The 72089-nt window shown below is 39.6% G+C and overlaps 3 protein-coding genes across 6 annotated transcripts; 1 reads left to right on the top strand and 2 right to left on the bottom strand.

Moving 5' to 3' along the window:
* Positions 1 to 26080: 26080 nt before the first annotated feature.
* hapstr1a (HUWE1 associated protein modifying stress responses a) lies at positions 26081 to 31643 on the bottom strand. The gene is made up of 4 exons (XM_053652133.1): positions 31038 to 31643; positions 29185 to 29265; positions 28811 to 29077; positions 26081 to 28199 (listed from the first exon to the last, which is right to left on the bottom strand). Exons 1-4 carry the CDS (start codon positions 31231 to 31233, stop codon positions 27955 to 27957), a joined length of 789 nt encoding a protein of 262 aa, XP_053508108.1. The 5' UTR covers positions 31234 to 31643; the 3' UTR covers positions 26081 to 27954.
* Positions 31644 to 37351: 5708 nt separating this feature from the next.
* usp7 (ubiquitin specific peptidase 7 (herpes virus-associated)) lies at positions 37352 to 60643 on the top strand. 4 transcript variants are annotated; one of them, XM_053652090.1, is made up of 31 exons: positions 37352 to 38321; positions 41187 to 41291; positions 43883 to 44081; positions 44956 to 45094; positions 45225 to 45313; positions 45396 to 45504; positions 46384 to 46514; positions 47178 to 47232; positions 47332 to 47412; positions 47530 to 47620; positions 47823 to 47905; positions 48002 to 48111; positions 48793 to 48949; positions 50756 to 50900; positions 51480 to 51610; positions 51729 to 51863; positions 52474 to 52575; positions 52706 to 52811; positions 52918 to 53010; positions 53159 to 53226; positions 53317 to 53417; positions 53511 to 53664; positions 54439 to 54506; positions 54642 to 54750; positions 56890 to 56967; positions 57087 to 57187; positions 57432 to 57531; positions 57656 to 57775; positions 58038 to 58109; positions 58559 to 58649; positions 59210 to 60643. In XM_053652090.1, exons 1-31 carry the CDS (start codon positions 38237 to 38239, stop codon positions 59314 to 59316), a joined length of 3315 nt encoding a protein of 1104 aa, XP_053508065.1. In that variant the 5' UTR covers positions 37352 to 38236; the 3' UTR covers positions 59317 to 60643. The 4 variants fall into 4 exon arrangements, with proteins under 4 accessions (XP_053508065.1, XP_053508056.1, XP_053508074.1 ...); XM_053652081.1 differs by having other exon boundaries at positions 48793 to 48970; XM_053652099.1 differs by lacking the exon at positions 37352 to 38321 and adding an exon at positions 38612 to 38942 and having other exon boundaries at positions 48793 to 48970.
* Positions 60644 to 64288: 3645 nt separating this feature from the next.
* si:ch211-157c3.4 (Lipopolysaccharide-induced tumor necrosis factor-alpha factor homolog-like) lies at positions 64289 to 70868 on the bottom strand. The gene is made up of 5 exons (XM_053652120.1): positions 70761 to 70868; positions 66897 to 66961; positions 66440 to 66547; positions 66187 to 66361; positions 64289 to 64491 (listed from the first exon to the last, which is right to left on the bottom strand). The coding sequence occupies exons 2-5, from the start codon at positions 66937 to 66939 to the stop codon at positions 64377 to 64379; spliced, it is 441 nt and encodes a 146-aa protein (XP_053508095.1). The 5' UTR covers positions 66940 to 66961; positions 70761 to 70868; the 3' UTR covers positions 64289 to 64376.
* Positions 70869 to 72089: the final 1221 nt, after the last annotated feature.

The following is a 72089-nucleotide window of genomic DNA, read 5'->3' as shown; positions in this document are numbered from 1 at the left end:
AATCGCAGAAATTAATGTAAAAATGTAGCAAACTCCAATTTTTCAAAATTCAACTCCAAATTCAAAATCCAAGACGTGTCATGTGACGTCATCACAACGCGCATTCAGCCAGTGCCCTCTTTGATTCACGTGCATCGAACATAAGTACAGCTAAAGGTCTCATTTACTAGCAAACATCACTGAGAAAGGCCGTGCAAAATAATTTAGTGCAATTGCAATTTCCCCAATTCGAGCAGTTTTCCACAAAAAAAAGCACAAAAAACTCCACAAGTTGCATAGTAAATTTTGAAAAAAGTCACAGCAAAATCAAGCATTTTTGGCCGCAACAAAACTCCACAAACGCCTGTATGGACTGATTAGCAACAACGTGCTGTCTGTGGAGTACATAGGGAAACATATAGCTAGCTGTCTAACTAATGGTGCTACAAATAGCAATAGCAGTTTTCAGTCATTATTAATGCCAAATTCAGCATACTATACTTCAATGTGTCTTAATAATTGTTTTTTCTTCTTGATTAGCTTATTTTATACATTAATACACGTTTATAAATGCATTGTAAATATTGCTATAAACTATAAACTGCATTTACAAAAAATCATTATAGAGAATGAGTCCGAAGTTATGTTGACATTTATGTTAGGAAAGTTCCTCGTATGCAGAGTCGGGTTACGCACGTGCTTAATTTTCTTGCTTAATAATCAGAATTCTGACTACATAAATTACCTTTGTGTATTCATGCCATGACAACATGGGACATAACAAATGTACTTTTTAAAAATTGAATAAACTGTTTATAATTATTATCGTTGTTGCTGTTGCTGAGCTCATGTACCAGTACATCGGGTCAGGTGACAGTCCTGCAATAAACCCCGCCCATATGGACCATAACGTTCTATGTGCATTATTACAAAAGTAAATTACAACACACTTATCACAAGATGCTGCATATGTGCTGTTTTTTTTTTTTATATGGCCCAGACGTCCCATTTCCACTTTAGCAACTTTTAGGTTATTCTTAAATATGAAATTGTTCAACAACTGAGTCATCGGAGGTCTCAGAAAAGTATCCCACCAGACAGATTTTCCATCCCCCAGGTCAGTTTGAGCCTTTCCTCTGAATCTTTATTTATATAATTACGTCAATGTGCAGATCTGCAGTTTTGGGTAGAAAGTTTGGACTTTTTAAATTGCAGCCTTAGCAAGGGGGCCATTACAACCGTGTCAGGAGGAAAGGAATTTCATCTCATTTGTAGAAGCAAAACAAAACAAAACAAATCGCTGCTCTTGCAACATTTTTTACAGGAGTTTTAGCATGTCCTTTATTATGACCTTCTCTTAATAAAGAAATGTAATAATAGCAATTTAGAATATTTCATGTATTATTATGTTAATATGTCTGTGCTTGGAGAATTGATGAAGTGGGAATAATATCTTTTAAAGAAACAAGAATAAGCCACATGCAAGTGCATAAAATGCTGCGTTTACATTTGCACAGATGAGCTACTGGTTTGTGAAAGTAATTACGTGGTAAATGTATTTGAGATTAATAACATAACCTGTGCCCTCGGGGAGCACACAATTAGTTTGGTGCGAAAGACAATAAAAAGTCATGTCTCATTTTAAATACAAGCGCAAACACTTATATTGGCTTTATACGCTTATAAAGATGAGTTATAATCAAACATGAAACAGGAAATGTAAGCGTTTGAACGAGACGTGATATATAATGTATTTTAGTTTGCAAAGCCTGCCTCCACACACACACACACAAACACAGAAACACGCACACACACAAACACAAACACACACAAACACACAAACAACACAGGGAGGTAGAAGCGATCGAGTGTGTTCATGTGGATGACATAGGTCAAGAGGTGAGACTGGAATGCTTCACTTGATTCCACACATCTGATGTTTGCAGTGTTTATGGTTTGTACATGTTTGTACAGCAAGTCGACTATAAAAATTGTTTTTCTAAAATAGTCATGAGGTGTCAGGCCATGTCACGTCAGCAGAAGTAGATGGGTCGTTCCATGTGAAATCTCTGTGGGGTGGTGAGGTCAGTGTTTGATGAGTGTGAGTGGACGGGTCATTTCATGTCAAGATGGCTCACTCCGTGTTAAATCAATGATGGAGGGAAATTAATGGGTCATTCTATTTTATATCCGTGTAGGCAGATGGGTTGATCCATGTCAAATCATCATGAATGGTTGAGAATATGAATAGTTCATTCCACAGTGGATCAGTCTGTGTAGATGGACTCCATGCTGTATTCGTGGATGTACAGCATATTAAATTGGATCGACAGGACAGAGCAGTCAGGGTAGATGGGACACTTAACATCCAAGCACTCTTGATAGATTAGGCAGATCTCCCTGGGCAGATAGAACACACCATTTCCAATCATTTTGGGTATTTCATATATAGATGGGGTATTTCATGTCTGATCAACATGGGTAGATGGGACACACCATATCCAAACCCTCTGGGTAGATTGGACAGCTCTTTCTGGGTAGATGGGACACACACTAGATAAGAGGACATAGCTACTCTGGGTAGATGAGACATGGCATGTCCAGTCATTCTGAGTAGATAGAACACTACATGTCCATACAGTCTTAGTAGATTAGACAGATCTCTCTGAAACATGCTGTATATAATCATTCTGGGTAGATTGGACAGATCTCACTGGGTAAATGGGACATGTCAAGTCCAAACCTGCTGGGTAGAGTGAACAATTCTCTTTGGGTAGATGGGACTCAACATGTCCAATCACTTCCAGATCTCTCTGAGACATGCTGTATCCAATCACTTTGGGTAGATTGGACAGATCTCTATGGGTAGATGCAACACCCCATGTGGGCAGTGGTGGCTTGTCGGTTAAGGCTCTGGGTTACTGATCGGAAAATCAGGGGTTCAAGCCCCAGCGCTGCCAAGCTGCCACTGTTGGGCCCTTGAGCAAGCCCCTTAACCCTCTTTGCTCCAGGGGTGCTGTATCATGGCTGACCCTATGCTCTGACCCCAGCTTTTGGGGTATGCGAAGAAAAATGAATTTCACTGTGCTGTAATGTATATGTGACAAATAAAGACTCATTATGTCCAAACACTCTGGATAGATGGGACACACCATTTCTAATCATTCTGGGTAGATGGGAGATTAAATGTCCAATCACACCTTGTCCAAACTCTAGATTAGACAGTTCTCTCTGGGTTCGCTCCCCCAAGTTTTTATGCTAAATTTGCAATTGTAATAGTTCAGGAATTTTAGTAAAATACAGTTTTAAATTCCTCAACTGAATGTATGTGGATAAATTCAGCTATTTTTATTGTCACAGCTGCAGAAATCCTTCAATCTTAAATTGGAGAATTGGCAATGTCTCATGATAGATAGATTGGTAATTCCAGCAGTTGTAAGATTATTTCATATCAGTAGAAATTTCAGCATAGGTCGGTAAATATGAATGATCTGAATGGTTTATTCATTATTCCCAGTAAACACACAGCACTTTCTGCTAATCGTGTGGTGTATTAGTTCACACAGTTAATGTAGCAAGCGCTTGTGAAAGGACAGGAAGTTCACTGTGGGTGCTGAGCAGAACTGCCAGAGTCAATTGCAACTGAAACATGAATTTTACAATGAACTATTACAGAAATGGAAATTACAAGCTTTGTTATGTAATGTTTTTAATAACGTCCTCTGTTGCTGCTTGAAACTAGGAAGTGGGCTTCATTTGTAAAAAAAAAAAAAAAAATGATAATAAAATAAAATTTAAAAAAGTGCCAGGTGTCTGGTGTAATAGCCGACGCACAAACTTACAACCCTCAATTAATGGGCCGCGCTAATGTGACACACAATAACAGCCTCCGAGTGTCCACATGCAGAGATGCTGTTTCACAGCAAGTAATTAACACACACTCACAACTAATTGATAACGGGGTCTACGTGCCATTTGGTTACTCACGGTGCTAATTCTGGCTCTGCCGAATAAAAGAAAGAGAGAAAGAGACAGAGAAATGGCACCATTCTGAGTACTTAAATGCTGCGACATTATGAGTGTTCTTATTCTATTATTTACTAAAAATTAACACTGTTAGGACGGCACTTAGAAATAACATGCTAACACAAGAATGCTATGTTAAACCAACCTCATCTTTATATACAGTCTTTATATACAATCTGTTTATATACAGTCTGTATCTGATTAGCACAGATTTTGGGAGGAGAATAGTCTCATTACTATAGTCTCATTACTATAGTCAATAGTCTCTACTAATCTCATTGTTTATAATGTTAGCAAGCTAGATAAAGATTTTAAATTAGGTGCTTTAGCTAGCTACATTAGTTAACTAGAGATGGAGTAGAGTCGTAGTGAGGAAGAGATTTCGTAAAAGCATTTCTTTACAGCTGTATGTAAAGTATGATTTTGGTCTACACTGTGTCTGAATTCCTCACAGTCGATGATTGATAATGTCTAAGCATAAAGAACAGCATACTGGAACATTAGAGATGTTATTTTCACTCACTTAGCATCGTCTTTAGACATTTCTCACCTAGCTAGCATTTGTTGCTAGAGACTAACTTCTGTTTTATGTTTTATACTGTATGTTTTTAATCTTCTCCTCTTGATATTTTCACAGTTTGTGGTCTGCTTTGCTTTGTGAAATACATCCATATCATTTTAGCATAACAACATACACTAGAGCTAGGTCACATAGCATCACATGATATCGGAGCATTTATTATGAGTACAAGTAAATGAGCACTGTATTGGAAATATACCTGATGCCAGGATGAGTATCGCTGAATTCATAGTGACAGGTAGTGATACAGTTTAGTGCCTTTTTTCTGTACACTTTTCTCCCAACCAGCTAGAAAGGCTTCTGAACACAGACACCACCAGATTTCCAATTTGCGCACCTGTCTAAAATATTACAGAGCATATTAGAGGTGTGTACACAGTCCTACTCGAGCCAAAGCGAGTGAGTCTTGTGGCCGATTTCACAGCATTTAAATTCATGACTGGGACGTCACGAGTATGACCGAATGTCGTTCCAGCTGATGTCAGATCGCTCATCTCCAGTTCAGGTTCATAATCAGACGCCGTCGGTTTGAGTTAAGATCATTTTTCGAACACCGTGGAAAGAAGCAGCGAGGAAATATGAACGCTGCTGGAGTGTCACACTCCTGACAAAATGGACACGGTGGTTATTAAACCCGAGCGAGTTCGCTACACAGAGAATGGAGCTGAAGGGCAAATTTGGAATCGTTGTAATGAAAATGGTGAGAAATTTGCAACTGTTGGGGGAAAAATGATGATTAGTGCATTCCTAATGGCTTCGAAATGACTCAATTAAAATGAAATGAATCGACTCTGAGCCAATACTCTAGTCGGTCAAAGTGTAGAATAAACTACAAAGAAAAGTGGCTTGAAATGTGCAAGGTTTGGAATGGGATTAATTTGGAATAAACGACTAGAGAATGCTCGATTTTTACTTTATGAGAAGATTTTGCTGGGGGGGTTTTCCTCACCCAACCAATCATAGGCCGTATTCATCACTCCATTTCCTAGAGCAGGAAATCAGTCATACATTAACTGCTCTAAAAGTCTGAGCAATTTGTGTATTCTAACACATATGGTTAAACAGGTGAAAACTCTTTCTCTCTCTCTCCCTCTCTCTCTCTCACACACACACACACACAGTTATTATTATTATTATTATTATTATTATTATTAAGGGGCCAAGCACCAAAAGTGTGTAGGCACCCCATTCGTATTCTACCTTTTTTCATATTATTATTATTCTGCTTCTTCTTTTTCTGTTTAGGGTGTCTATGGCAGCCTGTAGAACCATCTGTTAAAAAGTTATGAAATTTGACAGATTGATTGGGGAGGGAATAAGGAACATTCTGATCAAATTTGGGCCAAGTGCTGCCAACATTGTAGTGCCACCATCAGGTCAAATTTGGGCCTAATTTGGAAGTACATTTATGGTCATAACGTTTGAACCGTGTGGCCAAAATTTAAAAGTAATTTTGTCCAATCATCAACAAATTTGACAGACATCATCTATAGAGTAAGCCTCACAAAAGTTATCAAAATAATTCTGAATACTCCAAACGGTTTGTCTGTAATCGGCCAATGAATCCAACAGTGAAGCTGCCAAACAGGATGTGAGGCCATATCTCATCAACGACTTTGCGCACTGACACAAATCTTGGTAGACATTCTCAGGACCATAACCTGAGGCTTTGCAACAAAATTTATGACAGTGCAACCTACAAATCAAAAGTTACAATAATATGCTAAAAATGCTTACATTTATGCCATTTTTGCTACTCCTCCTCAAAATTCCTCCTCTGCTTTCCTGTGATTGTTTATGCAATAATTGTAGCGCATCTGTGAATGTGCGGCTCACCATGTCTGGGTCCTTGGTCCCCCAAAATGCTGCTTGCAGCTTTAATTATAATAATAATAATAATTATTATTATTATTATTATTATTATTATTATTATCTTTTAGCTAAAGAATCACAGAAAAAAGTAAATAAAGCACAAAAATTCATCCAAAATACAAGCAAGACTTCATCCTCTAACAAAGGTAATATAATTTGGTGCAAACTTTTTTAAAATAACAGCAAAAACAGTGTTCTCTGTAATTGCAAGGGCCAAATGAAAGTCTTTTTGAAGATTCTGGAGCAGGAAAAGTAAAATGTAAAACCAGCATGAAGCACCTCATTAGAAACTCTTTTTCTTCCTTGAAGATGAAAGAGCTTCAGCAGGGATTTTCTCCTCTGTGTTGTTTTGTTTACCATCAGGAAGGTCATGTGATTTTTGCTTCCAGAGTAATTTGCTCTGTGATAAATAAGGTATTGTCATGTTAAATAATAAAAAAATAAAAACTGAGCATTCAACATTGTTACAGGAAACATTAAAGCAAATTTTATTTCAGGTGTGTGGTGCAGCAGCAGGACGTCTTGCTGTGAGGTGAGGTATCTGATGTGTCCTTTTGCACACTAGGTGTCGTGCTGTGGTAGAAAAATAATTAACGATGGAGTGCTTAGGTACCACCCAGAAGATCCTACAAAAGAACATCCTGCACAGCAATTAGCTGACAATTCCATTTTTAAAAAAATAAAGAAATTTTTACTTCTTATTCATTTATAGTTAGTTACATTTAATGTTGCAGAACATCTGCAATATAAGTTCTCGCACAAAACAGTCTCTCCCTCACAAACCTGTCTTTATTATGTCCAAAAAACACAGCTTGTCAATTTTTTGTGTTTTTTATTTTAGACTAGAGGGTTTTGTATCACAAAAAAAAAAACACCTCTGGATTTCTTTCCCCTCATAGCAAGTAGCATGTTGATGAAAAGGCACTTTTTCAGGTGTGCAGCTGGCTTTAACAGCAGCTCGATAAGTTAACACAGTTATCGATCACCATAGGGTTTTTTTTCTGTGAAAAATGTGCACAGTTCAGCATTTTGGGGATTTTTCTGGCTGCCTGTCGACATAAAAGGACATAAAACTGAAGCTGATCCAGGTGTATAGTAAAGGTATACAATTAAAGCCAGGATACATAAACAGTGCACAATGATAAAAGAACTATACAAGTACACACACACACGCTATCCCAAACCATGCTTCATTATTCACAAAAAAATTTCAAAACTTCATTTCTGAGTCATAGTGTCCCCTCACTGGCCAGTTCTTAACTTCATTATCACCCAATTGCTATTTGTGTGGTCATTAGTAAAGGTTCTGGTGCTGATGTCATTTAAACAGAACCAATCAAAACCCTAAACTGCACTGCCCGTCCTCTATTAGTCAAAATGGTACACTCTGAAAAGATTTAGAACCCTTAATGTAGATGAAGAACCCTATAGCAGAAAGTTTCCCAATCCATTCAGGTTCCAAGTAGATCCCTTTATTATGAGGCTGAATTATGAACAAACCCTTAACAAGCCTTTACTACTAGATATGCTAATGATAATTTATTGGTTGACGCTGTATTTTTATTCTACATTCAACATTGTTGTTGTTATTGCTAGTGCAGTTACAATGGAGCTCAATAGAAGAAGAAGAAAACGAACAATGTTAAACATAAAGTTTCAGTAGTGTTAGTTCCTAAAAGCAAGAGCTTAGCTGGTCACTTATTTTCATTTTCCAGCAAATCACATTCGATGTCATTAATGAGAAATCCGGCACGGAAGTAGTGGAGACATTGGAGCAAGCACTGGATTCAAAGTCCCAGGATGCAATGCAGCTATGATGAGATGCAGAAAAGGCTAGATAGTGATCTAGCTAGTTAGCGATCTACGAGATGACACATAGACATATAAATAGATGCCGCATTGGCCTCTTTGGTCCGTTGCTGCGATACATCAACGTGTCCGCCATATTGATCCAGGCAAGACTGCCCGACAAGCAAATACAAGTAACTCAGTGGCTTGCTCAGTTGGGATAAATTCGCACCTTTAATATCTGTATACCATGTTGATATTTCTGTAAAGCTGCTTTGAGACAATGTCTATTGTAAAAAGCGCTATACAAATAAAATTGAATTGAATTGAATTGAATTGAAGTAAACACGGGAGCTGCAGTTTTCTGAATAAAAACCAATGTTTACATTTATCAACCGATTTCAGTGGTTTATGATCTACATGGAGTACAAAAACGTTCTGTCTCCAGTTACTTAGAATCTTGATACTTAGACTTGGAAAATTATTCATGGACATAAGGAATTGCATAGATTATATATATATATATATATATATATATATATATATATATATATATATATATATATATATATATAATCTATGCAATTCCTTATGACCATGAATAATCTACTGAGTACTCCACGTAGATCATAAACCATATATATATATATATATATATATATGTATATATATATATATATATATATATATATATATATATATATATATATGGTTTATGGTTTATAAAATATATATATATTTTGGAATTTAGCCCGCGGTGGGCAGAGCACAGACACACAGGAGGCTGTTTTAGTGTTGTTCGTGGAGGGATCTTTATTTAAGATGGACGGTGAGGGTGATTGCAAATGGCCATCTCTCTTAAAGACCCAGAACCAGTCAAATGCACATATATGTCAGTACCCAGGCCAATGTACCAGGAGATGAAAGGTTATCTCCATGACCTAATAGCACAGGGCTGGGTTAGGAAGTCAAACTCGTCATATTCTTCACCTGTTGTGTGTGTGAGAAAAAAAGATAGCACCTTTCGGTTGTGTATAGATTACAGAGACCTGAACAGTAAGACCCATCCCGACCGCCAGCCCATCCCTCGGGTCCAAGACATCATGGTCAGTCTGGGTGGTAATTCCTAGTTCTCTCTCCTGGACCAGGGAAAAGCTTACCACCAGGGATTTATTTCTGAAGAGAGCAGACCAATGACAGCTTTTGTTACTCCATGGGGACTCTATGAGTGGATACACATCCCTTTCAGCCTCATGAATGCCCCTGCTGCTTTCCAACGCTGTATGGAGGAATGTTTGGAAGGGCTCCGGGATGACATCTGCATCCCTTATCTGGACGACACACTGGTCTTCAGCAAAAGCTTTGAAAATCATGTGGAGGATGTGCGAAAAGTGTTGAAACGCCTCAGAGAGTATGGCATCAAACTCAAACCGAGTAAGTGCGACCTCTTTAAACCTGAAGTCTGTTATTTGGGGAGAATAGTCTCTACAGAGGGAAGCAGAGTTGATCCAGCAGATTTTTAAGCAGTTAGGGCCTTGAAAGATATCAGACCACAGAATGTGGGCCAGCTCAGAAAAATGCTTGGGTTACTCACCTACTACAGGCAGTACATTAAAGACTTTTCCAGAAAGGCCAGTTGCCTGTACGATCTCTTGAAAGCAGATTCAAATGAGGTCCCTGAAAACACAAGAAAATCAAAAACAAAGAAAATGACTCATGTTCTGCCCTCAAACAAGCCAATCACGTGGACTGACTGTTTGCTCCATCCACCAGTGTTAGGGTTCCCTGATGTCACTCAGCCGTTCATAGTACACACTGACACGTCACATCAAGGCTTGGGAGCAGTATTGTATCAAAAACAAGATGGCAAACTGAGAGTCATTGACTATGACAGCAGCTGAGAAGACCTACCACCATCATGCAGGCAAGTTAGAATTTCTAGCTTTAAAATGGGCAGTCACTGACAAGTTCCGGGATTATTTGTACTATGCTCCAACCTTCACTGTGTACATTGACAACAACCCGCTCACGTATGTCCTGTCCACTGCAAAACTGAACGCAACCACTTCCAGGTGGGTTGCAGAGTTGGCTGATTTTCACTTCACGATAAAATACAGACCAGGGAAAGAGAACAGAGACACAGATGCTTTGTCAAGGATGCCACTGGATGCAGAGTCACTGATGAGAGAATGTTCCGAGGAGTTGCCACCTGACGCCATCGCTGCCATCATTCAGGCCGTTGAGATTCAAGAAGCGACCCTGCCATTTTCAGCCGTATGTATGTCAGTCTCCACCGAAGGTGAGATAACCACTGCATCAGTCAGTCCTATACCAAAAGATAAGTTAAGAGATGCACAAAGATCGAACCCATGCATCTGTCCTGTGCTAGATAGTAAACTGTCAGGCTCCAAACTGCTAGCTAGAGAGCTAAAGTCATTCAGCCCAAAGACAAAATGCCTGTTCAGAGAATGGGAAAACCTGACAGTAGACAGTGATGGCATTCTGTACAGGAAAACCAAAGCCCACAAACAGTTGGTCCAACCAGAACAGTACAAAGGAAAAGTACTGGAAGAGCTGCACAATAACATGGGGCACCAAGGTGCCGACTGCACAGTATCTCTAGTACATGAACGCTTCTTCTGGCCCTATATGCAATCTGACATGAGCACTATGTGACAAAAGCTTGCACCTGTTTCAAGCAGAAAAAGCCATGCCATGAAATGAGAGCTCCCTTGACAAATATTGTGACAACACAGCCAACATCCTCGTCATTGTTGACCATTTCACCTGTTTTGTTCAAGCATATGCCACAACGTCAAAGTCAGGGAAAACTGCTGCAAACCTCATCTTCAATGACTTTGCTCTCAAGTTTGGGTTTCCCTCCCGCATTCATCATGACCAAGGGGGAGAGTTTGAAAATCAGTTGTTCACTCACTTAAAGAAACTCAGTGGCATGGCCGGGTCCAGAACAACACCATATCACCCGATGGGGAATGGCCAGGTGGCGCGGATGAACTTGACATTGTTGCAATTGCTTAAGACGCTGACTGAAACACAGAAATCGAACTGGAAAGAGTCTCTGAACAAACTGGTGTATGCCTATAACTGTACCCGTGGCAAAGTGACAGGTTACTCACCATTTTATGTGACTTGTGACTTATTTCTCCTCTATATAGATAGGGGGACAACATTTCCACGGCCGCATACTTCCTCTCAGCTGGGGACAACTTTCGACTGATGTAGAGGACCGTGTGTTCCTCTCCATTGAAGGTCTGCGAGAGAATGCTGCCCAGCCTGGTCTCGGAGGCATCTGTGTGTACGGTGAATGGGAGGGCGAAGTCTGGGTTGCGTAGCACTGGGGCGCTGGTGAGGGCCTCTTTAGGGCTTGGAACGCCTGCTCTGCCTCCGCAGACCATTTCACCTGGTCCGGCTGGCCTTTCTTCGTAAGGTCTGAGAGGGGGGAAGCTATAGAGGAGAAGTTAGGCACGAACCTGCGATAATACCCTGCCAACCCCAAGAAGGCACGTACCTGTTTCTTTGATGTGGGTCAGGGGTAGTCCTTCACTGCCTCGATTTTCTTCACCTGTGGCTTCAGCATACCCCGGCCAATACGGTAGCCCAGGTATTGTGCCTTGGTCAGCCCTAGGTGGCATTTCTTGGGGTTGGCTGTCAGCCCGGCCTTCCGGAGTTCCTTCAGAACCTCCTCCAGGTGGAACAGGTGGTCCGACCAAGTGGAGGAGTGGATGACTACGTCGTCTAGGTAGGCGGCCACGAGCATACGGTGGGGTCACAGGACAATGTCCATCAGTTGCTGGAACATTGCGGGTGCCCCGTGTAGCCCAAAGGGGAGAACCCGGTACTGCCAGTGACCAGTGGCTGTGCTGAAGGCCATCTTCGGTCTCGCATCTGGTGCCAGCGCGACTTGCCAGTAGCCTTTCATTAGGTCCAGGGTAGTTATGAACCGGGCCCTCCCCAGTCACTCCACGAGGTTGTCCACTCAGGGGAGGGGATAGCTATCGAACTCGGAGACCTGGTTCAGCTTACGGAAGTTGTTACAAAGTCGCATACTTCCGTCTGGCTTCGGCACGAAGACAGTGGGGCTGGACCAGGGGCTGTTGGACTCCTCTATGATGTGGTCCCCCAGCATTCGGCCAATTTCTTCCTCGATAGCCTTGCGCCGGGCCTCTGGGACACGGTAGGGCCGCTGTCTTACCACTACTCCTGGACGGGTCTTGATCTCATGGTGGACCAGTTGCGTCATTCCTGGGGAGGTAGAAAACACATCAGAAAATTGGTCCACCAACTCGGTTAGCTCCTGTCTTTGTGTGGGGGTAAGATCTTCCCCCAATTCTACCAAGGTACCCTTGCCGTGATCTGTGGCCAGAGCCGCATACGCCGATACTACCGGCACCGGTTCTACCCACTGCTTCAGCAGATTCACATGGTAGAATTTTTCCTCTGCTCGCTTACCGGGCTGCTGCAGGCAGTAGTTTACGGTGCCTTTTCACTCGAGGACTCTGTATGGGCCTTGCCACTGGGCCAGGAACTTGCAGGAGCTACTGGGCACTAGTAGGAGCACCCGATCACCTGGTTGGAACTCCCGAGGCTGCGTGGGACAGTTGAACACCCTTTTCTGTTCTTCCTGGGCGGCTCGCATGTGCTCCTGAACTATCGGGGTTACCCGGTCAATCTTTTCTTGCATCTCCTGCACGTAGTCGATGAATGGGGACGGTTGCTCCTCCCATGCCAAGCGGAATGGGGACGGTTGCTCCTCCCATGCTTTGCGGGCCACGTCCAGCAGTCCTCGAGGTCGCCGTCCAAAGAGGAGCTCGAAGGGGGTGAAGCCCATGGACGCCTGGGGGCACTCCCGGACAGCGAAGAGCACGTAGGGAAGGAGGAGGTCCCAGTTCCTTCCTTCCTCGTCTACCACCCAGTGTAACATCTGTTTTAGCGTCTGGTTGAATCTCTCGACCAGTCCATCAGTTTGCGGGTGGTAGACAGACGTCTTGAGGTGTTTCACCTGTAACAGCCGACACAGATCAGACATTAGCTTGGACACAAAAGGCGTACCTTGGTTGGTCAGAATGTCCTTTGGGATCCCCACATGACTGAACAGGAGTACCAGTTCTCTGGCGATGTTGCGGGAGGTGGCTTTGTGTAGTGGCACCGCCTCGGGGTACCAGGTGGCGTAGTCCACAATGATGAGTATGTACTCATGGCCCCGGGTGGACTTGGGGAGCGGCCCTACGAGGTCCATGCCGATCCTTTTCAAAGGGGCCGCTGATCATGGGAAGTGGGATCGGGGCACCGGCGGGGGCTTCCTGGGGATGGTACGCTGACACTGAGGTCACCATTGACAAAAGGCCCGGACCTCTGCGTCCATCCCCGGCCAGCTGAAGCGGTCCTTCAGTTTTTCCCCGGTGTTTCGGGCCCCCAGGTGGCCCCCGAACGGATGGGTATGGGCCAGGTGCAACAGTGTTTGTGTTCAGGTCTTGGGCACTACCAGGAGGTCCATGTTTTCCCCTCTGTGCTAGGTTCGGTGGTATAGCAGGCCTCCCCTGACTAGAAAGTAGGAGGTGGGTAGCCTGTGTTCCGGGTTTTGGTTGACACCGTCAACTGCCGCACCTGGGCCCAGCAATGCTTCAGGTGGTCGTCCTCTTTCTGCTCCCGGCCGAAGTTCCCCTGCCAGCTCACCTGTTGAAATGCAGAGGAGAGTGGGTTAGGGGGTGTGTGTGACTTACCTTCGGCCGGGGCATTCTTCTTGCCCCGGCCAGGCTGGGGCCTCCTTGGGGGTTTCGGGCGCACGTATTCCCACGGCTTGTCGCTATGGGGACAGCAGAGCTCTCAGGAAACGGTCCATGGCCACCTTTTCTGCCACCTCGGCAGCGGTGCATTGGTCAGGGTGGAGACACCGTTTGGTGAGGCGCAGATGGGTGCTCATTTGACCATGGGGCTGGGCCCCCGGCCGGTAGCTCCACCGATGGAAGTCCGCTGCCGCTCGGTAGGAAGTTCTGCCATACCATGCAAAGATCTCTTTCTTTACCTCTCTGTAGTCCGCCGCGTCCTCCGGAGAGAGGGCATTGTATGTGGTGCTGGCTTCTCCGGAGAGCAACAGGCCAAGGATGCGCGGCCAGGCTTCCATGCCCCAGCCTTCTTGGTGGGCGACCCGTTCGAAGGTCTCGAGGTAGGTCTCGATGTCATCTTCTGGGGTCAGGCGGGGGAGAAGGGGCTGGGCTTCTCGGCCAGGGTCCCGGAATGGAACTAGCTGCTGGAGGCTAGTGTCCATGAGACGCTGTAGCGTGGGGTCCATGTTCCCTGTGTCCATCTCTCTATCCACACAAATTATAATTTTCTTTTTTCAACATGTGGTTTTTCTTTTAAGTATTTACGTGGGTGTGTCTGCGCTCATGCCCGCATCCTCCACCAGTGTAGGGAATTTAGCCCACAGTGGGTGGAGGAGCACAGACACACAGGAGGCCGTTTTAGTGTTGTTCACGGAGGGATCTTTATTTAAGACGGGTGGTGAGGGGAGTGCGGGTGCACATGTGTGTGTGTGTGTGTGTGTTGAAGTGCGATCGGGCGGTGAGGGTCTCAGCCATCTTCCGTTACAGCCAGGGGGCGGAGCCTTCACTCGCGTCGGATTTGTCTGAAAACCAGAAAAACACACAACAGCGATTAGCGGACATGCACGTGTCACAAAATATCGCCTAACACACGCCAGATACTTGCGCACATGCTCGGAGATCCTTCTCTTCTCTTGTGAGTGGAATATCGCCCTTTTATGTTCTCCCCTCACCCGCTGGATGGTGGAATTCTTTCCGCGCGGTGCACCATTCACGAGCCATGGGTGTGTCGGCGGCCCCACCTCGCCACCACATGCTCTCTGGCCGTCCAAAACATTGGTGGCGCTGAAGCGGCACTGTCTTTTCAGCGCCACCGCGGCAGTCGTGGAAGGAGCGATCTTTGTTTCCTGTGCGCCGGCCACTGGTCTGTCGCCACAATATATATATATATATATATATCTGGTAAAACATTTATGTGATAATAATAATAATAATAATAATAATAATAATAATAAATGACAAGTTATCAAATCATTATAGCCGATCGATACGCCTACTGTTTGGAGATGAGTGGGGAAACTGAAGACCGGTGGTTTAGCTCCATCTCTAATCCTGACAGTCTGACCTGACCTGTCAAAGTCCTCCGGCTTGAAATGCTCACTGCATAACACTCACTTGCAGAAAAACCTTCCTTTATTACAGCTACTTCCCACTGCCTCCTCAGCTGTCTCTCTTTGGGAAACCTTACGTGTGAGAAAAGTTAACTAGCCAACTAACTACAGTAAGATTCACAATATGTCAGTTGCTCAGCCAAAACAAGGAGCTTGTCATCAAAGTCAGTTTGGAGAATAATAGCCAATATAGATGACAATCTCAATTATGGGCAATTTAGTTTAGAATATAAACTATAGTATAAGCTGAGACTTATACTGAGACTTATTACTGTTGCCCAGACCAAAATGGCGGTGACGTTGAAGTATGATCCAGCAGCCAATGCGGCGTCTATGTATTTGTCTATGACATGACGAGTGTGATGAAAACCTTGGAAGCTGATCTGTTTGAGCAGAGTGAAAGAGCTGGACAGGCTAATGCACTAAAGTGCTGCTGCATCGCCGTGAATTCCCAGGTAGAGCTACGGCATTGTGGGTAATGTAAGAAAGTAGTGCAAAATAGGGCAATATGTCCATGAAAGAAGTTTAAGCTAAAAAAACAATTCATAATTTTTTCATAATATAAAAAATGGGGGAAATATGTCCTTTAAGTGATGAGTGAAAGCAACAAAAAATTAATGTTAATTGTGATTACATTGTTCAAGCCTTTTTAAAGGGGAAGGTGTTTACCTGATATAGCTAATCGAGAGAGTTTGTTTACGTAAAAGCAGCCGATTTAGCAGATTGTTCAGGTTCGATAAGTGCTTTATTATAAATAGCAGGACATGAAGAGGAAAAAAAGCAGATTCTCTTCCCAAACATGCTTTTCATCAACTGCAGCATGAATAGAGGAGACCATCAAGACAATACACAGTAATTACGACTTCATCCAGGAAATACAGGACGATTACTGTTAATGCTGCTGCTGCTCTGAATGTCTCATTAACATGCGTTTAGAAGCAAGGGAAATGGTGTTCTGCATTCACAAATAATTCCTACCGGTTTCCCTGGGCATTGTTTTAACTCATCTCGCTGTGAACATGGAAGAAAGAAGAAGAGAAGCTTTGGTATGGAGTTATCTCTGCCATTTATAGCTGATTTCAGACATTCAGGACGGAACCACATGCTAACCAATCACACCAGCTGAAAAGAATTGTTTGAGTCTTCAAACATGCCATGTTTTGTTTTGTTTTGTTTTTGGCGTCTTTTAATTATCAATGTCTGCTCCGTTTCTTCTAGAGGCAGAAAAGGAAAGTCATGTGCAGGACAAGGACAAGGCTGGGTTTGGTTCTATACACATTAAATGTCATGTTGTTTCATTGCATAAAACAATACATTATGAATTAAATATGCACTTACATTGATAAGACATTGTCTTTATTGTTTAAACTTTTGAACTTTTGTTCAAAAAAGTTCACAAAAATAATTTCCTATAACAGCTGGTTTATATTATAGTACGTTATCGTTTCTATAGTAACAACGTATTTATGGCAGATTAAGAAAATCACTGTTGTGGTGCACTCTATAAGGAGAAGTTTATTTTATAGTTGTGGAAGGAGTGGAAAGAGTCACTGGTATCAGATGTAAAACTGTAGCTTTAAGTTTTCCAACATCTTCAGGACAGATGAGTTTGTTCTTTTGCAGTAACTCGGTAACAAACAAACAACAAACTGTGTTTTTTGTTTTGTTTTATTTATTTTTTGTCTTATTAACTTCAGGAGAGAAAATAAAGAGAGTCTTTTGAGTGAACGACTGTTTATAGCTACTATAATGTAAGTGAGAACTTGTTTCACAACATTAACAGATAAAAAGAATGACGTGTCATTTTTTAATAAATTGTACTTGGCAAATTGCGGTGGTGTAAGAGGTAAAAAAGCACTTCAGAACACACTGTTATAGGAAGATAATCAACTTTGCGGTGGTAACAGTAACTCCGCTTCATCACACCATCCCAGAGATGGAACTAGTTTTTCAGGCATGTATGAATACGGTGAAACCGTCAGGAAAGTATGAAGTAACTGGAACTACTTTATACTGCATCGCTCCAGTGCTGGAAAGAAAGTTGGATAAGATAAAGAAGTCCATAAGATAAAACGTTCTCTCACATCCGTCTCATCCTCACAGCTTTACTGTTCCGGGTTATTGGCTGTAGTGTAATTTGTGTGTTGAAATTGTACCAGGAGTCCAACATCTGCCCTTAGACTTCCATTCTAACTGGGTTTGGATAACAACACGTTTAAGAACACGTTTTCTGTACTTTTCTCAGAAAACAAGTCTTATCCATTGTAATCACACACACACACACACACACACACACATACACACTTCAGATACAGTGGATAGAGGTGACGTTTTGGAGTTTCCCTTTAATGAGGAATCTGGACTTCAAGAGACTAAACAGAAGGAAAAAGTTGGACTTGTATTTCTGTGGAGGAAGTGCAGTCATTAAGAGCTGGCCTCAACCCTCACTTTAAAAACTGCAGACGAAGCAGAATACACTCTGCCAGAATGCAGGATGAATTTTAAATCACATGCACACACACACACACACACACACACACACACACACACATTCACACACTCATGTCAGTCGACTTACGCAGCACGGCGCAGGATTCATCAAAAACACTTCGCCAATTATTTGTCAAACACCAAGAAACACCTGCTGTGTGAAGTGAGCGTACAGTTATGCGTTTATTGTTCTGCAGTGAGAAGACAGCGTGGCCTCATTTATAAAAATGTAGTAAATAATAATAATCATCGACTTCTATTTGAATTATCCAAAACAGAGATACTCCTGGGGGGGGGGGGGGGGGTTCAGAAGGCCAAGTATTAAACAATTAGAGAAAAACATTGTATCTAGCGGCCATGATACACATGTGTGTGTTCTTCTAGACTCGTTCTTCATAAAGTTAGCAAGTTGATTTTAAATAAAGCAGATTAGCTAGCTAGTTAGTTAGCTTGGATTAAGTACGGATGCAGAGTATTTTTTCATCTAAATGAAATTAAATTTTGCAATAACATCATTCTCTGATTGTGGATTTTCTTTGATTTAAGAACGCTTGTTCTATTTTATTTTGTGTTAATATAATTTGAGATGCTCAATTTATTCTATTGTATTTTATTTCTTTTAAGATGGACAACATAATGAATTGTTTTATTTAGCATCTGAAGGAACAGTGTTTAAAAATCCTGACACTCTTATTACTGATGTGTGATTTCATTGCATTTTCAGTAGAGAGCGAGAGAGAGAGAGAGAGAGAGAGAGAGAGATTAACAATTTCACAAGCATCTGCACCAAACAGATCTGAAAGTCAGTAATTCTGCATCTCTCTCTCTCTCTCTCTCTCTCTCTCTCTCTCTTATTTGACTTGATGACATCATCTGGTTTGTCTTTAGAAGAGGCAGATCGGAATCGATACCGTGATTGGCAGATCTGTTCCGGACTAAAAGAGCTATCGCAGCGGCATGGAGACGCCAGATTGCCCCCAGACGTCCTCTCTTTTAAAACCCTCATACCCACATAATGATGAAGCAATGTGTGCTAATGAAATGGCTCGAGTCGCCTCCAAGACCAAACTACTGGGACACTGATCTTTCATGCCATTAGCCTTAACCACCTTCTTCCAATCTTTCACAGAGTTTTAGTGGCTACAAACAGAGCAAATGCAGAATAAATAAGGTATAATACACTCAGAGTCATGCTGTTACAGGAAACTAAATAACAACAATGTTAATGCTACTTTCCTGAGAAGTTTAACCTATAACAGCAACTCCTCTTATACTACAGTACAATTTGACAATGATTATGATTTTTTTTATTCAGAAATGATAATTTTATCCATTTATAGTTTCATTTAATTTTACTGTGATGGTATAAGGCAGAATAAAATACTTGGGGACATGCTGTTATAGCAAAGTTACCAACATCAGCATGGTGGCAGTAATGGCGCTTCATCTCACCACCCTATTGTTGATTATTTTCCCATTACAGCACGGCACAGAGTGTTTATTCTTTACTTAGGAAAAAGGTGTCCTTTTATCCAGTCATATAAAAGTGTTACGAAGGGAAATAAAGCTCGGAAGGAAGTTGCAGAAATCGTAGCTACAATTAGTAGCTAGTACGTAGCCGAACACGTAGTGTACATAAATTTTCAATCAATTTTCACACTGATTACTATTTAATTTGTGTTTATTTAGGTAGCTTTAGAAGATATATATACTGTAGCTACTAATGTTTCTTATTGAAACTAAAAAACAAACACTGCACAGGCCACGTCCACAAGCGACAGAATTTAGGCTTATATCCAGATGTGCAGGTTTATTAGCTATACTGATCTAGCAGGAGCTGTCATACTAACTCTTCATAACATTTGGGTTTGTAGATTTTAGCTTTCTTATCTAATTTTGCTGCAATTAAAGTTTCGACCATGGCTGTTTTCATGATCAGCGTTTTCACACCCGATTAAATTCATCAGCTCATTTATTACTCAGGAAAAATAAGTGACTCAAGTGCACAGAGGGAGAGTAAAGACTAATGCGTATGTTTATCAGGGCTCATTTCTCCGTCCTCTTGTGTGGTGTAGTGATGTTCGGCGTGCGTTGGCAGGGGAAATGTCCCGGCCAGATGGCGCTCTATTCTGTCTCTGGCTCACACACTCTCTTCCCAAAGGCCTTGTCAAACACTGTGACACTGTGCTCCTTGCCTTTGTTTGCGTACCTGTCGTCCTGCTCACCTTCGCCATGTTGTTGGCTTAACTTGTTGTGCTAAGACAACATGTACGTGACTGACATAAAAAGTGCTACACCAGGACCGGACTGGACTAGAAACTAGCAGTGAGAATCTGTTAGCATGTCCTGATTTATATCGTGCTAACTGTTCTCGAATAGTTTTCAACATTGTGGCAAGACACACTGTATTTCTGTAATAGAATCTGTTTAAAACTAGCATGGTCTCTTATGAATAATGGTAAATTGTCTAATAGTTGTTGTTGTTTTTACTCTTTATTAGCAATACTAGTATTTAAGCAAGGTGTTTGCACGTATGTGTATGTGTAAATTGAGGAAACCTAACAGGAGTTGGTTAGCCAGTTAGCATGTCCTGACATGGGTAATGCTAGCGCTTCTCTAATAGTTTTCTACATAAGGGAATGACCCTTTAATATAGATTAATAAAACTTAATGAGGGGGAGATGGTTTCACTCTGTCAACAAACTGCAAATTTATAGAAAAAACTGTTGTTATTTAGTACATATCTGTTTTTGTCTGCTATCTTTGTTAGTGATGTGCAGAATTTACACAAATTACACATATTTTACACATATTGGCAATTAAAATAAGGAAAAACAAATAAACGTCGTAGATTTTATCCACTTATCCGATAGCTGCGATTAATGTGGTGGACCATCATGTCATAATGGACTCAAATGGACTAAAGAAAAAGCATGACTGGTTTCGAGTTCACTAACAACAACCAGCACTTTCACACAAATTATACATACCAACATAAATCGGGTTATATATCCGACAAATCGACAACTTGTCCACTGGCTTCATCAGTTCCACTTTTCATTTATGATTCACACTTCACAACGAAAACCAATTATTCAAAAGCGTGTCCAGGGAAAGAGGTCATTCTGAAAGTGGGTTATGTGACTTACCCACTGTGGCCTGTTCTGAAGAACAAGAAAAGCGATTAGTCATGACAGAGACAGAGAGAGAGAAAGAATGAGGGCCAGGGTTCTTCAAAGCACTTCAGCTCATGATTTCAAGTGCCATTGTTGTCATTGTTGGTCCTTTGGTGAATCCAGTACCTCGTTTTCCTTTTCTCTTAATCGTCATTAAAACAATGATTTAACACCAATTGATTTTATTTTGTGAAAAAAATCCAAGCAATTGCACTTCTGGCCTTGAGGCTGCTTCACAGAAAGAGCCACACCACATTCATTTAAGCAATTGGATAAATATCTCATTCAAACCAGTATATGGTTTTCTGTCTGAAGATCTTTAATAAGTGATACCTGAATTCTACTTCAACTCCTGCCAGATGAACTCTAGCCAGTAGCGACTTGAGTCATTTCCAAGGCCTTTTTTTTTATAAATATTTGATATATATTTGGCAGCAGGCCAATCTGTAATGCTTCCCAGTTCCTCCTGGGACACAGCTGTCAGACTGAACGTTTTGACCCCTTTGATATAAAGTAACGTTTGCTGTTCTGCCTTTAATAAGCAAGGAATAAAAGACTTCAAGATGTGCTGTTGTAGGAAAATAATCAATGATGGAGTGGCGTGATGAAGCGAGATCACTGTTACCACCCAAAAGTTGATTGTTTTCCTATAGTGTAGCTCCAAGCTCTGAAGAGATTTATTCCTTTTATTCCACAGCAATGTGGTATTGTGATGTGGAACATCCACAAAACAAGTTAGTTCGTGTTCTCGCATTACGTTATAGCAGCAATAGTCATTCCCTCACCAACCAAATTTTTTAAAAAGCTGTACATTGTTAGGCTTAAATTATTAAATTATGTGGAGCAACCGTCCATGTGATTGAGCTGTTACTATAGAAACCATAACGTATTAGAATGAGTGCAATAATACAAACCTGTGATTTGACGCCATGCTGTTATAGAAAATTAATCAACAGCTTCCAATCAGACCAATCAGAATCCAGAATTCCCACTCCCTGGACCACTTTTTTAAACTCTCCACTGAAGTCATTATAAAGCTGTACACCAATTCCAGAGCTTGTCATCACCACCACAATGATCTCATCACGAATACTTCAAGTGGCAGGGCAGTGGTGGCTTGGTGGTTACTGATCGGAAGGTCGGGGGTTCAAGCCCCAGCACTGCCAAGCTGTCACTGTTGGGCCCTTGAGCAAGGCCCTTAACCCTCTCTGCTCTAGGGGCGCTGTATCATGGCTGACCCTGTGCTATGACCCCAGTTTCCTAACAAGCTGGGGTATGTGAAGAAAAGAATTTCACTGTGCTGTAATGTATATGTGACCAATAAAGACTTATATCACTTATTATAATTATTATCGTGTGTTCACTATTTCCACCAAATTTGACCTCTTTGCGTCTAGCGCCTTGTTTGAGGTCTTTAAATCGCCCCCGGAGCCACCATTTCTCTGCTTCATTTGCAGAGTTCCTCTTTTCTAAGATGCTTTGTGATTAGCAAGTGAGATTAGCAAACAAATTCAAGAGACTCCATAAATAACAAACGACAGTATGTACTGTGATATCACAGTACAGTCTGACCTCGCAAAAACACTCACTCACTCTCAAACACACACACACACACATATATATACATATATATCCGTGTGTACACTGATTAGCAGCGTTGTATGGAAGAGCAGCGCTGCCACCTACAGAAAGATCTAGAACCATCTCGTTCCCTCTGGGCCTTATTAAAAACCTCATGTTTTATTTCCGTCTCTGAAAGCAGACTAGCTCCTGTATAGAACCCTACTTCATTAAGCTTCTGCTGATTTTTTAAAAATAAGATGAAGAAATTGACATAAAATGCAGGAAACTGTTGACAGAGAGGAGATGGGTCATTTTCACCGGGCCTGGGTGGGCAATATGTCTGGATTAGAAATCAGAGAGGAAACCTGTCAGGAGAGCACTCATCATCATCATCACCTGTTCTAGACAGCCTTGAATAGAGTTTACTCCACACTATAATTAACGGTGCACAGGCTTAAAGACAAGCCATCGATTTGAGTTTGTGGTTGTGTTGACGAATCCGTTTCACATGATGAATCAGGACATGATTACGAGAGCACCGCTACTGTATATTTTAAATTGCTAATTTTTGTTTCTCTGTGTGAATCACAGTAAACAAAGGCTACAAGCCGTGTGCAAAATGTAAAAATAAAAAGCAGTGCAGTGAGTCCCTGATGGAGCGGCATGTACACAGCGTTCTCCTTCATCTCCACAGTACACTGAGAAATTTGGCAGCTTGTTAGCACAAATATTTCCATCACAGAAATTAGGAACAAATTAAGCAAATGGTGTGTAAAATAATTTGATTCAATTTCATTTCATATTCAAGGATTTCTCAGAATTTACAACTGAGTTGTGTATTACTTTTGGAGAACTAATAAATACTTCAGTTACATGTGAAATCTTTCACATTTAATGTCACTTTACAATCAATGAAAAAAGTTTTAATGTTAAAAATATTATGTTTTAAGTTTGGTTTTATAATAAAAAAAAGATTATGCTGTATACTGTGTATCCGAGAAGCGAAATGAATAAAAGATTTACACGTTTCAAAAATATGGCTGTATATAAAATTTGCCAATATTTTATCTCAAAAATGATTTGCTAAATGAAAAAAAAACTGCTTGAGAATGAACTTTTATATTAATTTAGTTAACTGACAGGATTTCTAGAAGCTAACCTGAGGGCGTTTCTAGAAGCTAACCTGACAGAATTTCTAGAAGCTAACCAGAGGGGGTTTTAGAAGCTAACCTGACAGGATGTCTAGAAGCTAACCTAAGGGGGTTTCTAGAAGCTAACCTGACAGAATTTATAGAAGCTAACCTGAGGGGGTTTCTAGAAGCTAATCTGAAAGGATTTCTAGAAGCTAAACTGAGGGGGTTTCTAGAAGCTAACCTGAGGGGGTTTCTAGATGCTAACCTGAGGGGATTTCTAGAAGCTAACCTGACTGGATTTCTAGAAGCTAACCTGACTGGATTTCTAGAAGCTAAACTGAGGGGGTTTCTAGAAGCTAACCTGAGGGGGTTTCTAGATGCTAACCTGAGGGGATTTCTAGAAGCAAACCTGATGGGATTTCTAGAACCAAACCTGACAGTATTTCTAGAAGCTAACTTGAGTGGATTTCTAGAAGCAAAACTGACAGGATTTCTAGAAGCTAACCTGAGGGGATTTCTAGACGCTAACCTGCGGGGATTTCTAGAAGCTAACCTGAGGGGATTTCTAGATGTTAACCTGAGGGGATTTCTAGAAGCAAACCTGACGGGATTTCTAGGGGCTAACCTGACAAGATTTCTAGAAGCTAACCTGACAGGATTTCTAGAAGCTAACCAGTGCTTGGTTTCAGCAGCCATTTTTATAATGTAAACATTATGTTATCCAAACGAATCCTGATTAAATGAACTAGAGTAACCTTTCAGTGTCTGTGTCCATCACATGACTGCTGGTCTCTTAACGATCTCCAAGCATAATTGGTGTTTATTTTTTTCTGTCTTCTCGTCTGGATGATTTCAGCTGAATAATGGACTCATCTATTATTAAGAGCTCATCTTTGTGCTGGTGTCTCACTTTCTGTATCATTTATTTTAAATGAGAGCAAATTTGCCATCCTGTCTCATAGCAGACGCCGTGTGTGTGTGTGTGTGTGTGTGTGTGTGTGTGTGTGTGTGTGTGTGTGAATCCCAGCGCTGTGTATAAAATTTCTTTCAAATTAATCAAATGTGACCCAGAGGTGGTAGAATCCAGATGTGCAGTCCTATTCCAATAGTTCTGTCAATATAACCCATTGTGGTGCAAAAGTTTGAATACCAACTTGTTTTTTTCTAGAACAATACAAAGAAAATACAGTACACAACGAATAAAACACTCCATTTTGTGCTGTGACAGGAAAATAAGCAACGACGGAGTGGTGCGATGAAGCAGAGTCACTGTTACCATTCCGAAGATGATTATTTTCCAATAACAGCACACCCATAAGCATGTTATTCCCTTTGTATATTACAGGAATTTGCAGATAATTGCTTTGTTTTTATTTATGAAAGAACAACGTCATACTTTTTATCCGTTTAAAGTTGCCGAACTTCTGGGGAACAAGTTAGTTTCTGTTCTCACTAACGTTATAGCAGCTGTAAACAGTCTTTCCCTCACACCACCTCTTGTTATTTTCTCTCTCTTCAAGTTAATAAGACGTTTTTTTGTTGTTTTTTAATGCAACTCAAAGTGTAAACACATATGTCCTGAAGAAGGGAAAAACATAGTTTTACCTTTGACTCTTTCTAAATTGTTTCGCAGACAAGAAGTAACAATAAACATATAAAAAGTGTTGTTCTTTAATAAGGGAAAATGTAATAGATGGTAAATGGTGTGCTGTGCTCTAAGAGGAAGCTGATAGCAGCTGATATTCATAATTCATAACCATTCATCAATAATATTTCAGAATTTCAGCGTGTATAATAAATTATTTAATAAATCTGAGGGAAGAAAAACATCCTGAAGTGCACTGAAGTACATTCGCTGAAGTCAGGTGTTTGTGATCAACGTCAATGCTTTGTGTTTTTAGTGGAACAGCACTGACACTCAGTGGTGGACTTCGGTAATGCAGCGTAACTTTACAGCACAATCTCTAGCTCCGTGTCAAATCTTCACTTCTGTACACAGCGCACTAACTAGTGCACTCATAGAAATACAGAATCATGCAGTGTCAGTTGTGCTCCTGTAAACCACGTCGTAAGTGTCTGTAATATTCACACAGGCTGTGTTTGAAATTGAGTATTACCTACAAGATAAAATACCTTCAAAATTAATTCTTTACAGTGCTTGGAGGAAACTGAAGCTCGGTGTGCTGGTTATGGTGCAAACAAAATGGAGTAAATAAAAAAAACACCACACAACACAACATTAAGACATTTTGTTTTATTTCAGCAAATAATTTACTAACATTTCTGTGGCAGAATGCTGTAAACTTCACATTTTTGTTTTTTTGGGGGGTTTTTGTACATACAACAAAGTCAAACTGTAACCGAGTCGTTTTCAGGGACGAAAATCTTTATTTTTTTTAATCAGTTTTTTCATTTTATGGAAAAATGGAAATAAAGGGTTAGTGGATCCTACATAACCTGGGAAAGGTAGTGTTTTGTAACGTTAGACGATGAAAAGTAGAAAGAAAGGAGAAAGAGTCGTGACGGTCATGTGGTCATGTCATTTGGGATTGAAACATTTTTTTCAACATTTTTCAAACACCAACAATTCAAAACATTTACCTACTTAGATACCAAAATCTGCTTCATTGTCTCTCATCATAAAATCTAAATCAATAATGATAACCTTTAAAACTCTAATCCAAAGACTTCTGTATTAAATCATTAATACAGTATAAATGTTAAGTGTGAGTGGTGTGTAAAGGTACATGGTCAATATTCCAGATCAGGTGTAAAAATCTGTTTGTTTTGTTCACTTTATTTCCTAGAATCACATCCTTACAAGGTGTCCTTTAAGAAACACAGGTTTCTTTCATTTCAAGTACATCAGCAATAAAGTTTCCTCTTCAACATAATTTTGAGCCACAGACCCTTTAGTCATTGCACAAAAAGAACGAAAGAAAGAAAAAAAAATGTAAAAGATGTACGAACGTTAATAAGCTCAATGTTATTTTATTGCAACCGAATCACATCCAAAGAAGCAGCAGCTTTGAATTGAATTAATGCTCTCCATACACTCCCGAGGGGAAAAAAAAAAGAATTTAAAAAAAAATTTAAATTTAAAAAAGGGGGGGGGGTACTAAACTGTACATTTCCTTGTCGCTGGCGTCGTATTCAATCGAGGGCATACCTATAATATGCATCTTTATGCGGTAATGTGAATAAAGCATATACTGAAAGCTTGAAATGGTCAATCTTATTGTTTTAAAAAGGTAGACTATATCCACATTTCCTCCACACGTTAAAAGGTACGATCTCCACAACACTAGTTTTTTTTCCCCCCCTAGAGACTGTATGTTCAACAGAAAATAATAAAAACGTCATGATGTGCGATGAAAAGCAAGATGAAGGCAAAACAATTCAAATAATATACATTAAATATATATATTAACGTGGCTTTTGTAACAAATAAACCATTCAAATCCTAGAAACTCCGGAACGCTCCATGTGAATAAAGTGGCAATACTGTTATATATAATGCACAGTCACTATCGTTTGTTGATTATGGCAGCATTTGGCAGAGAACCTCACCCAAAAATATCAGTTGGCGATGAAATATTTTAAATTCGACGTCAAAAATCTGCTTCTATTTTCCCCCCTCAACGCCAGCTTGTCCTCAGTGTTGGTCGAGAGGTGAAAAAGCAGCAAGTATCCTTCACTGCAGAAAAAAAATATCCAGAGGGTGGAGTCAGACCTTATCCAGCTGCTACTACCTGGGCAGAGACAATTCAACATTCTAAATGTGTTGTTGGTTTAGGGGTTAGAGGAGTTGGATCAGGTCTGGCTCCACCCCCTGGATTTTCGGTTCTACATAAAAATCTGTCACGTGTTAAAGCTAGCTGATCAGCACTAAGTGAGCATTTTCGGGTGATGTGTCCCTTTTTTAACCCATCAGCGTCTACGTGTTAATCATCATGTGGCAAAATCAGTGAAATAACGTGAACGTCGAGGTACAACAGCATCTGCGTTCGTTACACGTTTGATGGCTTCCTTTCAAACTGGAACAGAAACATACTGAGGATTAAGTGGCTTTATTTTCGAGCAGCACGTGTGTGTGTGTGTGTGTTCTCGAGCTCAGATCGTCCTGTTGCGTTTGTGGGTCGGCGAGTCCGTGATGACGTCGCTGCACTGGGCGCTCGTGCGCTTCCTGCCGCTGCCATTCTCCAGGTGCAGCGCCATCTCCTCCGCTATAAAAGTGTTCAAGTCGACGTCATGGAGGCCGTTTCTCCTGCGGCCTGGGTTTGAGCCGCCGCTCACGTGGGTGGGAGAACCCGGAGTACCGGAACGCACACTGATGCTGGCCATCGCGCCGCTCAGACCTGCGACACCATGCGAGAAAACACACAATACACTTATTTTTCCCCTTGTATTCTCAAAATTGAGTTTTTATACCATTCTAGATTCTGATTGGTCAGAAGAGTGTTGATTCATTTTCTATAAGAGCAGCTCTGACAGAGATCTGTGCAGCTGCAAGTCTCACACACACAAACACAAATGCACACACAGGTTGTATTAATGTGCTGGTTCTAATGCGTTACGTTTCTATTTATTATTTATTTAACATTTACAGAAGGAGCCTCCAGTGTTATATGTAAAGTAACGTAACTAAGTTTTCACGAGTTCTTCAGGACAGAGGAATTTACGTTTCTTTGCGGTTTCTCAGTAACATGACAATTCTGTCTTATTTACTGGTGAGGGAACGACTGTTGTGAGAACTCCACAACATTAAAAGTACCAATTAATGGTTAAAAAGTATTATGTGCTGTTTAATTAATAAAAAAAAAATTGTCCTTGTTGGCACACTGATGTGGTATAAGAGGAATAAAGTACGTGGGGACATGCTGTTATAAGAAAATATTTAACTATGGTGTGTCAACAGTGACTCCTTGGGAAATAGATGAAAGTCTTTAATGTAATGCAGATTATTTACCGTGCAGTGCAATGGCTTCGCGGAAAGGCTGCAGGTCTGTTTCCACAGAGGAGACCGTATCTGACGAAGGCGGCCGGTTGGGTGGGATTCTGGGTGTGGCTCTGGAGACCCTCGGAGGCGGCGTTTTGCCACACAGGAAGCTGATCAAATCCTCTCTCCGGATGGTCCTCCTTCGCTTCTTTACCCAGGCCAACATTTCCTTGTTGCGTCTCTGTTGACCCGTCTGGATCCCAAGCTCGTAGCTACGCTGATGTGCATCCACGCTTTCTGTTAACGTTATATTCAAAATATTCAAGGAAGATCTAGTCATCAGGATCATACCGATAATCTATATCGTTTTTGTTTGCTAGCACTGGGATCAATTTTGGCGGTACCTTTGTACAGATTGGTGACGGCTGTTGCTGCATTCTGAAACGGCGCCCACAGGGACAGTCCTTGTTGATGGCAAACTCGATCTGGAAGACAAAAATAAAAGTGAGAGGGGTGCCGCCCCTTCTCACATTATACACGCATGCTTCTGCGTTTCCAAATAAACACGGCCTACTTCCTGGAAAACACACTGACAGGTACGTGTTACACAGAAGTCTGGGTTTGTTCACGGCAAATTCTGGAAGGTTCTTCAACACAGTCAGCACACAGTAACAGCACTGCCACAAGATCCAGTTACCGATCACCACCGTTCCTCACAAGCCACCGCCACCAATCCCCACAAGCCATCGGCACTGATCCCCACAAACCATCAGCGATCGCCACCATTCCCCACAAGCCCTCAGCACCGATCCCTACAAGCCCTCGCCAATCGCCACCGTTCCCCACAAGCCACTGCCACCGATCCCCACAAGCCATCGGCACCGATCCCCACAAGCCATCGGCGATCGCCACCATTCCCTACAAGCCATCAGCGATCGCCACCGTTCCCTACAAGCCATCAGCACCAATCCCCACAAGCCATCAGCGATCGCCACCGTTCCCTACAAGCCACCGCCACCGTTCCCCACAAACTATCAGCGATTGCCACCGATCCCCACAAGCCATCGCCACCATTTCACAAAAGCCACCAGCGATCGCCACCGTTCCCCACCTTTCCCCACAAGCCACCGCCGATCGCCACCTTTCCCCACAAGCCATGACCAGGACGAGTCAATGAATATGCAAATGAGGCTGCATCATCTGGCAACTTCTAGCTACTTTTGGAGCTACTTTCCCTTGAAAAGTGTTGGCAGCGCTTCTCAAGAAGACCAGGATGCCCAGGAAATCAATAATAGTGACAGGAAATCAGCCTTAATGTGACCCCATACAACCTCAAACTGAACCTTGGTGACTGAAATTCCACATGACGGCCGCGAGCTTGAGGATGTTTTCAGGCTTCACTGCTGTCAGAATCAGCCGGCTTTCTGAATTCACAACTTACACTGATATTTTACCGATCTTTACAAATACAGTGTTTCTAATGCCTGATTAATATTATATCTTTGTTTAAAAAAAATTATACCGAAATACCAAATGACTCATTTTCTTTGCTTTATCATGTCCATCTGTCTGACAGACACCTCGCTAGCTAGCAAGCTAGTCATCCCCGTCGTCCAAAAGAAAATGTTTATCTAAAATTAGCTTCAGGAATTATTTGAACACAATCCATTCAACATTAACTGCTTAATATATTTTTATCTATTTCAACTAGATTTAATCAAGCTAAACCACCTTATAGCTACATGCTAAGCTAGTCATATCAAGGCAGAAGAGTTATAAAGTGCTAATAATGCTGAGACAGCTAGCAAAATCTGGCACAAAGGTTGAAATTTTTTATTTTAATTATTTAAACCCGAGCCAGATCGCAGTAATAAAGAACCAGAAGACGAACATTCTTTAGAAAAGAAATTGTCAGACTTGCTATATCAAGCTAACTAACGTTTTTATATATATATATATATATATATATATATATATATATATATATATATATATATATATAAATAAAATAAGCTAACAGCTGACTAATATAGTGTAGCGGTCGTTCTTTTCCCACCCGTAAAAACAAAAATCCCGCCTCTTAGTTATAATTGGCTAGCCTTTCTTGACACGAAGGAACACTAGCCAATCCCGGTGCATGAACCTTGCTCTGATTATTCTATCCTAAAATCACATGACCCGGAATTCGCCGGGAAACGGTTGTGAAACAAAATAAGCGCAGCTAGCAAAGTATTCACAGGAAGCAATCATAGCAGACCTTTATAAAGCTGCGCTACCGCGGTAGCCGAATTTTGAAACATATGCCAGAGTTTTTCTCGGTTTTGGTCGACCTCCTCTTCGCTCGGCTCTCCTTGGTCGGCCTCGGCGAGGCACTGCCTCTCCCAGTTTGAAAACCAATGCTCCGGTCCGTGTTCTTGAATCTCTGCCTCGTTCTCTTCCTTCCGATCCTCCATTATGAAAAACACTCAAAAAGTCCCCAATAAAGTTCGCTTTGTTAACAGTCAAGTGTCTGGTGTGAACGTGTGAGACTTTAGAAAGAGTTATTCTAAGTTAACATTAACATAGCGCTAGGAACCGATAAACAATGAGATTGGAGAGAAATCTTCACGCTAACTGCTCTCCTATCTACCAACTTCATTGACGTGTTGGGGGTTATAAAGTGACTACGCTCACTTTGTCAGTCTGGAAACCCCTGCCCACCGGGACAAAGAAAAAACCTGATTGGCTAAACTTGCTACTTTTGCGAGGACCAGGGTAAATCTGAATATTTGATTTGCCAGAGGAAACGCAAATCAAACCGTGACCGGAAGCAAGTCACGTGGAATTAAAGGGCCAGCGCGGTTTTTACTTAGCTGAGTATTACATTGTGGATGACAAAGTCTTTTTTCAGTTATTTATAGCAGTAGCAAGTTTGGTTTTTACATTGGAAAGATCTATAAAAGATGCAAAATATAATAAAACACAAACTGTGGTTCTTTGTGGGTTTATCATATTGCACACATCAGGATGATATCAATAGTATATTATTTTCAGTTAAATGTCAAATAAAAGTGTTTAAAGGGTTACACTGAATACAAATATTTTCTTCCTGCTACTAGAGACCTTACTTTTAGATTTTTTTTGCTTGTTTGTTTCATTATGTTTGTTGTTTTTGCTTGGTTTTTTTATCTGTTAATTATTCATATTGCCTGTAGACATTTTTGTGGTTCTTGCACAGGCCTAGAATTAGTTTCATAGTCTCACAAGCAAGTGTCACAGATGGTTTTATTAGAATAATTGCACCATTCATTTGGTTGCTAAAAATATGGTTGTGAAATTTGCTACATATAAGTTGGCGTGCAAATCAGGAATATGTATTCACAAAAACAGCTATTTATTTCTGCTATTAAGTTGAATGCTTTTTAAAAATTGCCAGTTTTCCTCATGGAATATGTTTAGCTAGAAGCTTCACAACATGAAAATCAGTTAACTTTTATAGTTAATAATACATTACACACACACACACACACACACACACACACACACACACATATATATATATATATATATATATATATATATATATATATATATATAAGTGTGTGTGTGTGTAAATATGTTTATATATATATATATATAAATTTATATTTAAGTAGTATATATATATATATATATATATATATATATATATATATATATATATATATAATATATAAGTAGTAAACTATAATCAAATGAAACCCTCAGCTGTAAATAAATTATAAGTATAATGTATTTCTGCCAAAAATGTCATTCTAATATAATACATTATAGTTAAATATATAAATATAGTTTATGTACTTGCTATAGCATGTACTTGCAAACATGCTATTGAGTTTCTCTGTTTGGGTGCATGCTAACAACAACAAAAAAAAACTTTTCTGTATCTTACACAAGGTGTCTGTGAAAGGCTATACACTATCTCTTAAAAAGAATCAGGTTTAAATCATGTTTAGACATTTTCTCGTTTGTGATGTGTGAAGAGTGAGGACTAGAGAATCAGTATTCTCTGCCACGTACCTTTATTGCGTACTTCAGTGTACTCAGTTTTTAGACTTTTTTGCACTCCATAGATGGTTTTAGGTGTTGAATCAAATCATGATATGAACAAAACCCAAAATCCATTACACTGAATCTAAAAACAGACTCACTTTGACATGATGTGGTAGAATTATAAACTTTATTAATTATTAATTCAACTTCATTAACTCTGCAGGTTCGTCACAGGCCTCAAAAGTAAGTCTGTTTTCTGTCTGTCTATCTGTCTGTCTATCTGTCTATTTATATTTCTGTTTGTCTGTTCATCAGTCGTCCTATCTATCTATCTATCTATCTATCTATCTATGTATCTACATGTCTGTCTGACTGTCTATCTATGTATTTATTTACAAGTCTGTTTGTCAGTCATCCTCTCTGTCTGTCTGTCTATCAATATATCTATATATCTATTTACATGTCTGTCTCTCTGTCTGTTTGTCAATTTGTCTATCAGATATTTATCTATCTGTCTGTCTGTCTATTAATCAGTCTGTTTGTCTTTCTATTTATTCATCAATCTGTCTGTCTATCATTTATCTGTCTGTTCATTCATTTATGTGTATATACAGTGGGGGAAATAAGTACGGTATTGAATGCGTCAACATTTTTTTCAGTAAATATATTTCCGATGAGGCTATTCACATGAAATTTTCACCAGACTTTGGTATTAACTCAAGCAATCCACACATATAAAGAAATCCAAACCTTAAAATCCATAAATAAAGTTAAGCATAATAAAGTGGAATGATACAGGAAATAAGTACTGAACACGCTAACTGAAATTTATTTAATACTTAGTGGAGAAGTCTTTGTTTGTAATGACAGCTTCAAGACGCTTCCTGTATGAAGAAATTAATCTGCCGCAGTATTCAGGTGTGATTTTGGCCCATTCTTCTAAACATATTGTCTTTAAATCTTGTTCAACTGGATTCAAGTCAGGTGATTGACTGGGCCATTCTAATGCCTTGATTGTTTTTCTCTGAAACCAAGTGAGAGTTTCCTTTGCTGTATGCTTTGGATCGTTGTACTGCTGGAAGGTCCACTACGTCTCATCTTCATCATCCTGGAGGATGGCAGCTGATTCTTCTCAAGAATCTCCCGGTAAAGGGCTCCATTCATCGTTCCTTCAATGATATGAAGTCTGCCAGTACCATGCGATGAAAAACAGCCCCACACCAAGATGCTTCCACCTCCAAACTTCACTGTTGGTATAGTGTTTTTAGGGTGATGTACATTGCCATTTCTTCTCCAAACATGGTGTGTAGTATGACAGCCAAAAAGTTAAATTTTGCTCTCATCTGACCAGACTACACTCTCCCAGTATTTCATAGGTTTGTCCAAATGAGTTGTAGCAAACTTTAAACGAGCTTCGACATGCTTTTTCTTTAGTAATGGAGTCTTGCGAGGTGAGCGTGAGCAGTGGAGTGCATTGCCTATTCTTTTCTCTGTGACGATGGCACCTGCTGCCTCCAAGTGTGTCTGGAGCTCTTTCCGAGTGGTCCTTGGCTCTTGGGGTACTCTTCTGTCTATTCTTCTGACTCCCTGATCAGGAATCTTGCAAGGAGCTCCTGTGCGTGGCCGGTTTGATGACGGAGTGATGTTGTTTCCACTTGTGGATAATGGCCCCAATGGTGCTTACTGGAAGATTTGGAAGTTTTGAAATACGTCTGTATCTGATTCCATCAATATGTTTTGTCAATAATGCTGCGAAGGTCTTGGGAGAGCACTTTGCTTTTACCCATCATGAGATGTTTCTTGTGTGACACCTTGGTAACGAAAAGTCTTTTTATAGACCATCAATTTACTAACCCATCTGATATTAATTTACACAGATAGGGGGTATAATTACTTATGGATTTCAGCTGGTTCCTTGCCTTACCTTGCCTTGGAGAACTACTTTTTCTTAGCGTGTTCAATACTTTTTTCCTGTGTCATTCCACTTTATTACACACTAATTTATTTATGGACTTTAATGTTGTGAATTCTTTATATTTCTGGATTTCTTGAGTTAATACTGATGTTTTGTGGAAATTTCATGTGAATAGCCTCATTGGAAATATATTTACTGAAAAAAATGTTGATGTGTTCAATAATTATTTCCCCCACTGTATTTATATTTCTGTCTGTTCTTTGGCCTATCTGTCTGTCAATTTGTATGTCTATCTGTTTATTAGTCTATCTATCTATAATGATATTACAGCACAGTGAAATTCTGTCTTCGCATTCCCCAGCATGTTAGGAAGTTGGGGTCCTGTCCGTTGGGGTCTGTCCGTCTATCTACCTGTCTGTCTGTCTATCTTTCTATATATCTATCTATCTATTTATGTGTGTGTCTGTATGTCTGTCTACCTAGCTATCTGTCTATCTATCTATCTACATGTCTGCCTGTCTGTCTGTCTATTTATCTATTTACATGTCTGTTTGTCTGTTCGTCAGTCTTCCTCTGTCTTCCTCTCTGTCTATTTGTCAATTTGTCTATCAGATATTTATCTGTCTGTCCGTCTATTAATCTGTCTGTTCATTGGTTTGTCATCTGTCTGTTTGTCTTTCTGTTCATCAAGCTGTCTGTCTATAATTTATCTGTCTGTTATTTGACCTATCTGTCTATTTGTATGTCTGTCTGTTTATTATTCTATCTATCTATCTATCTTTCTATCTATCTATAGCGATAATGAGTCTTTATTGGTTACATATACGTTACAGCACAGTGAAATTATTTTCTTTAGGAAGTTGGGGCTAGAGCCCATGATACAGTGCCACTGGAGCAGAGAGGGTTAAGGGCCTTGCTCAAGGGCCCAACAGTGGCAGTGTTTGGGCTTGAACCTTCCGATCGGTAACCCAGAGCCTTAAAAGCTAAGCCACCACTGCCCCTTCTATCTATCTATCTAACTATCTATCTGTCTGTCTATCTGTCTGTCTATTTACATGTTTGTTTGTCTGTTCATCAGTCTTCCTCTCTGTCTGTCTATCTGTCTATCTATTTACATGTCTATCTATCTATTTACATGTCTGTCTATCTATCTACCAAATTTCATGCCTGTTTGTCACTCTTCTTCTCTGTCTGTCTGTTTATATATCTATTTACATGTCTCTCTGTCTGTTTGTCAGTTTGTTTATCAGATATTTATCTATCTGTCTGTTCATCTATTAATCTGTCTGTTTGTCTGTTCATTGGCTTGTCTGCCTATTAATCAGTCTGTTTGTCTTTCTGTTCATCAATCTGTCTGTCTATCATTTATCTGTCTGTTCATCCATTTGTCTGTGTATGTATTTATCTGTCTGTCTGTTCTTTGACCTATCTGTCTGTCAAATTGTATGTCTGTCTGTTTATTATTTTATCTATCTATCTATGTATCTACATGTATGTCTGTCTGACTGTATATCTATCTATCTATCTATCTATCTATCTGTATGTCTGTCTGACTGTATATCTATCTATCTATCTACATTTCTATTTGTCTGTTCATCAGTCTTCCTCTTTATCTATCTATCTATCTATCTATCTATCTATCTGTCTATCTATCTATATGTCTATTTGTCTGTTTGTCAGTCTTCCTCTCTATCTATCTATCTATCTATCTATCTACATGTCTACCTGTCTGTCTGACTATCTATCTATCTATCTATCTATCTATCTATCTATCTATCTATCTACCTACATGTCTGTCTCTCTGTCTGTTTGTCAGTTTGTCTATCAGATATTTATCTGTCTGTTCATCTATCTATCTATCTATCTGTCTATCTATCTATCTATGAAAGTCCAAGACCTGTTTATTTCTCACTTATAATTACATTCTTTTAAAAATAATTTGTCTATTTTATTATTTAGGAGAAATGTGCCTTGGTTTATGATGTTACTGTGCTATAGTTCTACTCTTAAAGCTACAGGTTTTTATCAGAGTTTCATTATAACACTGTAATGGTTATGGTTAAGATTATTATTTCCTTAGCTATGTCAACTATAACATTAAAACGCCATAACATTTATCCCGAATACATTTTTATTATATATTGCAGGTAATATGAATTCATATTAATCGGCTTTATTAGTCTGTTTCTTTAATTGTCGGGTTGTTTTGAATGTGTAAAGTGTGAGTGAATAAAATACATTGCGGTTACAGCAGGCTTTATTGCCCACTTTGCAGAAACAGGTGCATGATGCAACTTTTATTAAAACAAAATAATTCTCAAAGGGACATTCAAGAACAATATCTAAAAGTATATATAAATTTGAAAAATGTCCAGACTATACAGTATATTTTAATAAAGAGAATATAACTGTGTTTTTACGCTCTCTAAAATATAACTGGGATTTAACTGTAACGCTATTACACAGTGCAGGGGCGAATCCGAAATGGCGCTGTATTCCCTATACAAGTGATTTAGCTAGGGCGTGAAATAACGGCTTCCCCGCGCTATCCTAGTGCACTACTTGGTCAATAAGAAATGCGTTTGTAATCGAGCCCGCGCGAGTGTTTAGATCCCCGTGCGGATGTGACATTTCAGAGAGGAGCGCGACCGCCATTTTGAGTTTTAGCTCTTGCTGCACATCAGGAACCAAACGGGAGCGGTAAGAGAGAGTCAGCGTGAGAGAGACGCTCTGGCCGTCACCGGGCAAAATAATAGATATTCATACACATATTATATATAGTTTTATTGAGAAAAAACGTTTGAAGTGCAGCTTGTAGTGAAACCGATGCGTTAGGTTTGTGTTCGCTTTCTGCGCGCTAACGTCCGAGAGAGCAGCGCGAGCGTCTTTTGTCGGTTTAAACTTCTAAATGAGTGCGGATTTAAATTAACAATCCGGTTTGAATGGATTGCATTTTTCGCCGCTCCCCCCTAGAAGAGGGACAATCGGAGGAGCATACGGACTGGAAATATTGCGAGGGAAGTTAAACATTTTTCTCAGAAATTGCATGACTCGCTAATTAGTATTTTTTTTTTGGTGTATTAATCAACGTTTATGCTAGTTTACGTTAACTAGCATCAGCTAGCTATAAACAGGGTATTTGTTTTCTCTTAGAAACGGTTGATTCCCCCCCCCGTTCATAATTTGGGCCTCCGTTGTTGTTATTGTTTTGGAGCCCGGTTAAAGAGTTTAAGCTCACCAACTGTCGCTGCTCACTCAACCTCCCATCAAAAGGCGCCGAGATTGGGCGAATAGCGAGCAAATACGTCCGCGTTTCTCTGCCCGCGCCCCCGCCGGCCTCCCTCCCTCATTCCCCGGCGCCGACCTCAGGAAAGGCCGAGGTCGCGTCAGCGCAGGCCCGGCCCTACTCGCGCAGTCCCGATACGCACCCGCATCCTCCGGCTCCCAGGAGCCCTTTCGCTACGGAACCCAACCCGGACAAGGGCGAGGGAAACCAAGACGACGACGGCACCGACCGTGAGATCACAAACATGAACCATCACCACCATCAGACGCAGCAGCAACAGAAAGCCGGCGAGCAGCAGCTCAGCGAGCCCGAGGATATGGAGATGGAAGGTAGAAACACTCTAAATACTAAAACTATTCCCACCAAGCTTTTATAATAAATATAACCATTTTTATAAATACTTTTATGTAGCACAACTTCTTTGGTCACGTGTGTGTACATAAAAACAATCCAGTGTATTGTAAACATTGGTGTTACTACAGTGCTAGTTAGCTAAACTGTTAGCTCTCGCGCTAGCTAGTGTGTTTTGACCTGATTAGCGCGCTAGCTGGATTTTTCCTAGCGAACCTAGCCTACATCAGAGTTGGACTGGGGGGGGGGGGACATTATTAGCGTATTAAGGCACTACTCATATTTACTAAATCTATTACTATATCTATATACATGTTAATCATTTGACTGGCTAGTTTGATGTATTAGTTAGCATAGCAGCGCATTTAACATTAACGTGAGATAGCGGTAGGGGATGTATAAATAAATGTAGACAATATAATATTGTATAATAATGCTAAAGCGAAAACTTGTGTAACACATGTAGTTGTCTTTCTTGGATTTATTTTTTCATTCAATTTAAATCATGTATAAAGCTAACGCTAGCTCTGGGCTACATCAACAAACGTGGTGCTAAGCAAAGTTAGCGAGAATGAACGCAGTTCCAGGACTACAAACAAGTATTTATGACTCTTATTTCATTTCCAAGATAAATTAATTGATTTAACTCAAACACTAACACGTGTCTGATTTTGAAAAGTGTTAATTGCGGTACAGTTTGTTTTATTTTATTAGCGGCCGCCCGCAGGGAAATCCGAGTTTTTCTTCAAGCAAAGATAGACGAATGAATGTAAGATGAAATAAATGAAAATAAAACAAAAATGAACTGCGAGTGGAATAACCTGTTTAGCCTTTTTCTTATTTACTGTCTTAATTCATTAATTAATTATAAATATAAAGCTTGTGTAAGAGGTGGGGGGAAGATGAGAAACCAGGCCGGCTAGCATGTTGTGCAGGTTTACAGGTTTGAGTTGTGAATTAAATCATAAAATGTTTAAACAAACTATAAATAACAGAATAAAATAACAAGTAATTAACTAAATTTGTGTTTATGACCAGCTATGGACATGTAAACGCTAGCGGTGCTTTGCTTTTTTTCACCTTATTTCAGTTTTATTTATTTTTGGTAAACCAATCAAACTCGCTTTAAAAAATACTTTTAGATTTCATTCACTTTTTTTGTATTTTGTTTGTATATATGTCTACTTCGTAATCGTTCATGGTTTTTTTTCCCCTCACTTAGCCGCATAACAAGCTGACTAGCAAAGCAAGGGGGAGTGTATCTGGCGTTTTTATTCCAAGATGGCGGACTGTACGTTCTCCCCATCCGTTCTCGGACAAATCCCGCCCCTGTTGTTTAGGATTGGCTACTTATTATCCAGATTTGCGCTACGATTGGCTGACGCGGCAAATGCAGCGCGCAACAAGATGAAAAAAGCCAATCATTGAGCAGGAGGCGGGGTTTGTCGAATACGGATGGGGAAAAATAACTGTCGTTTTTTTTTCTCTCCTCTCACCGATCAATTAAGCAACGCGAGGCCCGCGTCTGCTCCGGTACGTCCGTTTGTTTATATTTTTTGAGGCAACTGGAAGACGACGCAGTAACAAGTAACACATTCTCGGTATTATTTTGAATATTTTTTCCCGTGTATTATATGTTAAAGCGACAATTAGTAATTGTGAGTAATGTGTGCGAGGTGGAAAAAAATAACAGCAGTGATGTTAGCTTGATCTCGCGCGAGTCATGGCGGAGGTGGAGAGAGGGAGAGAGGGAGGGAGGGAGGGAGGGAAGGAAGGAAGGAAGGAGGTGTAACGAGCGGATCAGCTCCGAAACGCATCACCGATAAGATATTGTCACGCCGGTGTCTGTTTATAGACCGTTTATAAACAGATTAAGCGGAGTGATGTGTGTTGGTGTTAGCTGACGAGGCTAAGGCTAATAATGAGGCTGCGGCAAGGCCATGGCGCGCGCGTCACTCACTCACTGACACAGCTTCTGCTCGTGCTGTTGTAGCGCCATTTTTAACGCCTATAGCATTTATTTTAATCCACATTTCTAATTATTTTTTCATATTTTCTCCTCTTTCAGTATCACCATCATGGGTGTGTAGCGATAGATACCGGTCTTTGGCATGCTCCATGCAGGGGGGCGTTTCTTCCGCCCGTGTATACAGGTTTAAATGGCTTCTTCCATCATGTCATCTCTGGATGTTATTTTATCATTTAAAATCTAAGTTAAAACTAGGCACTAACAAATCTGTTGATTGTGTGTTTGGTAGTTTAAGAATTTTGACCATGTGTGATGTTTGTTTACACCACAGAGCTGTTGAATCCTGGATCCTGATTGGTCAGGAGGTGTTTATTGGTTTTCTATAACAGCAGCTCTGACAGTAGTGCAGCTGAAAATCACAATGCGTTACCATCCCTATAGTAACAGCTGAGGATGTTTGTATAATGTTTATGCAAGGAGTCTCCAGTGTCAGACGTAAAGCTGTGAGTTTTCCAACGTCAACGCAAAGTTTGGAGTTGTTGAAGTGTTGCTGTGGTGTAAGAGGAATAAAACACTTCAGGACATAGTGTCATAAGAAAAGGATTGACTTAATTTTTTTGTAATGTAAATTTGTGAGAGGAGATGGAGATGAGGTTATACATTGCTGGCTCCTTACTGTTTGTCTGTTCATCTTTGTGCATTTCCTCATCATAATATCACGTCATGAGCTGGGAAAACTCTCATTAGTGTATTGGGGTTTTTTTCCTTTTGGGGGGAAATATAAATATTATCACAGTCCTCTGTGTGTTAAGTGCGCTGAGCTTTTTTCATTACACACCTGATGTTTTTTTTTCCTCTTCTGACTCTCCCTCAGCTGGGGACACGGATGATCCCCCAAGAATTCCTCAAAATCCAGTCATCAACGGGAATGTGGCAATGGCAGATGGACACAACAACACAGAAGAAGACATGGAGGACGGTGAGCGTGAACTTTAAAAGCTCTTGTATTTCTCTTCTCTTCGTGGCTAAAATTAACGAGTGAACTTGAACAACCTGGATGTTCATCAGCACTACTGAGTCAATTTAAAATCAGCGTTGGCACCCAACTAATATAGTTTGTTACATACTTTTTAAAAATAGCAAGAGGGTGACTGTAAAGGAGGACGACACCGTGGCCCACTTTTACTTCTGCTTACGTTGATCACATTTTTATCAAATTGTTTATGAAAACAGATTTCCAGAGTTACACATCTTAACCAGAGAACAGAGCGAAGAATAGCTTCCAGGTTGATGCTGTTCATGCTGAAATGTTCTGCAGTTACGAGTTTTCATATCTGAATCCGTGAATATTTGATTTCTATTCTTGAAAAATGAGACAATTAAAATTAGTTATTTTCTTTTTAAGGATAATTTTAAGGGGGCATTTATATCACACACGGAGGAAAATCTGAAAAAAGCTGTTTCCCATTTTCATTTTAAAAGTAAGAGGATGGTGTGACAAATGCTCACCACTGTCTGTCTGTCGTATTTGTAGCGGTGACGCCGCTAAACTGATGCACAACTTTCGTTAGGAGTCGATGCAAAAAATATGACCACGTGCATCATGGGTGCGATATCCACATTCTATTAGTTATGTATCTAATTCAGTTACCTTTTTTGTACAGCCCTCAGAGTGAAAATATATAAAGCACACGATGGTCACACAAGATGAGAATCAAATGCACATGTGAAGTCCGATAGCTCCACGTTGTGTGTGTTAGTTACGCAACCTCTGAGTATGGTGCACTAGAAAAAGACCATGGGACTTGGGCGTTTTAACTGACTTGGAGCTCCATTTCTGCTACGGGGCTCATTATGTTTCAGTCATGTTTGGCTCAGACACTGTGAGATTGTGTTTATTTATTTAGAAGCTATGATGAATCTATAGTACAGTTTGTGTACAATATTAAACCTCTGTTTGTAGGAAATATTAACTTATTTACTTTTATACTGTCAAATACACGTTATTTTTTTGCATTGTTTATGACTCAGAAATCAAAAAGGAGTCTTTTCAGAAGAAGGCTGCTTTGGCGTATCGCTGCTGGTGTGAACTTGTAGTGGAGTGTACAAATCCTAAATTTATAAGCGAGCCTTGGCGGACTTTGGCCATGCTTTAATCTGGAAACACTCAATCCCAATTGAAGTGACTAGCAAAATCAGTAAGAACTCACAAAAGATATTAATACCCCGAACGATTTACATACCCTGAAATGGTTTGCGGGGGAAGGGGGCGGGGGATTAATGAATCACTCGAAAGTGGTAGCCAGCGTAATGTAACCTATGGTCCTGTTTACAGCCGTTTAGGCTGTGAGCTGCAGTGTTGTCCTCAAATTACTTGTACAATAAATTGTGTAATGTGGATCATTTTAGTGTCAGTCGACAGGCGGTGGGATTTTGGAAGCACATCCTGTACAGCATCCAGAAGTGTTTGATTACCATCATGCACGTTACTTTTAACATCCACCAAATGAAAAATTTTCTTGTTTGAAAAGCCCTATTCGCATCGGATTAGTTTATCAGGGAATGGCTGTAAGCATTTTTTTTTCCACGCCACCTCGGTGATGGGGGGGGGGGGGGCACTTTGTGTTTTCTACGAACCCAGATGTTTGCATCAGGCGGTTGTATGATTACGCCTCGTTTACAGCATGGAAGTCTAAGACGCGCTGGGGTAGAGACGAGACGCTTATTTCAGTTTGGAGCGAATCAAAGTTCTAGCAACAGTTACAATAAAAAAAAAAAGTCACAAAGTATCCAAGAAGCATCCATTTTTCTTCTCACGTCTCAGGAAGTGTTCAATATTTGTTGGAGGGGCACTGATACACACACTACAAGATTAAGTACGACAAGTAGCAGCAGTGTCACTTTTTTCAGAAACATCTGCATAGAAAATGAGGGGAAAACCACAAACATGGCCAATCCGGATGGCAGTAAAGTCACAGAGGAGCGTCTGTAAAATAGGAAATGCACCCCATGTAAACTTAATCTTGTCCGAATAGGGCTACACAGGGTGTCCAAAATTTCAGGAGTCAATGGGAATACGTTGACCAAAATCCCCAAAAATATGATGCAGAGGCTGAGAAAATGCATAGTGTGTATGTTGTAAATAATTAAGTAGTATGTAATATTACACTCGGTGGTTCCTAACCACGTAGTTTATAAAGATATATGGTTTATCTTTGTTGTTTTTAAATCTGTCGGATGACGGTGAATTAAGACACTTGTCCCAGGTGCCTGGGCTACCGTATTGTCAACACCTGCAAAAACAGGTGTTTTTAATGCGCTTCCTTTGTATTGAAGATATGAGATTAATTAGCTAATTAAAGGAACACACTCTCCTCAGTCGGCTTTGTGGAGGTTTTCAGAGTCTCATACACACTGACAGATGTGTTTTTTGAACCAATATTTCACACCGCTATCGCTAAACATGAATAACACGCATGCCGGAAAACACACTATTTTTATAAACTTTTCCTGACTTTGAAGATGAAACGAAGTGTTTGTGATTTTCTGTAACACTTTACTGAACTCCAGATACAAGCTGGCGTTCCGAGGCCACCTTCCGCTTTGTGGTGGAGCGCTTCAGCCGGCTCAGCGAGTCGGTGCTCAGCCCGTCGTGTTTCGTAAGGAACCTACCATGGAAGATCATGGTGATGCCGCGCTTCTATCCCGATCGGCCTCACCAGAAGAGCGTCGGCTTCTTCCTGCAGTGTAATGCCGAGTCCGACTCCACGTAAGTCACCGCGGGCTCAGGTTTATCATTTATAGCTTACAGAAAGGTGCAGTTTGTTTTTGTTTTGTTTGTTTTTTTTTAACTTGCAGCCAGGCGCTTGTTTTTGCTGACACACTTCTCTTTGGCATTTTGGGTGTACTCGTGGTGTGTAAATGCTGCTGACGGTTAAGCATTCCTGCTCGTCTCGACATTTAAAATGCGCTAGCAGTATCGGGAGCTGGATGAGATCACAGTGCAGGAGCTGAATATTCAACAAATTCCTTGAACTGTGATTATAGCCAATACATCACTTTCTAGATATGAAGATGCATCATATAAATGTGCAGTCGTGATTAGCAATATCCAACGGAAATCTGTCTGCCTTGCACAATAAACGGTTCTCATTTGAATAAAGGTGCCAAGGGGCTACTGGAAGACTTAAGTTTATAATTATTTTCTCACAAATTTACCACAAATATAGTTTTGGTGTTTTTAGCATTTGTGTTAAGATCTTGGAATGGAGGATCTTTACCGTATACTATAATATATCCGCCTGATGAAGCGGAGTTACTGTGACCACCTTGATGTTGATTATTTTGCTATAACATGTCCTGAAGTGTTTTATTCCTCTTACACCACAGCAACATTTCATAAATGTTCAATATTTGGGACAAGATGCTATGTTGTAGCTGGACCTGCGAACCCCACCCCCCCACTTCCCTTTTTCCCTTCTCTCTCTCTCTCTCTCTCATTTACTTATTTATTTATTTATGTAAATCCTCTTACCCTCTCTTTTTTTCCACAAATCTGACACTTCAGAGATATTTCCATGCTGAAGCCATCAAGCTACTCAGAATTACTCGTCATCTGAACATCATTGTCCGTTTTTTCTTAGGTCATGGTCATGTCACGCTCAAGCCATGCTGAAAATCATCAACTATAAGGACGACGAGAAGTCGTTCAGCCGGCGCATCAGCCACCTGTTCTTCCACAAAGAAAATGATTGGGGTTTCTCCAACTTCATGTCATGGAGTGTAAGTAATTATTATTATTTTATTTTTTAAAACGTTTTTTACAAACTATTTTTTTTTTCCCACTTCTCCTTGATAACAATTGGCTTCTTGAGCCTTCAGACTCATCGAGGTGTGCGTTTGTGCTTTTTAGGATGTTACCGACCCAGAGAGAGGCTTTGTGGAAGACGATAAGGTCACATTCGAGGTTTCGGTCCAAGCCGACGCTCCTCATGGTGTCGCGTACGTGAACTCTGTCATAGAAGTTTTAATGTTGTGTTTATTTACCATTAAATTGTAATAATTATGAAAATTCTGTGTATAGATGGGATTCAAAGAAGCATACTGGATACGTAGGATTAAAGAACCAAGGTGCCACGTGCTACATGAACAGTCTGCTGCAAACACTCTTCTTCACCAACCAGCTCCGGCGGGTGAGAAACAAATCATCCTTTATGTCAAACTGCGAATGAGTACGTTTGAAATAAAATGGCTGTGAGGCAGGACTCGGGGGGGGCCAGGCACTTTGTGGCTCAACTACTTAGCTATAGAACAAGTCTAGAAACTAATGGGACCATCAGTGCTGGTTACCAAAGGCAAACTTTTGATGATATGGTCCTGCTTCCTGTTTTTGGTAGCCATACTAAGTTGCAAATGGACTCTATAAGCTTATTTATTATTGTTCAAGAAATGCCCTCACTTCCTGTTTGAGGACTTTGTTTGCGTGCTATGGACTAATCAACCTGTATATCAAAAATCCAGTTTTGTTCAGATTGGTTTCACAATGCTGTGATCCAAATTTGGTGTCAATTGGACAAAATTTGTAGGAAAAGAAGTGAAAACCTTTTGAAAAAAATTCAGAATGGTTGAAAATCCAATATGGCAGAAATTAACACCGTGTTGTCTGAATACTCATAGGAAAGTGGAATCATAGTTGACCTGCAGTGTGCTCCATAATTATTGGCAAGCTTGGTATAAAGTTCTACGTAAAAGATTTGTGATTATTTAGTGTAATCCTACAGATAGTGAGAGAAAACTTGATGTTTAGTTGACCTAGATTTATTCTAAGTATGAAAAAAATGTGTGCAAAATTATTGGCATCTAGTACTTTGTGCATAAATAATAATTTTTACTGCTCTTGAAAGTAGAGCTCTTTTTCTTATGTCAAGTTTCGTTCAGCGGAAACATTTAGGAATTGAGTTCTTATCCTATGCCGTCTGTAATTCTTTCTTATGGGGTTCTAATGGTATGTGTAAAATGGTCCTCTGTGTTTGGGGTTTATCTTAAGATTTTTGGGGTTTGTTTTCTCGTAGGCGGTCTACATGATGCCCACCGAGGGTGACGACTCCTCCAAAAGCGTTCCCCTGGCGCTACAGAGGGTCTTCTACGAACTCCAGCACAGCGATAAGCCCGTTGGCACAAAAAAACTGACCAAGTCTTTTGGGTACGAGGACGTTTGTTTTCTCATTATGCATAAAAATAAAAAGAACAGTAGTAGTAATAATAATTTATTGTAATATTAGGAATAATAGTATTAAGCTTTATAGTGCCTTAAAATGGAAAGTCCTTTACAGTATGAAGTACCAAGTTAGGTAGACAAAAATAAGAGTAAAATGGGTAAATAATAATTAAACAAATAATAGTAGTTATGAAAAGAGAACTTTCCACATAAAATTTAACAATATATAATGTGTTAAAATGGAATAAAATTACTACAAGTACAGTAATATATGTAATGTGGCAGTAATTAAGGTGTATAATAAAAAGCAAGTGAACGTGGGGGTTTTTTTTGTCTCTTTTTTAAATCATCAGTGATGGACCGAGCCTGATGTATATTGGAAAAAATAAAAGTGATTTTTTTTTCCAATTTTGAAGTGGTTTTAGGCATTATATTGTAGGAAATCGAATTGATTGGTATAAATAAAATTACAGTGAGCATCCATGATGTTCTTCTTTATATATTTGATGTCTGTCTTATAAAACATATTTTATATTGTATGCTTGTATCCAATGCACGTCTCTGTGCTGTTTGTGTAGTTACACTGTGTGTGTGTGTGTGTGTGTGTGTGTGTGTGTGTGTGTGTGTGTGTGTGTGTGTGTTGGTCAGGTGGGAGACGTTGGACAGTTTCATGCAGCACGATGTCCAGGAGCTGTGCCGAGTGGTGAGTTTCAGAGCCATGAGGTTTTTAATCACCACACAGAAATATTCTCACTCCTAACGTCTAAGTGCAAACTGAAGCTAAGGCGTTTCTCCATTCCAGCTTCTGGACAACGTCGAGAACAAAATGAAGGGGACATGCGTGGAAGGCACCATCCCGAAGCTCTTCAGAGGAAAGATGGTGGTAAGCTGGCTCACTTTTGTCCCTTTTTCTGTGTTCTCTGTTTTTTTTTTTTTTTTTTCTTTCTTTCTTTCTTTTTTTTTCTGTTGAGGTGAATTGATAACTGCGTGTGTTTTGTAGTCCTATATCCAGTGTAAGCACGTGGATTATAGATCTGAGCGAATAGAGGATTACTACGATATTCAGCTCAGCATAAAAGGAAAGAAAAACAGTGAGTACCCCCCTTCTCCCCAACTTTACAATGATATTTAGTGCGAGTTCATTGTACACCGCAATGTTCAGGTACTTTAATATACTGTGTTGTATTTTATTTTGTTGTGGACACATGACTATTATTTCCAAATGTGAAAGGTGATAAACAACCACAGCTGTTCTGACATGTCATCTTTTTTTCTTTTTTTAAATCTCTGCAGTCTTTGAGTCATTTAAAGATTATGTGGCAGTGGAGCAGCTCGATGGGGATAACAAGTACGATGCAGGGGAGCACGGCCTACAGGTGCACATTTCGCTCTGAGACTCTCCATTGAACCACCCACACACACTCGCACGCTTTCAGCACATTATGATCCTGACTCGTGGTACTGTTTTACAGGAAGCTGAGAAGGGGGTGAAGTTCCTCACTTTTCCTCCCATCCTGCACTTACAGCTCATGAGGTTCATGTACGATCCCCAGACTGACCAAAATATTAAGATCAATGACCGGTAAGAACTGTTATGCTGTTATGTTGACAATAGTGCAGGCTGCATCCCAGAAATCTTCGATTTGTACACTAGTGTACTGTACGTACCTAAAACTGCAGAGATAATAGTGTGGATACAATTAAATATAAGGGACAACACTTACAATGCACTACGTAGCTTCATAAGTGTTGTTCTACTCTGAGGTGAGCATATATAGTGAATAGGAGGCCATTTGCCTTACTATGCGTTAGAAATGTGAATGCAACTTCCGTTAACACTGTTGCTCATGAATATGCAAGCTAAATCCTTTAAGAAAAATTGTAATGTAATTTTCAATCAGTAGCTGGATTCTCATTTGACCAATCATCAGCACTCCTGAGCCGGTCAATTACCTTTCTTATGTTTGCGGTCTTTGATTACTACAAGTGTGGACCCAAACCAATATGCTAAAGCGTTATCCTTCGGGCACATGGCGAGTGGTGGAGTTCTTTTGTGCGTTAGATGAATCAAATCCTCCAGTTTATTGTTAGTAAGTATAAGTGTGTATCGCACAAGGAGCGAGGTCCACGCTAAAAATAACCTCACGATTGACTCCTCTAAGCAGCAGTCATTAACTCAGTAGTTTGTAGCTGCTATAAGCTTAGTTTTCTTTGCTGATATGAGTCCAGGTGTGTGTGGTGATGAGTAACGTTGCGTCCTCAGTTTCGAGTTTCCCGATCAGTTACCACTGGATGAGTTCCTGCAGAAACCAGATGTAAAGGACCCGGCCAACTACATCCTGCACGCCGTTTTGGTGCACAGCGGAGACAACCACGGCGGCCATTACGTCGTCTATCTCAACCCCAAAGGAGACGGCAAAGTGAGTGTCACGGAACCAATAGTGAGGACCCATTTCCTTATTTTTGGGGGGGGTTATTATAGATGAACATATTAGAGCCCAAGACAGGCGTCGCTCTAGAAACCACTGCCCAGGTAGTTGATTATTTTACATTAACAGCACATCCTAAGGAGCTTTATTCCTCTTGTACAACAGCAATTGTATTCTGTATACACATTCTAGGTAAGATATGGGAACAAGAGCATTAATGTAAACAACACCTGAACAAACAGCATCTAGGTATAATGAACAAACAGCATCTAGGTATAATACCTACAGCACTGTGGTATAATGGCCTTTCGACCAATACGTAAGAGGTAGAAACCATTTGGATATTTTAATATTCGTAATATAATTGCTTTTTTAAATTGAAGGCATAAAACAGTCTTACCATTAGAGATCATAAATACACTGTGACTTTGCATCTCTTTGTACAGACTGACAGCTGTCTAAAGTCTCTAATATGTAAACATCTACAGTTCTGATCTGTGTATTTTGTTGTCATGTTTGCTGCATGTTACATAATCAGCACCTTGCCTTGTTTGTGTTATACTCTGGGATTAGTTTTTGGTTTAATGGTCAAACCTATAGCAGTTTTAGAGGGGTTTTTTTAGGAAAAATACATTTTAACAACGTGTTAGAGTTCCTTAAACATTTCTCGCCATGAAAATGGCTGTAGAAGCTGCCATGGTGTTAAAATAACAAAGAAACAAACATTTTGGTCTAGTGTAATTATTTAAGCATGTCGGGGTATTTTTGTTTAGTGTTAATCAGCCACAATTGAAACGCAAAATATTGTTTTCCCCCCTATGGCTGTTGTGCAAATAGTTAAAGTGGTGTAAAAAGAATGTATTCAAAAGAGCTCCAGGCAAACACAGCTGTTGTGTCTGAAGTGCTGGAAAGCGATGCAGAAATCTGTAAAACAGTTTTACTTAATAAAAAGTTTTAAGATGTTATAAATAATTACAGAGTTTCAGATAATTGTCTTGTGATGCAATGTCTATATTCTATTGTCTGATGTATATAACATCGGAGAGGTCTACATACTCTTCAGTGCAAGGGTCAATAAATCATACGCTTATTAACCATCACCTCGATATTGATTATTTTCCTGTAACAGCACACCCCAAAGTGGTTTGTTCCTCTTGCATTTTTTGACTTTTTATTTGAACACTTTTATAGTTGCTCTTAATGTTGTGGAAAGCTGGTATATGTTTAGCCCACAGAGTTTTTAACTTCCTTTTAAAAGCTACTTGGAAGCCATATCTTAAATGCAAGGACATGTAAAGGATTTGCGACCTGGCAATGAAGGTAATATTATGTTCGTTGTCCTTTCAATTAGCAGTGACAGTCTGTGCATTACCCCCCACCCCCTTCGTTATTCTGGAGAGCTGACTAGAGTAAGAGTGACGGATATGATGACAAATATATCATGATACTTGGACATTTTATGTATGCATCATGATATCTATAAAAAATTTCTAGTCAAAGTTTGTTTGTTAGAAAATGAATTATATTGATGTTCTATCTTCACATCGCCCAGCCCTAGTCCACTATTCTGTCCTCAAAATGGCAGCTGTTTTAAAGTGTGACCTTACACAAGACAAGACACAACACTACTACAGGTAGCGTTCCCATGAAAGCGTTGTCGTTATTGTTGTTTTCTCACAGCTTTGTGCTTTCTCTTGCTCCTCATCCAAGTGTAATTTAACATTTGCATAAAAACATGGTCTGTGTGTATATTAAGAACGCATGCCAGCGGAATTAAGTTGTTTCCCTTTCCACCAGTGGTGCAAGTTCGACGATGACGTCGTTTCCCGATGCACTAAAGAAGAGGCCATCGAACACAACTACGGCGGCCACGACGACGACCTCTCCGTGCGCCACTGCACCAATGCCTACATGCTGGTCTACATCCGAGAGTCTAAGCTCAGTAAGTGGGTTTCATTTCTTCAGTTTCCTTTAAACTGACTGAAACCAGCTGCTCCGTGATGGTCCGTTCGTTACGGAGCACAAAATCGAGACAGGAGAGCACATGAGCGCCAAACTCTCCGTTACGTAACCTGCCGATCCAAGTGTTCTGTGTTGCTCTGATTAGATGGTTCTCTTTCAGATTTTAGTGGTTGTGCAGGTTTCGATGTAGGCAAAATTTATTTTAATTGTTAATGATAAATTCAGTGTTGAATTAGTGGAGACCGAATGCAATGCAGCTATATAACTGATGCGCTGGATTACGGCAGAGATTCAGCTTAGATGATGAGTGATGGCCAAATCCCACTTCACTATCAACAGGTAGTTGAAAAGCATTGTGGGTAATGTGGGAAACTGGTAACCAAAGTAAAAATAGATCCACGAAAATATCTTGGGTATAGCAGATGATTAGGACAGAGGGTAGAGATCAGTGTTTTGCTTGCAGTTCACCTAGCAGACAGCAGAGGGCTTTGGCCATTACACACTACTCCCTTAATTAGATAATCATAACAGTACACGGGGATAAACTGTGTGTGTGTAGGTGAGGTGCTGCAGCCGGTCACAGACATGGACATCCCTCAGCAGCTGGTGGAGAGACTGCAGGAGGAGAAACGGGTGGAGGCGCAGAAACGGAAGGAGCGCCAGGAAGCTCATCTCTATATGCAAGTGCAGGTGAGAACATGTTTCTTTCAGTTTTTTTGGTCTGATTTCAGAAAGTTATCAAAGATGTTCTGAGCTTGTGATGGATCTGCCAGTTGTTTTGTTTTGTTTTGTTTTTGTGTGTTTGCAGATGGTGACAGAGGACCAGTTCTGTGGGCACCAGGGCAACGACATGTACGACGAGGAGAAAGTGAAGTACACCGTGTTCAAGGTGCTGAAGAGCTCCACCCTGGCCGAGTTTGTGCAGAACCTCTCTCAGACCATGGTGAGTTCCACTGCACACGCCTCACCAGGCTTCCCCGTTCAGTTTACCTGCTGGCACTCTGACTGTCCCTACAATGGTACATGCTGTGCCCTTTAGAGCTTCTGCAGTTGCTCAGTACAAAGACTTTATTGACCCTGTAAGGAAATTCTGTCTTGTTAATGCAACCTGGGACACCAAACTTAGTTTTCCAACCAAGTCTTTAGGACAGAGGACAGGAGAGCTGTGATAAAATGGCTAATTTTAGTAAACATAATTAAAGGTGTCAGCCTTTATTTTGATGGGGTTGTCTGCTGTTAAATTCATCAAAAGGATTTATTAAATCAATAGAACAAATTGTTTTAAGTGACGATGTAAATTGAAACTGATGCTCAAATCACACTCACTAACCGTAGTAGTTGCAGTTTAGCCAGTCATATGCAGGGAAAGAGGACATGATGGTGTTTCTCATTTGAATTTCATGCATATTCATAAGGGTAAAGATGTACTGATGTTTCTAGGCCCCTTCACTGTAGTTAAATCAGGCTCCTTCTGGCCAGATCAGATCAGAATCTCTTGCTTCCGTGCTCGGTCTACTCAAACTGGTGTTGAATGTCTTATCGATTGTGTGCAGGGTTTCCCACAGGACCAGATGCGACTGTGGCCCATGCAGGCCAGGAGCAATGGCACCAAGCGGCCAGCCATGTTGGACTATGAGGCAGACTGCAACAAGTCTGTAAGTGATTAGCAAAAGCCATGGAAATAGTTTGGCTCTTCACGTATCCTTCTGTTGCCTGTAGAATTACATATCAGGTCTGTGTGTGTGTGTGTGCCTAAGCGAGATTTTGCTGTGCTTCACTCACTAGATGATTGACTTGAGCGACAACGAGAACCCCTGGACAATATTTCTGGAAACGGTAGATCCAGAAATGGCCGCCAGTGGTGCGACATTACCCAAGTTCGACAAAGACCGTAAGTGTGACACCACACACACTGAATTTTCTCTGAAAACATTTCATCACCTCCATTTACCTCTAGTCTTCTGGTTTAATGTTCTTTTTCTTCCTTTAATTTTCAGATGATGTCATGTTGTTCTTGAAGATGTATGACCCAAAAACCAGAAGCTTAAATTATTGTGGACATATCTACACACCTATATCCTGTAAAATACGTAAGTAACATAACTACTGTGGGATGGATTTTAGGTTACAACACTCGTGTCTCTTTAAATTATCTAATTAAAGATATAAAGCTCAGGTGCAGTATTAAAGGTGGAAAGCTGACTGTCTCTCTCTCTCTTTCTTCTTTCTTGTGATCAGGAGACTTGCTGCCTGTCATGTGTGAAAGAGCAGGGTTTCAGCAGGGAACTAGTCTTCTCCTCTATGAGGTATGTTTTTTCTTTTTGCATTTTGTGTTACTCAATCCTGTATTGTTTTTGCTAATTTGTTAAGCTGTGATTTATCCCTGTAATCCACAGGAAGTTAAACCGAATTTAACGGAGCGGATACAGGACTTCGACGTCTCCCTGGATAAAGCTCTGGACGAGCTCATGGACGGAGACATAATTGTGTTCCAGAAGTACGCGTTCTCTCCTCAGTCAGCTTTGAGTTTCTGTTCAGTTTCTCGGGGGGGGGAGCAGGTTAATGACTCTTCCTGTCGTCTGTTTAACAGGGATGACCCAGAAAACGACGCCAGCGAGCTTCCGACAGCAAAAGACTATTTCAGAGACCTGTACCACCGTGTGGACGTCATCTTCTGCGACAAAACCATCCACAACGACCCGGGCTTCGTTGTTACACTATCCAACAGAATGAACTACTTCCAGGTTGGTTTTGTGGAAATAAGTGACCTTGACCGCGTGAGAGATGGAGTATAAATAGAACTCTGTAGAGGGGTGGGGGGTGTGCGCGCTATGATCAAAAGTAAACACAAGTAAAGTAATATTCCTAAAGGCAGTGAGTAACAGAAACCACAAGGTGCAGTGAAAGTGAGTTTTTATTAATTTAGGACTGTAGTTTAATTGGGTGCTTTTTGTGCATCCATAAACATAATGCATAAATACTATAAAATAAATTTATTTTATAGTATTTATGCATTATGTTTATGGGTGCACAAAAAGCACCCAATTAAACTACAGTCCTAAATTAATAATATATATTCTGGGGGGGGTGTGTGTGTGTGTGTGTGTGTGTGTGTGTGTGTGTGTGGGTTCTTTTCTGTTTTGGACAAATAGTTCTGTAAAGTTTTAGTCCGAAGTTTATATTTGTAACGCTGTGGATTTTATTTTAAATAAACAAAAAAATGGTACTGCAAGCTTGCCCCGCCCCCATCTGATTAATCGAAAAAATAACCGGCCAACTAATCGAGTATGAAAATAATCATTAGTTGCAGCCCTAATTTTAACCCAATAACTGACCCGCAGCAGCTGATTTAACATTTTAAAGCTGTGATCTGCTCCTTATGTTACAGCTCAAGTTAAGTCCAAAAATTCCACTTATCTGGTTTGCTTCAGTGCATCTGGACACGCAAAAGATTTGTCATTCCTGAGCAGACTGCCTCCCTTGTTCACTTCCACATATGTTTTTAATGTTATTTGTAGGTGGCAAAGACTGTTGCACAGAGGTTAAACACTGACCCCATGCTCCTACAGTTCTTCAAGTCACAAGGGTAAGTTTGCTCACGTCTCACCCTCATGTCCCTCATTTTCTCATGTTCACTGTGTCATAACTAGTGATGGGGATTTAACGGTTAATATTTACAATAACTAGTTTTAACCTTATTTGTCCTCTTTATGCTGGACAGGTACAGGGACGGCCCGGGAAACCCACTCAGGCACAACTACGAGGGAACTCTCAGAGACCTGCTGCAGTTCTTCAAACCACGGCAGCCCAAGAAGCTCTACTACCAACAGGTGAGCTCATCGGAGTCGCATAGCGTCGTCTTTAGGTTTTTTATCAAGAGATGACATACAGATTGTCTTTATTTGCAATTGAGTTCTGAATGGAAAGGGAAACCGGGAACACAGAATAAAATGGTTTATGTAAACACACGAGACTTGTTTAAAAGGAAATTCGGATTGTTAATATACAGTGAGGGGAAAAAAGTATTTGATCCCCTGCTGATTTTGTACGTTTGCCCACTGACAAAGAAATGATCAGTCTATACTTTTAATGGTAGATTTATTTGAACAGTGAGAGACACAATAACAACAAGAAAATCCAGAAAAACGCGTGTCAAAAATGTTATAAATTGATTTGCATTTTAATGAGGGAAATAAGTATTTGACCCCCTCTCAATCAGAAAGATTTCTGGCTCCCAGGTGTCTTTTATACAGGTAACGAGCTGAGATTAGCAGCACACTCTTAAAGGGAGTGCTCCTAATCTCAGATTGTTACCTGTATAAAAGACACCTATCCACAGAAGCAATCAATCAATCAGATTCCAAACTCTCCACCATGGCCAAGACCAAAGAGCTCTCCAAGGATGTCAGGGACAAGATTGTAGACCTACACAAGTCTGGAATGGGCTACAAGACCATTGCCAAGCAGCTTGGTGAGAAGGTGACAACAGTTGGTGCGATTATTTGCAAATGGAAGAAACACAAAAGAACTGTCAATCTCCCTCGGCCTTGGGCTCCATGCAAGATCTCACCTCGTGGAGTTGCAATGATCATGAGAACAGTGAGGAATCAGCCCAGAACTACACGGGAGGGTCTTGTCAATGATCTCAAGGCAGTTGGGACCATAGTCACCAAGAAAACAATTGGTAACACACTACGCCGTGAAGGACTGAAATCCTGCAGCGCCCGCAGGGTCCCCCTGCTCAAGAAAGCACATATACATGCCCGTCTGAAGTTTGCCAATGAACATCTGAATGATTCAGAGGACAACTGGGTGAAAGTGTTGTGGTCAGATGAGACCAAAATGGAGCTCTTTGGCATCGACTCAACTCGCCGTGTTTGGAGGAGGAGGAATGCTGCCTATGACCCCAAGAACACCATCCCCACCGTCAAATATGGAGGTGGAAACATTATGCTTTGGGGGTGTTTTTCTGCTAAGGGGACAGGACAACTTCACCGCATCAAAGGGACGATGGACGGGGCCATGTACCGTCAAATCTTGGGTGAGAACCTCCTTCCCTCAGCCAGGGCATTGAAAATGGGTCGTGGATGGGTATTCCAGCATGACAATGACCCAAAACACACGGCCAAGGCAACAAAGGAGTGGCTCAAGAAGAAGCACATTAAGGTCCTGGAGTGGCCTAGCCAGTCTCCCGACCTTAATCAAATAGAAAATCTGTGGAGGGAGCTGAAGGTTCGAGCTGCCAAATGTCAGCCCCGAAACCTTAATGACTTGGAGAAGATCTGCAAAGAGGAGTGGGACAAAATCCCTCCTGAGATGTGTGCAAACCTGGTGGCCAACTACAAGAAACGTCTGACCTCTGTGATTTCCAGCAAGGGTTTGGCTACCAAGTACTAGGTCATGTTTTGCAGAGGGGTCAAATACTTATTTCCCTCATTAAAATGCAAATCAATTTATAACATTTTTGACATGCGTTTTTCTGGATTTTTTTTTGTTATTCTGTCTCTCACTGTTCAAATAAATCTACCATTAAAATTATAGAATGATCATTTCTTTGTCAGTGGGCAAACGTACAAAATCAGCAGGGGATCAAATACTTTTTTCCCCTCACTGTAACTAGCGCTGTGGTATCATGGTCATGTCTTTCATTGTTACTAGTTTGTGATGAATATCATACAGAGGACCTGCGAATTAAAATAGTGATTCATAGGCTACATGAGTACCAACATACCAGTTATAAATATAGCTTTATTTTTTGAAGTCTGAGCTTTTAATGGTGTCTTGAATATAAATGAGTGAGTAAAGCAGAGTAGAATGATCGTCATAAGCAGCTCGATGCCATGCTTGACAGTGCTCCTGTATAGCATGACATGTTGGACGTAGCAATCGGAGCTCTCTGTACAGGAACCTGAGCCCCACCGTGCAGGTTCAGCTCCGGTCCTCTGATTAATTCACGTCTCCTCTCGCAGCTCAAGATGAAGATCACAGACTTTGAAAACCGGAGGAGTTTCAAGTCCATATGGCTCAACAGTCAGTTTCGGGAGGAGGTAAAGAAAGTTCCTCGAGGAGCATCCCACATTAATTTCCTGTAAATTAATTAATTAACCAGTCTGTTTTTTTATTTTAGTCATAAAGCTGTATTCCTGTTTTTGCTTCTGTCTTCCAGGAGATCACACTATATCCAGACAAGCATGGCTGCGTTCGAGACCTTCTCGAGGAATGTAAAAAGGCCGTGGAGCTCTCAGACAAAGGCTCCGAGAAGCTCCGGTATAAACCACTGCTAGTGTTTAGTGTTCATGCTTTCGTTTATCCTGTCCTTGGGTCTGTAGAACGCTCTTACAGAAGCATTTTAATGAAAAGCCGATGCCGGTTGCTTTCCTAGTATGTGTCTCATGTTGAAGCACGCCATTAAATCCGATTCACTCCTTCGCTCCGCCTGTCACTGCTTTCATCAGTCTTATATTGAACCTCCTTTTGAGCTCCTTGTCTTTTTGTCCTCTTTTTCCCGTAGGCTGTTAGAAATCGTAAGCTACAAAATTATTGGGGTTCACCAAGAGGACGAACTGCTAGAATGTTTATCTCCCGCAGCCAGCCGGACGTTCAGAATAGAGGTGAGATCTTATTTGTGCCTCTCCTTGCTTCATTCTGTAAATCCAGATTCACCCCGTTTTCGATCAATGTGTGCTTGCAGAGGTTGTGAAAGTGCATATTTGGAATCTCGTTTGTGTCCGTTAGGAAATCCCTCTGGACCAGGTTGACCTGGATAAGGAGAACGAGATGCTGATTCCAGTTGCACATTTCCACAAGGAGGTCTTCGGGACTTTTGGAATTCCGTTCTTGCTAAAGATTCGTCAGGTGTGTTAGTTTTGTGTGAATGTGTGGGTTCATGTTTGACGATATAGGAGCCATATTGACTTAATGAATAGCCAGCTAACAGAGTAAACTAATCAAAGCAGCACAAACGTTAATGTTCATGCCATGCCCATTCTGCCTCATTTATCAACCAGGATATGAATAAATTTGGTCATAACATTGTTAGCAGGAGCATTGAAACAGAATCGTGTGTCGTTATCAGTTAGTGAGCATTAACGCTAACCCGCTGCTGTGCTGTGTCCAGGCCGAGCCCTTCAGAGAGGTGATGAAGAGGATCCAGGGCATGCTGGATATCCAGGAGAAAGAGTTTGAGAAGGTAAATCATAATGTCTGCTGGTTTAGACGTAGCCACTGCATGACGTGGACTAGGGAGAAATGTTTTGTTTTGCCTTTTGTAATGTAGATTATAAAACTTAACATACTAAAACTTCAGGTGAATCTTTAAGATATTCAAGTATATATTTTTTTTTACTTATTTTTGAGGGGGGGGGACACTAAACAAAAAATGGCACAGCTACTGAAGGCTGAGTTTTTTTCTTTTTTTTCTTCTTTTTCTTCTTTTTCTTCTTTTGTCTAATTGAATTTTTGTGGAGCATGTGTGTGTGCACATTGTTCCAAATTTCCAACATACTTCAGCCCTATTTGGCCAGGGTTAGCTTACCTGGAGAGCTCCTATAATTTAACATTAGTTCGTAGTGGCTTGTTAATGTGCATTTCATTTTTATAATGATTGATAATGATTTTAATTATTTTTTTGCATTTCAGTTTAAATTTGCGATCGTGATGATGGGCCGGCACCAGTACATCAACGAGGACGATTACGAAGTGAACCTGAAGGACTTCGAGCCACAGCCGGGTATGTCATTAAGCTAGCTGTTAAGTACTGCGTCCCATGTCCTTACATGACAAAGGACCTACAGCTCACTGGTGTCACTTAGAGTTGGCTTTAAAGAACGGCTTAAATCTCTCCACCTTGTGGTCAGTTTAGAAGCAAGCTACGGCTACCACATTCAGCCTAGTACTCATTTTCGCCTAGTGTAACACTGTTGGATTCTGGTTGGGCAGAAGGTGTTCATTTATTTTCTTTAACAGCGGCTCTGACAGTAGCGCAGTTGCAAATCACTTGTCGTACCAAGTTATCGTTTCTATAGTAACAGCTCATTTTTTGTGCAAGTGGAATAATTCAGTAGGGGAGGTGCTTGGACAGGAAATGATTGAACTTCGGTGTGATAACAGTTCCGGTTAGTTATTGTTTAAACAGACCACAAAAAAAAAGAGACTCCATTTGCTGAAAGTCCAGGAATTTATTTATTCATTCATTTATTGGTCACTGGATCTTGCACATGAAGGTGTAATATTTGTTGCTGTTTTTTTTTTTTGTTTTTTTTTTTTGTTTTTTTTTTGCCCCCTCTGCAGGAAACATGTCCCACCCGAGACCCTGGTTAGGGCTCGACCACTTCAACAAAGCGCCGAAGCGAGGGCGCTACACATACCTGGAGAAGGCTATCAAGATCCACAACTGATGTGCCGTCTCCACCTTAACCGCCCCTTATTAAAGACTCTAACCAGAAGTTGTGTGTGTGTGCGCACCACTTTTTACCACCTGCCCTGCGGTTACACAGGCCCTGCCTATGAAGTCTTCAGCAAATCAGAGTTCCTGCTCATCATGTTCTTCTCCCCTGACCCCCCCGCCCCCCTTCCTTTAGCTCTTTGATTTGACTTCTGTCACCTGCCTGTTTTTTTTGTCTGGGAGAATGAATTGAATTTTAACAAATGGGGGAACAGTATGAACTTTGTAGACAGGTGTATTTTTTTTTTTTGTTTTGTTTTCTTTCCGTTTTTGGTTTTGTTTTCCTTTTAATTTTTGGTTTTAAAGAATTGTTATGGCAAGAAAGCTGCTGCGTGCGTAGCGAGGGAGGGAAGAGGACAGAAAAAGTTCGGCCATTTACACAAAAAACGGATGACGAACAGATGGATGTCGGATATTTAACCAACTTTTAACCAAAAAGGACACCACTGATGGCTAAAGCTTGCTGGAACTCTGAAGCAGTTCCATGTTTTCTCGTTCCTTAGTGCAAAACTAGTTTGTTTTTGTTGTTTTTTTCTTCTATGTTTACACAATCCTCACTTAGCTCAGTTAAGAATTCAGTCGTATCTTTCATGGAAAAAGTTGTATGATAAAAATAAAGATCCACAGCATCGTTTTAAAAGCAAACAACAAACGAAATGAATCGTCTGTACTTCATTTTGCACGTTGGCACTTAATATCAAAGGTTTTACATTTCTCCTGACTGGTAAAATGTAATCTTTGACCGTGCTTTGGCCTCGAGGCCCCCTGTGTCCCCCCCCCCCTCCCCCCAAGCCCTCTTACGCTTTCTCTCGCTCTGGTTTTCCAACTTCCTTCATCCTTCTAAGGTTTTTGCCATGGGATTGGAGGCGGTGTCGCTTCACATTTGTCCTATATTAGCAGGAGGCTGCAGACTTTTGCTAGACTGGTTCAGGATGTAGAGAAACCAGCATTAAAAATGAATCTTCTTTTTTTTTTTTTTTTTTTTTTGTTTTGTTCCTTCCCCCTATTTTGTTTCTAAGCACAGAAGGAGGCGTGCTCCCGAGTGCGTAGTCTGCTTTGTAAAGACAAACATTTAAAATTGTGTATATTTAAAAAGAATGGACATGTAAAATTAAAGACACACTTTTGTTGGGTACAGATCGATTCAGATGTTCATATTCATTGTGTGTAGTTTTATTTTGGACACCGTTTTATTTTATTTTTCTCAACTACTTGCTACAGTTCGTTTTGAGTGCAGATGCGGATCATGTCTTTTGATTCCGATTCCCCCCCCCCCCCCCCCCCCCCCCAGTCTAATTCCTCCGTGTAGCAGCAGTGTACAACAACTATTCCTGTATATTGCCTTTTTGCTGAAAAATGTATGTTGAATAAAATTTTCTATAAAAGCTACTGTAACCATTGATGGAACATTGTGATCCTGAAAAGACCGGTTTCCTATGCTGATTGGCACTTCAATGCTGCAATTAAAAAAAAAAAACGTTTTGGGCTGCTACGTTTGCGAATCTGGATAATTTTATCTTTGAGTATTTGAGTCACACTTTTTTTTTTTTTTTTTTTTTTCTCCTCCCACCAAAATGAATGTTCATTCTGCACTTGCTGTTCAACATCAGCATGACTAACTGAGTACGGGACGTTTAAGAAGTCTTAATGCAGACTTAAAAACAATTCCAAAGAGGAATAATTCGTACAGTTAAGTTAAAGACGCTAGAAAAATTTGCATGCACACATGGAGGCGTTATGTTTTCAGGTTTCCATCAGTCTGTGGTTTCCCTTAGCATGAAATTTCAAGGACGAGTGTTTGAATGTTACAGGATTTATATGGAATAATCACAGTAACCAGCAGATGAACCGATGTAGGTTTTGGAATTGATCCAAACAGGCTACAAGGTCACCACAAGGTCAAATGTCTGAAATAGCTTTCCTTTAATAGTTTATTTCCTTTCTCTGGAAGTATATTTTAAGGGTATTTCTAGCATACAAATTAGTGACTTCTTGGTGGTGGAGGTGTCTCTGTTTACCCCGTTATTAATAAAGTGTGCATGTAAACATTTCGTGTCATCATGAACATCTGATACGGACAAACGGCAGCTTTTTTTTTTCCCTTCCTCATCCTGGTGGTTACCGTAAAACCCAGTATATATTCACATTCTCAACTTTGTACCACCACAAATGAGCAAACTCCTTTAATCATTTACTAATTACTATTATACTTAAGTTTATATTTCCAAGTCAAAATGTTTGCCCCCCCTTCTGGCCAAAAAGTGCCCTTTTTCATTTGAATGTTTGCTGTCATCCTAATTAGACTACAATATTATTTAAGTCAAACACATGCTGATAGCTTTTATTTCACTTTAATGACCTCAAATCATTCCCCATTTCGAGGATGCCTCCTAGTATGGAAATGATACTAATGTGAGATTAGTTTAAAGGGGGTGTGGTTTCAGTTAATATTTGGAGAGTTCAAAAGACCTGCACAAGTGTCAATCATTCTATTCCAGGCTCATTTGCTGTTTTTATTCAGCCAAGAAGACCAAAGAACAAACTTCTCAATAAACCCTATTGTTAAAATGTGAAGCTCCACTGCAAAATGTTATAAAACATGGCAGGTCTGTTTTCGTCTCTGATACAATACCAAATCAGATGATTATTTATTGATTCTTTTTCTTTTTTTTTTTTTAAACCAAACCAAAGTGGAATGGAACTTAATTGACATTAAATGGCATTGGTTTTTTTTCCTCATCATGATACTGAAAACATTTAAAGACAGCACTCAGTTCATAAAATTGTTTGTTTTTAATGGTAAGGCCGAGATTCTCAATTACATTGATGTGCAAATCATTGTAGCAGAGCTCTACACTACAATAAAAATATACATTTAAAATAATTCAGATTTATGGAGAATTATGTACAAAGCACAGGAGTTTCCCATGGATCAATGAAAGAAAAAAAAAATTAAGTCTCATTTACTAGTGTTTAAATCAATGGCCAATTCTGTGTCTGATGGAGAACCAGATGGTACCGGTACCTTGGTGCCTTATTACCTCATAATGTATCAAAAGCAGTTTACCATTTTGCACAAAATCATTTATGTAATACTTAGAGCCCAATGCCCCTAATAATATCCGCACCCTGTCTTCTGTAAGAAATTCTTAAATTTAGTGGTATATTATAATAATTATTATGGTGGGAGTAGTTCTCAGTTGCCTACTACACATTTATTTCCTTCATATAAAACACCGGATTCATCTGTTCAGGTGATTGTATTTGTCTGCAGGAAGTCCAGAGGAACTTAAACCCTCTTGTGTAGATTGGCGTTTTTCAATCCTGTCCATGGTTTCATCCCAAACGCTAGAGTTCATGTCCTAATTAGTGTTAATATAATAATGTCGGCCATTTTAAGTAAAGTCATTATTTAGGAATGTATGTGGTATTGCTCCATAATAAACATTAAACTTTATCAGTCTGGCTTAAAAATCTTTTCAGAAGTTCTGTCAGCTTAGCTCATGCTAGCTAGCAAGCATTAGGAGTAAAGAGTACCAGTATTTAGGAGCTTGACTTAAAAAGCCTCATAGATCCTCATGGTTGAAATCAAGAAATCCTGTCAGGTTAGCTCATGTTACATAGCTAGATGGCATTAGCCAGAAAGATTGCGAACCTTTAGTAACATAACTTGAATATGACAAGATATCCTTTTATCTTGTCATATCCTGAGGTTAACTTATGTATGCTAGCTGGCTAGCGTTTTCAGTGAATATAATGAATATTTCTGACTTTAAAATGCTCAGAAATCTTGTCAGGTTAGGTCATGTTAACTAGGTAGCTCAGAAGCATTAGCAGTGAAGAATGTTGAACATGATTTTAAAATAATCTGAGTCATCTTGTCATGTAAGCACATGTTAGCTTAATTAAGTGGTTACCTTAGCACTAAATAATAATGCACACTTAAGAATTTGACAAAATGTTAGATGGCTAGCATTTTCAGTGATGATAATGAATTTTTATGACATTAATCCTCTCAGAAATATTTTCTCATGTGAACTAACTAGCGTGCAAGCATGAGCAGTGAAGAGTAATGCTATTTATCAATTTACTTTAAAAATTCTGTCATAAATCCTGTCAGGTTAGTTCATGTTAGCTAACTGGCAAGAATTTTTGTTTTAATCCTTGCAGAATCGTGTCAGGTTTTCTCATTTTAGCAGGCTATTTTAAAATCCTTAGAATCCTGTCAAACTAGCTTATTTAGGTTAACATCTTTCTGTCAAGATAACGCAAATTGTGTTAGGATAGCACATGTAAGCTAACTGATTAGCAGTGAAGAACAATTATATTTATAGACCTGCTATAGCAATCCTGTCAGGTTAGATCATGTTTGCTAATAAAAACCTGTGAAAAATGCAAATATATGATTTCAAATAACCTCTTTTTTAGTATTTAAAGACATATATATTATTGTGTACTATTGCTAATTAACTGAATACACAGTAGAAATTCAGGTTGCAAAATAGGTTTGAAAATGGCAAAGATACAATGTTTTATTTTAATCATGACACTGTCGACATTTTTGAACACTTCCTCTGCCGAACGCTAGTGTCTGGGATACGTTTTTGCTCTATCCAGCTTCTGAACCAAACAAACAAGAACACTGAACACCTGAAAACAGAGCAAAAACGTGGACTCATGGAACTTCTAGATCAGAAAACGCCGATCATGCAAATTGAAACATCCTAATTTGCACATGTCTGAAACAAAGCAAAAATCAACAGGTCCCTCAAAATGCCGAGGTTGTGTATTGCAGTAACATATTACAAAACTAACATAATGATAAGAACAATACATTGTAAGGGTTCTAAAGTATGCTGTAGTGTCCAACAGCTAATCTCATGTACATACATGATCACGTCGATTAGATGGTGGTGGTACGTGTGTTGTGTTTTGTGTTTTTTTTTTTTTTCATTTTCTGCAGAAAAGAAAATTCTATGGAGTGAATGTTAGCTGCGAGGAGTTCGTCTGGGGTCAGCAACATTTTTTCTTTTCCACGTGCAGAACACGGTGACACTTGGGGCAGGAGTGGTAGACGTCTTTGAAGAACTTGAGGCAGAATGGCAAGAGGCAGCAGCCAATCACGAACCTGAAATACACATATACATGCGTATATGTCAATATACATTTATATAATCACAGTTCATTTATAGACACAGATTTCTTTCAGATCTTTACATGATCATTTAAACAATGTCTTTACCTTTTAAAAGGGTGGTTTTTAAAATTTTAAATGTAGACCTATTATAATAATATGACATTTAGACTATTTTGAAAATTTGTAATGTTGCCATGTGGCTAGTTTATTCATTTAGAGCTTTTAGGTTGGGTTTTTTTTTTTTTTAGATAAATGGAAATTTTTAAATAAAAATTATTATTGAGATTAAATTAAAATATTGAAAGTATTAAATTAGATTTTCCCTAGGTGTTATTTTTGAGTGATTATGCTGTCAATGATCAACATAGTTTTTTTTCATTTTTTCTTTTTAAAAAACATTATATATATATATATATATATATATATATATATATATATATATATATATATATATATATATATATATATATATATTTGTGTTGTTTGGTACCGATGGTCACGTGTCATATTTTAATATGAATTTTGTCATGTTATATTTAATATTTTATTTGACATTTATTCCTATAAATACCTTATTTATTATCACGTTTGTCACAACTCCATTAAATACCCCTAACATACAGTCCCCTCCAAAACTATTAGAACGGCAAGGCCAATTCATTTGTTTGTGTTACACACCAAAGATATTTGGGTTTGAGATCTAAAGATGGTTGATGGTTGATTGTTCACAGCTCTCACAATTTTACTGTCATCAGCTGTTGTTGTTTTCCTTGGCCGACCCGTTTGTTGTCTGCTGCTCACTATATCAGTGGTTTCTTTCTTTTTCAGGACATTACAGATTTGTACTGGCTATGCCCAATGCTTGTGCAATGCCACTGATTGATTTTCCCTCTTTACTTAGCTTCAAAATAGCTTGCTTTTCTTCCATAGACAGCTCTCTAATCTTCATGTTGGTTTACCTTTTTTTAAAAAAACAAAAAACAAATGCAGTCTTCAGAGGTGAAACGAAGGCTAAAACCAAGAGTAGATGTTCATTGTTTAAACAGTAAATGTAACAGGACACACCTGGGTAACAAGAAACACCTATCAGTCGCATGTTCCAATATTTTTACTTTCCTAAAAATAGATCTGATTCTAATCTGATACAAAATGTGCTACGTTCTATCCTGTTTAACAATTCGAAATATAAATACCAGGAAATAAAAGCTGAAATTCTAAACTCTCTTCTCATATTCATCTTGTGATCTCAAACCCAAATGTCTTCAGACTACAGCAAAAACAACAAAATGGCCTTGTTGTTTCAATAGTTTCGGAGGGGACTATATATGTTTGTTCTACATGTGAATATTCTTGTTAATAAAAAAATAATAAGTCAGACTGAAATGGATTTGATTTATGTAAATCAGTGCAGATTCAGATTGGTTGCATATCATTTGCATATGTTACAAGAAAATTAATACAAAAAAGTATCAATATTAATGAATACTAATAAAAGACATATTAATATGTATTGATGTCTATTCTGAGTTTTCATTTGAATACGAGTAAAATGAGATCCAGCCATAAAGTCTATATTACGCCTTCTATTATTATTTCTGCATTTTATTTTTCTTAATGGTTTTTGCACATTAAGCTGAATTGCATGTGAAAGTGTCTGTATAAATAATAACATTTTATTGCTCCTACCCGCACAGGATGAAGAGAAGGCACATGAGCCAGGCATACATTCCCACTTTATAGGTGACTTGGGTGAGCACTTGCTCTCGGCAGGTGGTGCAGGTGACCATGCCAGGAGAGCGCCCGAGCTCCGTTTCATAATTCACAAACTTGTTCCTGTCCCTGTCAGTGGACGTTGTTTGAACTGCCAGAGTGAAGGAGGAAAACAAAGTAAGCAGAGAGTAAACAGGATTTAAAACTGATGTGTCATGCTGATACTCACCTGTCGTGGTTTGGGTCTGCACTCTGTAGCCTGAGCTGGCGGAAGCGGAGCTTGGCGTGAATGGCGTGTGCACCTTGTACACCTTCACGTTGTCCTGTTGGTCCCCCACTACGGATAACAAGCGATCATGAAATCATGACATCAAGCGGTGTACTCAGAGGGCCTTCTTTACTGGGTACGTAATTACCATCAGAATAAAAGTGGATAAGGAACCAATAAGAACATCACATTCCATTAAACTATCAGTACAGACCACCAGAGACAACTAGACAATCTTGAATATTTTCTAACAATGTGTACTTTCAGCACAGCAGTCCAACAGGGAAATACATTTGAAACATTTCACTGTTTGAAAAGCAATATTAGCTGGAGGGTACTCAATCCCACATCATGAAGAACATACTATTATAAGGAGAAATGAGCTACTTTGGGTTAAAAATGAAAATTTGATACTGACCCGGTATGACATAGGGTGGAGGGTCATTTATTCCCGAGCTCATTTCCTTATGTGTTTAGCCGTAACTGCAAGAAACAATCAATTAATCAATCAATCAAGAAAAGAAAAGAAAGTGTTCATTTCACTTAATATTTATCTGAATTATTTGATAGTAATGCTAAAATATATATTTATGTCATATATTTATTTTGGTTCCATCTTTCCATCCTTTGTACTGATATTGTGTTTTATTTACATTTTCTTTTGTTTCCTTTGTACGTATCTTCTTGCAAAATGACTGAATCTTATCGAGTTGGTGTGTTTTAATGAATGTTTTTCCCCCCTTGTTTTGTCATGGACCAAAAACGACTTTATGCCTTTCCTAAAACTCGTTTTGACATTAAAACATTTGAAAGTGTGCTTTTATTCTTGATGAGAATTGCAGCAAAAGTTGCATCAGCTGATCTCAGTTGCACATTCAAAACCATACAGGAACTTTCATTTATTACCTACAAACAATTCAAAAGAAAGAAATATATCATCTTGTATTATGTCATTGATCTAAAATGAATATATGAAATAAAACTAATGGTAAATTTGAATTGATGATGTTATTACAATGTTATTACATCAAGTAATAGACCTTTTATCTTACTATTCATAGTTACCTCTAGAAAGTACAAAATATTATCAAATAAACCTTCAAATTGTCTCAACAACCTGCAATTTCAACAGATTTAAAGAGTAAATTTCACAAATTGTGACCACCAGGGGGCGTATGAGCATCATCGGAGTGGACGGAAAATGTCTTGCGGAATAGTTGTCATCTAATTTCATCTATTATTCCAGTTACAGTCCAGTTTAGTGTTTGACTCAATTTAAGTTGAGTTGACCTTAGAGACAGGTCACACCTTCATGAATACTTCATGAATATGTAGTACATGATTTAACTCATGAATACTGTAAAAAGTGTGACGATGACTTGGATTGGTCGAGTTCATTACGATTCCCTAGTGAAGATGTCTGCGATCCCCTAGTCTGTGATGGCGTCCATGTTACGAAAGATCATGTTAATACAGGAACTATTTGGTTTTTAAATTGTGTCTTGTTTGCAGACACTGTTGCAGAGATGTATGGATTAATGAAGAACAAAAAACACAAGTGTAAATCCATTTGTAGTTTCAGAGTTCAGAGGTATAAAAAAATATATATTTTGTTGTTATTTTGTTTGGATTATACCCCAGCATTTATATATTTAGTTATTTTTTAAGGTAAACAATATAACGTGATAATGTTTCCACTTCAGTGACAAGTACACTTCTCTCCGGAGATGGTTTTCAGAAATGCCTGAAGAAGTTCAGATGTTTCTAAAAGACAGGAATTTGTCACAGTGAACGCCTCGATGAAAAATCTGACTAGCCTAGCTTGTCCTGGGCCAGGCGTCCACTGGTGAGGTGTGGAATGTCACCCGGCAGCATGTTTCACTCGGCAGTCTCGTTGATGTCTCAAGAACTTAGTATGTAGCCTGCATTCTCAGAAGTAAAGGTGGTAAGCTGTACTTTCCCTTGGTGCTGCAGTGGTACCATCAAGAGTAAATGATTTTAAAGGTACAGAATATCCTCATTTCCAAGTGAAACATACGTCCTAAATGTACAATAGATAATGTCTGGCATGGTATCTTCAAGGTGACATCATCAAGGTGAGATCATGACATCATGAAAAAACGTTATTTCCCGGCGTGTCGCTAATTAAAACAAAACAGGGTGAACAATCCCTGAGTGATTATTTCATTTTAAGGTGTGTATCAGGGCTGGGATCCTGCATGACCCAACAAAAAAGGTCACATGAAGCTTGCGTGACAAAGAAAGGTAGCACGGGTACTGGTGCTGTGCTGCAAGATGCATTTACTGTGTTCATTCATTCGTTTTCAGTAACTGTTTTTTCCTGAGCAGAAAAAAATACCAAATTGGACCTTTCCTTGTTGCTGGGGTGGTGCCCTCAACGTACCTTAAATGCATGGCCTTAGTGCACTTTAATGGACTGTAGTTCTTTTAGAGTGAAACTTTATAAAAATGGGTCTTTATGGGTAAACAATATAAAAGATATACTATGAAGATGCCACCTGAGCAACAAGAAAAGGTACAGGTTAGTACCCATTTCTCTAAGATTAAGATGTAGTATGGGAGTGACTTAAAAAACAAAACATATGAAACAGGAAACTATTAACAGATCCAGAATTAAATTTCACTCTCATATCCCTTACAACATGTATCTCCTATTAGTTTCATTGAATAATATCCTAAAACATCGAATAACAATCTGGAATATTCATCATTTGTTTTACAACTAATGATGTTGGATTGCTGTTATTACAACCAAAAAAACATTATTAATCACTCCAAATCAAATCCATACATCATTAATCAGATTTACAGATTATACACAGTAAAATCCCTAGTGTTGAATTAACACCCAGAGTGTGTATTTGAGTCCAGTGGATTTATATAAACACTGTAGGATGTAAATTCAACACTGTGGATGTTAAATCAACACTAGTGATTTTTGCTGTGTACTACAGATTGTGAAAGAGTTAAGAATGTGGGTTATAATGACGAATGTATGTAATCCATTCAGAGCTTTTTTAGCTCCTGCAAAATACTTGTTTTTTTTACACTACTGGTTTTCCTCTCAATAAAAAAACCCCATTATATAAGCATGTCACATCACTAAAGTGATTCTTGCTTAAGGAAATTGGCAAGCAGTTCCTTATTGGATATTTAGTGTGCTACCTAGGGTGGTCGAGCAGGGAAGCACTATTTTATACCCTATATAACTATATAAGGAACGTATATAGGGAACAGTAAATAAGATCGATCCTTATTGGATATAAAATGCACTATATAACCTATATATACCTATGTACAGTAACTATATAGGTATATATACAATATAACAGTATAACTACATACCCATAACTAATTATCTATATATAAATATATATAACACTGCACAAAGTGCATGTAGCACACTGCATAAAGTGTAAGCATTATTTTTATTCAATATTTCATATATGGTTCCTATATTTCCTATATATTGTACTTATACAGGGAGTATGAATCTATTTTGATTTTATTATTTTGTTTTTATGTTAATTTTAATGTACAATTAGTACCAATTAGTTCTGACATACTTAATAGCATTCATAACAAACACTTCTAGGTGACTTTTTAAAAAGTCTGACTACTTTTTTGCTTTATTTTTCCATTATTCTGTGTAATTCAGACCTTAAAGCTTAAAGAATGTGAAAATGTAAATAATGACATGGTATAAACTCCATCAGGCGTGCCCTGTCATCATTGTTGTACTTGTTCTTTTGATTAAAGGTCACTATGGTGCTGTTACGTCATTATTCCTTCTAACTATACAGAATAAAGCTCTTTTTTTCTTTGAATTTTATAACGACCCAAAACCAGACTCGAGGCCTGAAACTGGACTAAAAGCGACAACATCAGGATCTTGATGAGTAGCTTGATGAGTTCATGTTATCTTTCAGAAATATTAAACATATTCTGTTGTTGTTTAAGTATCAGAAAGGATTTTGACGTTTAACAGCTCACAATAATATTCTAGTAAAATGTTTATCATGTGATCAGGATGTTAAGGAGACGTTTACACAGTTCACGAGCTACTGGATGTTAATGCTGCAGGCACAAAAAGGCTCAAAAATATGATTTAATACCTTAAATCAATTTTCTAAAAATCAAGATCAAAAGATATTTTTCATGACCCAAAATCACTTTCAATATTTTATCATTTTAACCCTAAACCATGATGATGAGCCAAAGCACACGTTAAAGCCAGGTATATGAGGAAATCTCTACTCACCCTTTTGCTGTTGATGCTTTCGGTGCGACTGAATACAATTTTGGAAGAATTGTTTCGCTTTTCACAGCCACTCCACTCCACCCTCCTCGATAAGGGTGCGCTTTCATACGCATTCACCTCCTCCATGAATATGCATAAGCCTGAGTCAGGTAGTCAAGTTCTTTTCTCTACCACTGTCTCCCTGAATAACCTGTTTTTGTGATAACAATGCACCCTTACAGGTGCAGACAGGCAAGTATGTTTTTTTTTTCTTTAAAGCCTAAAACACAATTATACACACAGTTATAAGATCATTTCCATGTGAATGATTCAGTTAAACTCATTTCTAAGTACTAATGTAAAGAGCTTTTTTAGAACTAATTTAAAATAAATAAATTTAATATATATGTAAACAGCTGTGTTTACCATCAGGGCAAAATGGAGGAATATTATTTAGAACAATTCATAAAGTATGTTTTCTGATTTACCTTTTCTGCAATTTTTAAAGCTATAGGGGGCAGGGGGATGCAAACCTTTTAACTCAAGTATAACTGTCCTTGCTGTATCCATGCTGCATCTTGTGCGATGTCTACTGCACCTCCCTGCCATTGATGATGGTCTGTAAGTAAGGAATAAAACACTCTGCAACATGCTGAAATTAAGAAATTAATCAACAACTGGGTGTTATGATGAAATGGAGTTACAGTTACCATGGCAATTTTTCCTATAACTGTACATCTCCAAGTGATTTATTCCTCTTAAACCACAGCAATTTATTAAACAATTACAATTTTTATTTCATCCATCCATCCAACCATCTTCTATACCACTTATCCTTTTCAGAGTCACGGGGAAACCTGGAGCCTATCCCAGGGAGCATGGAGCACAAGGCGGGGTACACCCTGGACAGGGTGCCAATCTATCGCAGACAATTTTTATTTATTAAAGAATAACATGTCATACGTTTTATCATTTTGTAGTTATGTTTAATGTTGTAGGATGTCTGCAAAACAAATTCGTTTCTGTTCTCAGCAGCTATAAACCATCGTTCTTTCACCAGCCTTTTTTTTATTTCTTTTGATGTTAATACGACCAAAAAAAGACGTTTGTCATGTTACTGACAAACCATAAAAAAGGTAAATGCCTCCATCCATCCATCCATCCATCCATCTTCTATACTACTTTATCCTTTTCAGGGTCACGGGGAAACCTGGAGCCTATCTCAGGGAGCATCGGGCACAAGGCGGGGTACACATTGGACAGGGTGCCAATCCATCGCAGGGCACAATCACATACACATTCACATTCATTCATACACTACGGACACTTTGGAAATGCCAATCAGAGGTA

Source organism: Ictalurus furcatus, chromosome 2 (genome assembly GCF_023375685.1).
Source record: "Ictalurus furcatus strain D&B chromosome 2, Billie_1.0, whole genome shotgun sequence".
NCBI lineage: Eukaryota > Metazoa > Chordata > Actinopteri > Siluriformes > Ictaluridae > Ictalurus > Ictalurus furcatus.
Note: the sequence above shows the minus strand (reverse complement) of the source record. Positions and strands in the feature narration are given on the sequence as shown.

What these genes read in the sequence shown, in the direction of transcription:
- si:ch211-157c3.4 (XM_053652120.1), bottom strand. Translation starts at nt 66,939, where the DNA reads ATGAGCTCGGGAATAAATGACCCTCCACCCTATGTCATACCGG. An exon ending in TCCACCCTATGTCATACCGG is followed by an intron (nt 66,548 to 66,896) that starts GTCAGTATCAAA and finishes TGTTATCCGTAG; the next exon opens with TGGGGGACCAACAGGACAAC. An exon ending in CTTCTCTTCATCCTGTGCGG is followed by an intron (nt 64,492 to 66,186) that starts GTAGGAGCAATA and finishes TGTGTATTTCAG; the next exon opens with GTTCGTGATTGGCTGCTGCC.
- hapstr1a (XM_053652133.1), bottom strand. Translation starts at nt 31,233, where the DNA reads ATGGAGGATCGGAAGGAAGAGAACGAGGCAGAGATTCAAGAACACGGA. An exon ending in GGTAGCGCAGCTTTATAAAG is followed by an intron (nt 29,266 to 31,037) that starts GTCTGCTATGAT and finishes TTTGTCTTCCAG; the next exon opens with ATCGAGTTTGCCATCAACAA. An exon ending in CGAAGCCATTGCACTGCACG is followed by an intron (nt 28,200 to 28,810) that starts GTAAATAATCTG and finishes ATGGTGTCGCAG; the next exon opens with GTCTGAGCGGCGCGATGGCC.
- usp7 (XM_053652081.1), top strand. Translation starts at nt 38,237, where the DNA reads ATGAACCATCACCACCATCAGACGCAGCAGCAACAGAAAGCCGGCGAG. An exon ending in TCCAGGAGCTGTGCCGAGTG is followed by an intron (nt 47,233 to 47,331) that starts GTGAGTTTCAGA and finishes TCTCCATTCCAG; the next exon opens with CTTCTGGACAACGTCGAGAA. An exon ending in CATCCGAGAGTCTAAGCTCA is followed by an intron (nt 50,901 to 51,479) that starts GTAAGTGGGTTT and finishes GTGTGTGTGTAG; the next exon opens with GTGAGGTGCTGCAGCCGGTC.